Genomic DNA, 57,065 nt, shown 5'->3' with positions numbered 1-57,065 from the left:
ACACCACCCACACTGATATCAATGAAATACAAAATAGCTCTTCCATAGCCACAATAATGAAGAAGGCAGTTAATGTCGGGGGATTTCAAGAATTACTCATCAGTGTGGCAACCACCGATTTCCCGCTTAGCAAAGGTGCAGCTCCACACTGCTGGGTAGGGAGGTGAATCTCACCTCCTGGGGGGAAACCAGAGGAAATGCAATGGAGCAGACACACACACCAGGCTGTTCAGGTGCACATTACTGGAGGAAAGTTATTTGTGTTTTTTAAAGCAATATGAAGTTTTAAGGCTACTCTGAAGTGAATGTTCGCACCTGTTGGACATCATTTCTCCTTGCTAACCAAGGCTTTCTCCTCTAGAAATCAGGTTAAAAAAAATCCTTTTGAATTGAGAAGATTGAAGGCTTCCCTACAAATCCATTTTTCATCTCTTCTATGGATCTTGTCCCCTCAGAGGTTTTCCATTGCTTCTCTCACCTCTCCACAAGTTTTATACGTCCACCCCAGCTCCCCTCCCAACACTACCCCGTAGTGCCTTTGGACCGTGTTCTCCTAATCCTCCCAACCTTTATTCAGCAGATGGGACACACTAAGGCATGTCATGTACCAGCACCCAGAACAACCGTCATTTGAGGACAAGGAATTCACTGCTATTTATCTAAGTAGTTTTCATCCAAGTAGGACAGAGCACTTGAGCTGTAATAACTCTCCTAATGGACTAATAAAAGAGGAAAACTTATCATTTAGCAGAAAAGCTGAGCTCTAAAAAATACTCATTAATGTTGGAACGGCTGTGATGGGGTGAGATTAGGTTTGAAAGGGAGGAGATTATAACAAACTCTTGGGTAGAACAATATTGGTCCTGGAGCCTTCAAGAGCTTTTGAGCCCTATCCCAAAGGCTGGAGGCCAACCCCCAAGTCCCATTGGCAAGAGCAGTGCAGCCTGAGAGCTAAACCAAGTGTACAGGTTAGAGAAAATATCAGGATAAAGCTAGCAGTTATATGTCCTAGTTAACAGAGGGTTGTTTCTGCTCTTCGGTTTCATTGTAGTCCCCTCTGCCCTACACCAAGGCAACAGAAAGTGGTGACAGCCGTCTGAGCTGTGGGGCAGGGGACTGTCATCTTCACGGTCCTGCACAGCAGACCCTTGTCTTTGGCAAGATCCCAACCCCAATTTCATGCGTTGTGACACAGCCCCTTCACAATCTGCATGGGGCTATGCAGACCCAAATAGGTTGGTTGAAGCTACACGCTCCCTCTGTTTCACATGGGGGTAGAGACCAAGGTATTTCCAACGCCCCAAGAGAGGCATTTGCCCCAGCAGGATCCTGGCAGCCACCCACTCGTGACAAGCTTGTGCAGACACTCCTGGACCACACCAGCCTTGAAGGCCCTCAGTCAGCAAACAAGTGTGAAGGGAATGTCATCTGCAGAAGCTACACTTCATTCAGAGGTGACATTGCTGTCCTGCCTGGGCACGGGTGGTTTGCAGAAAGCAGCTCTGAGCAGCCCTGTGTCCCTCCTCCAGGATGCTTGGGAAGGGGCATCCCATGCCACCTGCAAGGGATCACGAGGCTTGGGGTAACTCAAGAGATGCAGGTAGAACCCCCAGACTGGTCCTGTGATCTCACAGGGCAGAGACACCCATAAGAATTTCTGAAAAGGGGGGCAAACTGAACCAGGATAACTCTTGCACACGCTGGGTGGGCTAGACCTCACCCTGGATGAATCTTGGCAGCTTGTAAAGATCTCACAGGTAACACTGCTAATCCTGGAACTGGCAAAACTGCACGAGCAGTAATCCAGGTAACCTTTGCTGTATATCACTAAGGGGAACATAGGAGGTGCCCTAGAGAAACAAGGCTGCAGAAGTAGAGACTGAGAAGGTGGGAGAGCAGCCTTCAAGTACCTGCCATGACTCTGGCTGTGCTCAAAAGTCTTTTGTTGGTCTTTGTTTAACTGTCCAGCTCAGCATCCCCTTCTGATCCATTAAAACATCACAAAGACTAAAGTATTACTGTGGAATGCATGAACTGCCCAAACTCCCATTTTTGTTTGATTTGATTTCTCTACGAAGCCTCTCTCAAGGAGCTCATATTGCATTTACTTGGTGAACATTTTGTCAGATCAGCACGTACAGCATGAAATCAATAGCAGCTTTTGAAGAAAGACCAGATTCATCTGTCATCCAGAACAACCTCTTAAGCCAACTTCTCTTGAGTAGAAACCACAGTTAAGAAAAGAAAAAGTTCCATCTTCCCTCCACCTGCCTCAAAACTTCACCTTCTGTGTCCCCTGTGGGTAAGGGACAAAAGCCCATCTCTCCATGTAATATTATTTCCATACAAATTCCTACTTTTGTACAAAATAACACTGTTTCTATCCAGGTATGATGTTCTTCTTTCAAGGGTAAGTTTCTGTTACTTCATATGAACAACTCTACACCACAAGCTTCCGTTTATTATTAAAAATTATAGCAATTGCCCATTTTCATACATTTTAATATAGCTTGACTTGAAAAACAAATTTCTGCTTTCAGTAGTGTGTGAGCAATGCTTCCATGTTAATGTGCAAATTATCATTAAGAGAATCAATGCACAGCAGATTTCTGCAATATGTTTACCTCTATACACAGAAAAAAATCTTCATAGGGATGCTTTTGAGACAGAAGCTGAGGCAATAAAATCTATAGTTTTTTGAGAGCTGATACCTCAAGTTTTAATGCATACTTAGATAATTTCTTGGTCTAAGACTCCAGCATCACACATGCACACAGTGCCCCCACACAGATACTACTACCATAACAACTGTTCTTCTTACAGACACTCTGTATCCAGCCTTCTGCCCGGTTTCAGCCCTTCAAAGAACACTGTTTTCTGGAAATTCAACATTTTTCTCCACAAAAAGTGACCAAATCATGGTATTTTGTTTGGCAAACTCAAACTGTGAAGTCTAAGACCTGAGAGCTGGTTGTGCCAATGTGAGAAAACCCCCTTCCTCTTCCTATACTCTGCCAGTCCCAGCGTGGGGTTTGGTCATTATTCCTTCTGGTAACTTTCTCTTCAAGGAAAGCATCAGAAAATTCAGGCCATGAAGGTTCACAATGTTGTAGAAGCTTTGACATATTATGAAAGAAATACAAATGATATGCAGATGATTACTCTGTATCCTCCAGGTTTGTGAGCTAAGAACCTCAGTGTTTTGGTCATGCAATTCCCACCTAATGTACAAAATCATTCAATAACCAGAAAACAAGTTACGATCTTACAATCTCAACTCTGCTTGTAGTATTCAGGACTGACAAATTGGGAGTCCTGAAATTCTGAATTCTCTGAATTCTGAAGCTTTTGTTAGTCAAAGACAAGTATATACAGAGTATGCCCAAAAGGAAAAGGGTGGGCATCAGCCCCCAGAGGCTGATGTGACCGGTCTCGGGAGCCAGTGACAAGCTACATGGCTGTTCTGTTTAGGTGTTTCACCTGCATGTCACCAGAGCAGGTGAAGGAGGACTGTGAGGTCTGGTGAAGGAGGTGTTCCTCTCTAGGACAGGCTGAGAAGTCACCCAGTAGTAGGGGTAGTGTCACCTCTCCCGGCGGCCAAGAGCCATTTGTCGGACAGCCGCTGGGGAAGGGAGATCCCTGCCTATGTATGTAAGGATGGGAAACAACCATTGCTGTAATCAAGGGGTTGTCTATCTCCTGGATAAGGAGGGAACAGGAAGAGTTCCCAGGAGGAAGGTGATACCTGCCTGGATGCCCTGGGACGATGTCAGAGGATGGTTGTGCTGTGGAAGGGGAGTGTGGCCTAACACCTGCACCGGGAAGGGGCACCCAGAGCTGGTCTCTGAGCAAAACTCTTTAAATAGTGCCTCTGTCAGAGGCTCCTGACAGGCACAGGCCAGAGCACAGGAGCAGGAGGAGGCACGGAGCCTCGCTGGTGTAACTTTAGTGCAAGCGACAACACTTGCACGTCTTTCATGTCTTCATTTGCATCTCCCATGAGCATGCGCAAGAACAAATTATGAATACCTGGCTGTGCTTCTGACCTTACTTTAACCTGGCTTGGGTGACTGTTGTGTGAGGTGACTGGGTAGCAATGGGTTATCCCAACAGGCCATGGCATTCCTCCTCCACAGTCTTCAAGGTCAGATGATGACCAGCTTAGGATGTGTGACTCTATATTTGGCAGTGACGCAATGAGCTAGAAGCAAATACTCATTTTCCATTGATCTGTAGGCAGGGAAACCGTTGCCAAAAGTAACATGAGCACCGTCAGTAATAGATGATACGCTGTCAGGGTTCAGACTATCTGACTCTCCCATGTTTCCGTGTGGTCAATAGTTCTTAATGCAGTTTCGCTTCTCTTGGAAAAAAAAACATCTCCATTAGAGAATGGATTATTTCCTGCCCCCTATATAGTACCAAGCATGTCAAGAAATGGTGTGGTATTTCCACAACCTGAGGCAGAGGTCTCCTTTTCCATCCAGGATTTCTTTGTCAATCTGCAAAGCTTTGGTGCTGTCAGCCACAGCTGTGCTGCACACAGAAGCCAGTCTGGGGCCAAAATGCTTTCAAGTGTGAAGTTTCAGGCAGCAGTGTGTATCAAGCCAAAATTCAGCTAAACAGCAGGAGGAACCTGAAGGAGGGAGTAGCCTGCCCTGACTTCTGTTGCCCCTCATCCACAGGAACCACAGCCCTGCAGATACACCTTCCCCAGTCTGTGAGCAACCAGTCCCACAAACGGCATCTTGTCCCTGCTTTCAGCCACAGCATCCAGAAAACAGAGGCCCTTCTTGACCTGCTTGCCCAGAGCTCTTTCCTAGCCCTGATTTTAGCTGCTGTCTGCCCAGATCATGACATTTTCTTTATGGCAGAGGAGTGTTGCTCATCATGGGTCTGCTCTCCTATCGTTGTCTGTCCTTCACCCAGCTGAATCCAAATAATGCCATTAATGAAGGTCATCAAGCATCACTTATCATCTTATAGCCAGACCAAAATGTCTAAGTGCTGTACATAATGCAGATCAGTTGAGGGGGGAGTAGGAAGGAGGGGAAGATGACCGCAGAATAAGAGAGGGTTCACATGCATTGCACAACGCTGGAGCCATGGGACAGAAATGCCCCTTGTGTTACACCAAGCCAGAAACATACTGAGCTGTGTCTGCCGGGGCCCCAAGGACACCACCACTGCCAGTGGGCATCGATCGTGCTCCAGCAGCTCCGCTGGCCCCCACCCGCTGGCACGGAGCGCTGACCAGCCACTTCCATCCCCACTTAGCCCTGAGAGACGCTGTTAGCTCACTTACCTCTAACAACAACCCGCCTAAGCTGGGAGGAAAGGAAGCCTAGGGATGAGCTGTGTTTGTGCAGCGTGGGGAGCTGGCCGTGGGGAGCTCAGAGGGCATCCTGTCGAGGACTGAGGCAAAGATCGTGGCCTTGCTGCAAGAAGTGTGCACCGAGCTGCCTCCTGAAGCCAGGCGTCAGGGACACATGGTGTTTATCTCAGAGGGGACCTGGTAGCTCTGGAAACCAAATTGGTCTTTCTCACTTATCACATGGAGGAGACAGGTAATTCATCAGCAGTGTGTTTGCTCTTGAAGTCCCCGATGTGGCTGCTCAGCTGTGAAGAGGAGGAAACCTCTGTGTTCTTACCCTGGGGCAGCAGTTGCACTTTTGGCTAAAAATTGCTCCTCTGAAGAGCTGCCTAGAGAGGTTGTTGTGGACAAACAGAGCACAGAGGCATGCAAGGAACCCATGGCAGCTGCGCATCCATCGTACCAGCAGCTGGGCAAGTGCTGTCCTCAGCCTCCCTCCAGCCTCCACCATGAGCCCGTGGGCGCTGTGTTTACCCTGCACAGAAGCAAGACAGATGGCGATTTCATCAGCCCAGGAATGCACAGGCCCTAGGAGTCCTTGGTCTCATGTTTCCTCTGCCCTCTGCTCTCTCACTTTTCTCGCCTGTCTAACATGTACTTTAGCCTGTAGCCCTTCAGGGAAGAGGCTATCATGTGTGAGGCTGGCTTCGTGCCTAGCCAAACCCACTTTTCAGATATAAGTGGAACTGTCAAGCATCTCAAGCAGCACAGCAGAGCAGCATGCACAGATTTCACTGTGCCCCAGTCCGGCTGACGCAGCCACAATGTGCATCCACCAGGTCAGCCCACATCAAGCCAAAAATTAGGACATCGGGCATTATTTTTATTGGCTTTCCTCCACGAAGTTGAATTGTGTTTGCTTTGCTTTGGGTTTGTTTGCTTTAATTTATCTTTCATTACAGGAAAGCATTGGCAAGAGGACTTTGAGCAATCTCAAGTCTCATTAAGTTAACAATGGCTGGGAGAAATCAAACCCAAACAGCTTGCATAGTTCAGCCAAAAACCCATAAGCTGAGTCAATATAATAGAGTCCATATTGCTACACCTATACTTAGTTTTAACCACAAAAGTTATTTTGAGTCATGTATTTCTGCATAGATGTAAGCACGTAGATAAGCTGGACAGAACTGGGCTTAAAATGCTTTACTACACTGTACTCTCTGCTTTATATCTCCAGTACAACGCACTTGCCTGTTCCTGTTGAAACATGCTTCAGTTCACAATGTAAATGGAAACAAGCCAAGGCAAAAAATTCTTAAAGAAGTAGACTGTACTTTTTTGCAGGACAGATGCATATCAATAACCCTGCAGAAATCACATTATGCTCCAACTGACTCAAACCATGCTGCTGTTTCAGTGGGGGAAGAGGTATTTGGCCTTGTTCCTCCCTGGAACAGCCAGCTATGTAGATGGCCTCTTGTGCCCAGGAACACAGCCCAGGCCTGAGTATTTATTCTCTCTGTGCTCCAGGGAAAAGAGTTGTGCTGCATTTTACACACCAGGAGATGAAACACAGATGTGACCTGCCCTTGGACACGTGTTATGAGTTTGCAGCAGGACACAGACTTGAGCCCAGACCCAAAGGTCCCTGTGCACCCTTTGGACACCAGATCAGCATACGTTTTCAATCAGGCTAAGGCAGCAAGTTTGGAAATGGAGAAGAGCCTCCCACCATCCTCCTTTATGGTATCTGTTATGCAATACTGATGGCACTGTGATGCAAAAGGAACCAGCAAGAAGATGCAAGCTATGGGAAGTCCCTGCATTGCATGCTGCTGGCAGCTGGACGTGGCAGAGCATCGCTGTGAGCATGCCCAGGTCTCACGTTCCTTCCCTGGACACCACTACTAGATGTTTTTTTTTTCTGAAGTGGTGGTTTGATTTTTTTCTTTAACTTGCAAAACTTACCTGGCAAGGATATCAGTGCACATGAGGAATGGACACCCCATGAATAACATAAACCAGTTTAATCACATAGTACATGGGTGGTTTCAGCTGTATTGGACCACAGTCATTCCAGGACTTCCATCAGATGATGCTGTTACCATATATTGCCACCGTCCCTGTTCATCTCCTGTCTTCCCAGTACGTCTACCATCATCTCTGAACAAATGCATGGTGGGGTCTGTGTGCAAAATGGAGAGTCAACTATTCAACCGGTCAAAGAACAGTTCCTGATCCAGCGTGGTTAGCTACACCCCACCACCCTTGAAGAAGGACCTAGATATCATAGTTTCCTTCTACGCTTGCTGTCCCACACCCCTCTGCTGCATGCCTGAAGCATCCCAAAGAGGCAGTCTTCAACCCTTAAAAACAGTTATATCCAGAGAATAACAAAAATGATGGAGGCAGGAATCAGAGAGTGTGTAGAGGTCTTGCAATCTCTCATTATCACAACGTGCCTATAGCTCTGCCACAGCAGCTTACTGCCTCTGTACTCTCACTGTCACTGACTGCTCAATGGACAACTCTGAGTTTCCCTGTTTGTTGCCTCAACCCATTTCATTTTTTTCACTTCTTTAGCATCTGAAAGTCTCTGACCTCATGAAAAGCCAGTCAACTAATATCACAGGGTTTAACAGCAAGTTTTCTCTTTTCCCTGACCACGTCTGTTCACGTTGAGCTGGGATGGTTGCAATGCCCCACACGCTACCAGACACGAGCTGAACCTGCAATGCAATCAACATGGGTTAATTTGCCACGTGGGCCAGGAAACACGCTCAAGCTGTCTGTGCCAGGAAAGGACCGGGGTGTGGAAGGCCATTAAGTCTCAAAACACTGTCTTTTTCCTCAAAAGGTTAGCTCCAGTCACCTAGTATGTTTTGGGGCAGAATTTTCTTCCTGGAGCACTTTGGTGTATTCCAGCAAGGAGTCAGTTTGGCTGAGGGCTGGATATCACAGCCCTACAAGTTTTACTTCATTTTTAAATTACCTTTTGCAGACTGGAACATGTGAGTTTTTAACTAGCCCATGGAAAGGAAGGGACAGAGAAGAGTCACCGTGTCCTTGACCAAGGAGAGCTTATCAGCCAAGCCAGGCTGGGCAATGTCTGGAGGGAATAACCCAAACTGCACCCCATGCCCAAGGGCAGCTGCCCACCTCCACACGGGCCTAGGACCCCAGGACCCACCTGAAGAAACTCTACCACTTTGGGACAATTTTGCTTCTTGGGACTCCCGGAAATCTGACAATTTAAATCCTTTTCCTGGATCCAAAACTGACTACATCTTGCTCTGGAGGGCTTCCCTTGAGCCCCTGGGCTTTGCACTGCGGTAAGCCAGCAGCAATCAGAGGCCAGCCCGGCGTGGGACACACCGGCAGAGGATGACTGTCACGTGAGTGGCGTCCCCAAACATGTGCACTCCCACCCACAGCCGGGTCACTTCCCCATCACAACTAAAACGACTGGTTTTACCATTAAGTAACCCCAGAAAAGGGTTTTCCTTAGTTGCCATCTGTGTGTCTCTTCCACAGACACCCTCCCTGCCTGCCACAACTTACCTGTTGTAAGGCAGCAGCTTCACCAGCATGTCCCCAACTGCCTCTCTGTGGTTCTTATGAAACAAAACTCAAAACCTTGGGGGCAACAAGGAAGGACCCGTGCACCCTAAAATACAAAGCCCAAAATTGACATGGAGATGGAGAAAGGAGGAGTGTGACACGCTCGGACAGGCACACATCCTCACAGGGATGAGTAACAGAGCAGAGATGGGAAATAAGGAGCAGTTTTCATATTGGAGGTGTGTTCTTCCATGCAGGGTTGTGCTGGGGTCTCTGCAGGAACATGGGTGGGGGTGGACAGGCATGTGACCCTATAATTTGCAAATGATACCAAATTACTTACGGTAGTAAAAGTGGTCTTATGAGGCTGAACAAGCAGGTGTTCAAGTGGCAGAGGAGATCTATGAAAAGGGATGCAAAATCCTTGTTTTGCATAGAAAACAGGGGAGCCAAATGGAGACCTTAGGCAGGCAGCACTGTGGAAATACTACCTAATGGAAGGAAATGGGCAGAAATCTCAAATTGAATGCTAAGAGTTACTAAAAGAGGGAAAAGCGAACAGATCAGGAACAAGAAATTGTACCATAAGACAAACTCATGTCAGCTCCAGCTCAAGGACTGTGGACAGTTTGAGCCCCTCCATCTCAAAGCTGTGCCAGCAGAAGTGCAGATGGTCCAGAGCAGATGTGTGGGGTTAGCAGAGTCATGGCAGAGCTTCTGGGTGAGCAGGACAGGATCCTCCAGGCTGGAAACAGGACAACTGAGGATGGAGGTCTGCAAAATAACGGAGGACTAGAGAGGGTGGAAAGATAAAAACTGTCTCTTCCTATATGAGAGGTATCAGATGAAGGCAGTAGGTGCAAGATCTAAAACCAGAAAGCTGAAGCTTTTTTTCACACAGTGTGTAATTAGGCTGCAGCAGCTCCTGCTGCAGGATGCTGTGGTTGATAAAAGCTAAGCTGAATGCAGAAAGCAGCCAGGCAGGGAAAGAGAGGGGACAAGAGGAACAAAATAACGTTGAAGGCTTTTAAATATAGACACCACTCTGGCTTGGAAAAGGTGTAATCTGCAAATTGCCAGTGTCTGGGAGAGTATATGGGGGTGGATCGTGCTTCTCTCATCCCTTCTTCTTTCCCTGGGCATCTATTCTGGCCGCTGTCGGGGAGCGGTCACTGCTCTGGAGAGATGTTTGCTTGACCCAGGCAGCTATCCTGCACCCCCTCCCAGAGTCCTCAGCTGTTTGAGGCTCGGGGATTGTGTCATTTGGCTCCACACCATCTGAATTTTGTGTTTAGTTTAATTATTTTGATGTGATGCCCAGAGGTTCAGGATAAGCAGTGAGTGCCTTTATGAAAGGTCATCCCACCCTCAGACTCTGCCAAACCTCAGCTGCACTCATTTTCAAACACAAAAGCAGTTTGGGAAGTCAGATTGCTAAATCAGTCTTCTCATAGTTTTTCCTAAAAAATATCTTCTGTGCACTTTCTTCTTGTCACCCAGCAGAAAAACAAAACAAGGCTGATACTATGTTAAATATAGAAAATGTCTTTACAAGAGAGGAACTGCAGTCATAAATTCATGTCAACTTTAGCTCACCAAAAACTCCCAGATCTTTTCATTGGGAAGTTCTGGTTTCACGGGAGCCTTGAGCCCTGCCTCACATCCCTGTGTGCAGCTAGGACATATGTTTATGCTCCAGTCATGTCAACAAGAACAAACATCCCAAGCAAGCATCACTTCTTGGTTCAATGCCTCGAGAAAGCAGAGACTTGTGGGAAATTCCACCCTTGCCACAGGCTCTTGGGAGGCCTTGCTTCCCAGGAAGCAATACAAAAATGTAGGTCCTTGATGCCAACAAATTTCAGAATGTGAAGGACCCTTCAGTAGCACAAGGAAATTCCTGTCCTTCCATTCTGCTTTTATCTGGTCCCTGGAAGGCACTTTGGCTGTCCCATCTGGTCTCATCCCAATGCAGTGTGTGATGAAGAAAACGGACTCCTGACTTTGAGGAAACACAAACCCCTCTAGTCTACTCATGTTTTCCCTCTCTTTGTTTGCTCTTTCTCTTAGTACAATAGGTCAATGTTTAAAAATCACAGAAGGATAAGAGTGTTCCTCACCCCAGCTCCCCACTCCATCAACCTCCCTGTTACACCACACTTGTGAAAACAACTCTTCAGACAAAGTCACAAAGCCTTCACCTTATATTTCTTTTCAGGCAGGCAAGACATGATGATCCATTACGCATGAGCACTCAAACAAGCTGTAAGTAAGCTTGGCCTGGCCACAGGACTCACAGGATGATGGCTCTGGGGGCCTCCAGTCCACCTTCCCATTCAAAGCAGGACCATTGCCAACACTAGCTCAGGTCAGTCCATGGTTTTGCCCAGCAAAGTCTTGAAAACCTCTAAGTGGAGAGTCCACCAACTCTCTGGGCTGTAACACCTCCTAGGGAAGAAGTTTTTCCTTGATGTAAAAACTGAATTTTCCAAACCACAACCTGTGCCTGTTTCCCCTTGGTGTATCACCTGCTGCTATCGCGAAGAGCTTGCCTCTGACACCATTGTAATCATCCTTCTTGTAGGTTGCTATCAAATCGCCTTTTATCTTCGTTTTTGCCAGTTTCAGCAAGCAATGCTTTTGCAATCACTGTTCATCGGCCAGATGGTCTAGACCCCTCAGCTGGACCTTCTCACTGCCAACATGTCCATTACTGGGGCAACTGTCTCCTGCACGTGCTTTCAGACGTGGAGGACTTCGGTAGAGATCCTTTGGACCAACAGCCATGGTTTTCCAAAACAAGTGGCTGCCAGAGGACAGGCTGCTGCTCCTGTCTCCGAGCCCCCAGACATCTGCTCCCAGCACAGCCCTGGGGGAGGTGATGGAGATGTCAGCCGAGGCTCAAGGACAGCCTTTGCTGTTGGTGTCTAATGTCAACACCTCGGTGGTGCAGCAGTGCTGCCCTGCCCGGGCTGGCAGTCTGGCAGACCTGCAGAAACCTGGCCAGCAGAGAAACTTCTCCCCAGCCCTCACTTATGGCCAAGGGGGAGGTACCCAGCTGCACCCTATCTGAGACGAAAGGAGCATTTCATCAATGCTGAAACCATGAGTCCAGAACTGTGCAAAACATTTGAGGCTAACATAAACATCTCTGCATCTATGAAAATGAAGATCAGATGGTGTCAAAGTGAAACCAGAGTGCTGTTCCTTCGGGAAAGTGTTCTGTCATCTCTCCACCAATGCAGGAGCTGCTCCTCTGGGAAGAGCATGGATTTTCCAATCAAACGACTCAAGCCATGCTCTGCCTTTGTTGGTAGCTACAGCCGTGCTTTGACACAGTCCCTAAAGCATGCAGAAATATGAGCTTGCGTCATGCCTGGCAGCCTTGACTGTTTCCAGAGGCTTGGGTAGACATGTGTTTTCCCAGAATCGCTGCTCTTCCCGCATCCTTCCAGACACGCCAGCCCCTAAATACAATTCCAGTGCTCTGCTGGGGTAGGGGAGGGAAAGCCATAAACACACACCTCACCCTAACCCCAGAGGGTTTGGCAGCTCAACCTCTGCTGAAGACCAGGATACACACAAGCTAGACACCAGCTTGGGTTTACCTGCACAGTCTTGCAGCAAGACAAGACAGACAAACCCTCTGCACCTTCCTACAGATGGGACACACGTGACAAAACGTGGCAGGGCACGTAAGAGCAGTGCCACAGCTTTAAAATGGAAACTGAGGCACGGTGTTGCTGCCTGACAGGTCTTCCCAGGACCACGTGCCAAGGTGTCCCCAGGAATCCTGAAGCCTTATTAGCCCGAAGCTCAGCAGCAGGAGTGATTTATCTGGAGTTCACCCACCCAGGGTAGTTCCCATTCCAAAAACAACCCTGTGCTGCTCCAGAGGCTGGCAGCATTGGAGGCACTCCTGGGTGTGAGACAGCCTAGATGCCCTCAGCCTCTGGGCTATCCTATTTCTCAGACCTCTTATACACCTAGTCTGATATTTTGGAGAGACCCCCTTTTCCTTCCAGGGCCCCAGAGGTTTGACCTGGGGGCTGCTCTGCTTCAACCCCAGTGAAGCCTCTTGAGAGCCTGAGCCTCCACACAAGTCTTGGGAAGAGTTCCTCACCCCTGCACTGAGTATGCAGGGCTCAGCACTGCTTTCCTGATCCCCTTCTTCATGGGGCAGGAGAAGGAATCCTGCCCTGGGCCGAGGCAGGAAGGAACCAGGAATGGGAAGACCAGAGAGACACCAATTCTCAGGACAGGAGGGGCTAGAAAAATTAAGTCAGTGGGGGCAGGTTGCAGCAGAGACCTCTGAGACAGGAGGGACCCTGGGGCAGGTCAGTCTAAGGGGAAAGTGGAATTTAGAGGAGCAGGCAACTTCTCAAAAACAATATTAAAGGCATGAAGAAATTTCCCAGTGCAGAAGGAGGATGTGCAGTGTGATGGGAATTCAGCTGAACCATAAATTCCTTAATGCCCTGAAGTTTAAGAAGGAATTACAGAAAGAAAATAAGTTTTTTCAAGTTCCAGGAGATTCATGTAAAACTGTGGCACGAGCATCTGGGGACCAACTGGAAAGCTGAAATGCAGATGCCAATATCGAGGCATGAGAAGCACCAGGGAAACACAACTGTAAGTGCTAGGAGGTGCATCTGCTCCAGCAGCAGCCTTGGCTTAAGCAGCCACTGTCACCCCCAAATGTTGCTTCCCCCCCTCCCCAGCCCCCCACAGCTGCACTAGCACCGGGGGGGGTGTGGGGGGGGTGGTGATGGAGACAACAACACATGCGGTGGGAGCTGCTTACGCCAACGACACTGCCAAAAAAATAAATTAAATAAGATAATGCTAACAAACTGTGTGTCCAGCTGCAGCTTAAACAAACCAGAGGCTTCCAGAGGCAGATTTCATCCACTCAACTTGTCCTGGCACAGTGTGTTTGGAAAATTGGTCGAAGACATCTCACAGCCATCCACTGCGGTGCTCAGGGGGGAGGTGGCTCCCTGGGCAAGGGCAAGGAGTGCTGATCTTAAAAGAGGGTGAGGAGTAAGCCCTGGGGTTAATTCCTGGAAAAAAATATTGGTAAAATTAAAGAGTTTTAAGCATGAGAACAATACCAAGACAATACACCAAGATCATTTTAATCAAATTTGTTCTGCATAAACCTATTTGCTGTCGCTCCATGGCAGGAGTTTCTCCTCCATGGGAGAAGAGCAGATGCAGATGTTGGGGCTCTTGACTTTAGTAATGTTCCGGACACCATCTCAAGTACTATTCATCTAAATAAGAGAGGTAGGAACCATGGTGCCTGCTGGTACCAAGTGCTGGCCCTGACCAAGGATGAGGCAGAGGAGCAGGAGGGGTGCCACTGCTGGCTGTGGCTTGGCACAGGTCTGGGGAGCACTTCACGTCTCTCTGGGCATACAGACCTTGGACAGGGGGTCTGCTGTTGCAAAGCTTCTGGGAGACAGACACAAAACTGGATGGAGGTTCATGATCAGAGCAAAACTGCACGGAGTGTTGAGCATGGGTCCACGGGACCCTGGTCTGAGCCAAGTTCATTATTGAGTTGGATGCTGAAATGCAGAGGATGCTCATAAGAGATTCCGGGACTGCAAGCATGGTGGCCAGAGATAAGGGACAGGATCTGATCTTGGAGTTATCTAGAAAATAAAACAAAACAAAACAAAACAAACAAAACAAAACAAAACAAAACAAAACAAAACAAAACAAAATATGAATAGGATGCAATTCAACCAGAAAAAGAACAGCATATGGCTGTGACATGGAAGTAAACTGCACAAATACAGGGAGAAACTTGCCCATTCAGTAATGACTCTGCAAAAACCCAAACACTCTGGAGTAATGACGAGTCATGAGCGGGTTGTGTCAACACATTGCTGTGAAAAAGGAAATCTCTAGCTGGGACTTGCAAAAAGAAGTGACACCTAGGAACACGGAAAGAAACTCCCTTGCTGCAGTTGTCATCATCGGAGCTTGACTACTGTACAGTGTCTGCTCTTGGCACTCCAGAGCCCAAAAGACAAGAAAGAGAATGACTGACAGTCCAGAAACATGATGTCTGAGTAAGCATTGAAGGACACAACATAGATTAATTTATGAAAGACAATGGGGCTAGACAAGATGTAGACCCTCAAACAGGTAAAAAGTGCTTCTAGAAAAAATTGCAACAAGAAGAATGCAAGGCCAGGCAAAGCTGTCTTCAGGGAAATTCAGCTCCGTGATGGCTTTGACACCAAGCCCTGGTTGTGTGATGGCAGTTCTTCCCTGATCTCTCTCAGGAAACCACTCACTCAGGGCTTCCTCGTATGTTGTGAATGCACAAGGTTTTCCAGCAGCTCCATGATCCTCCAGGGCCCTGGATTTTTAGCAGGCAACAGGGGAAACAGTGCCAGAGCTCTGCCCCTTGAGCCCCCATTTGCACTTGGATCCTGCAGTCCCTGTCACCTCTCCTCCCTTTCCCGCGACAAGAGTCTGATACGCAGTGACACTTCCCGCTGTGCCCACACAGTAATCCCGGCCTGTGTGGCTATCAGGTGGTCTTGGGGAAAGCATCTCGGTCGTGACTATTTTTAATTATGATCTTGTAGCCTGAGCTCCAACTGCTCGGGCTTGTTTTGTTTCAGAAGGATCCAAGAAGGAGCTGCTGACAGGGCTGCTTATTAATGACCATGCAGGACATAAAACAGAGCAAGAAGCTCCCCGTTACATCCCCCACAGGACAGGGTCAGCCTTTATAAAGAAAGCTCCATAGGTTTAGGCTTTAACTTAGTGCACTCTGTTTCTCGTGGCATTTTTCCCCTTGCAGTGCAGACTCCTGCTACAGGACCCCCGCCCAGGCCTGAAGCACCAGCAGCAAATGTCATGCACCGGGCACAGGGCTGGGCAGGGGCCAAGGGACAGCCAGGACAGCCACAGCCCTGGGATGAGCAAACCCTGCTGCCTCAGGGAAGCTTGGCTGCAGGGCTTCCCCCAGGGCAGGGAAGGAACAGGCTGGGGAGCCTCTGGGATCGGTGAGATTTGGCCACAGGGCAGGATCGGGATGAGGACAGTCCTGCCACAGACCTTTTGCCATGGCTCAGGGCCCAAGATGGAAAAACAAGTGAGCTGGCGGGGATTTTATGGGAGACATAAGTGCAAGCACAAGGGGAAGAGGAAACACATCCACAGTGGTCCCTCTGCTGTGGCACGGAGCTGCTCCTGGTGCTCAGCCCCGCTTTGCATTACCCTGGCAGGAGAGAGGGGGGTGAGCCAGCTGGCAAGGAGCTCTGCATCCCCCCGAGGGCTGGGGCACCGGGGAGCCCACTCCAGGGCCTGCACTGGGTTTTTGAGCAGGACACAAGTAAGTATTGGTCTTGCAGTGCTCCAGACGAGAGGCAGGTTTGTCTCTGTGAGTGAGTCCAGCTCCGCTGTCCTGTGTTTTTAAGCTGAAAGATGGTGAGACTGGGCTCAAGAATACCATATACCGGTTAGCGACGGGGCAAGAGTCGGCCTGGCACTGGGCACGTGTTTGGAAGGAGAAACCCTCCACGTCTCACACCACCGACCGTGCCTGCTGTCCCCAACACGCAGGGGGGTGCCTGGGGGAGCGCAGCGGGGCAGGACGCTGCGGCCCCCGCTTGCCCCCACCAGCGAAGGGCAGGTCACGGCAGCCCCCCGCATCCCCGCGGCGTGACGGGCATCCCTCCCACGCCGCCCTCCACGGGGCACAGCTCCCGGGGAACGCAGCCCGAGCCCGGCCGCTCCCCGCAGCACCGCCGGCCCCACGCGTGGGCCGTGCCCCGGCGCAGCGTGCGGCTCCGGGTGTTCCCGCAGGTTTTACCCCCACCTAGTGGCGGGTCCCCCCTTTCACAGGGGGGGCCCTCACCAGGAAAGAAAACGCGTCCGCGGCGGGACGAGCGCAGCTTGGCTTCAGGCTGGGGCAATCAGACCTCCCTGCTTTTGGGGGACCAGGTAACCACACGCAGGACTGTGTCCGGGGTCTGTCCTGAGAGCAGACAGCGGAGAGCGGGGGTTAAAACAGACTTTATTAACAGCTGAAATTAATTACAGGGAAGGGGAGCTTGCAGCACCCCCAGCCCAGGGTCGTGCCTCGGCAAGGGAGGTCTGTCTTTGCAATTCCCTTGGCTCTGCTGCTCCAAAGGAGAACTGGTGGAGCCCATCACCCATGTGTCCTGGCAGCCAACCTGGGGCCACATCCCAGGCACCTGGACAACCTTCCAAAGGTGGTTCAGCATGAAAGGGTCATAAGACATGGTTACAGTAAGGTCCCTGAGGCCGTCACCACGTGGGTTATTGGCCGAGTCAGCCCCACCGCGGGGTCTGCATCACCAATGCACTCGGCGGGTACAAACTGTCAGGGAGGTCAGGAGATGTCCAGCTTCCCTGGCAGCACTTGCCTGACTCATCTCTCAAGACAAGCAGGTCACAGGACAGAGGAGAGGGGTTGGTGCTTTCCCATCCCCTAACCCACCCAGGGCCAAGCTGCAGACAAGCACTTTAGCCCCGTGCCCAGGGACCATCACCGCTGCCCCTCCACAGCAGCACCAGGGACAGGCAGCAGCCCCCAGCCTCCCCGCTCCACTGACAGACCAGCCCCAAACCAGCCCCTGGCTTCCCCAAGACCCGTGAGGCTCACGAGCAGCTCAGACCTGGGGGGGACAAGGGTGCCCTTGGCGACCACAGCCCGGAGCTGCAGGCACAGTCGGGTGCTGCCACCCACACCAGGCCACTCCTGGTATGTTGTCACCCATGTAACAACAGCAAGGCCACTGACATATGTGGCAGGATTGCAAAATGCACTCTTGTGCAATGCTGAAGCTTTCTCCACTGATTTTTACATGGGTGCTTCACCCTAGGCACAGCAGAGCAGAGACTTTAGCCTGTACACAGAAGTGCTCTCCCCCTTCCTCAGGGCTTTTAATGCAGAGCTCGTGTTGAGCAACTACCTCAGCTCCTTTCTGAGCTGCAACTCCTCAGTGTGGGCTCATCCTTTCCCTTGCCAGACCCAGCTCTCCCTCACAAGTTTGGTTCGTGCTGGATGAGACCTCAGCAGACATGAGTGAAATGGGCCATGGACCACCTGGCAGCATCAGCAGGAGCCACAGCTGGTGCCTGGGAATGGAGATTCAGATCTTTCTCAGCACTGGGCAGTCTAGAGGGGAATAAAATGACATAATTCAGCACAGCGCAAGCCCGTTTTCTTAGGCACAAAAGATCAGTGTGCAGAAGTTTGGAGGATATAGTCCAGTGAAGGAAAAAAGTCTGATACTCCTCTGTGAACCAAGATTTGCTTTACATTTTTTCCAAAACCCTGCAAAGATACGTGATATAACAAACCACCCCAGACAGTCTGGTCTTGCAAAAGTCCTTGCAAATACTTTGTCCCAGCCCTGAAACACAGGGGGTTTCCCAGCAGCTGTTTTAACTCGCCCATTTATTTTAACCACTGGCAGACTGACACCCCTTTTAGAACAGCCCGCCTGGGCAATACGGGGTGGCCCCTGCATGGGCTACGTGGGCCAGGGCAGGCAGGGCAGGCAGGGCAGGCAGGACAGGCAGGACAGGCAGGACAGGCAGCGCCGCAGCCCCGTGCTCTCCAGGATGCTGTAGGCAAACTGTCAGTGAGGGAACGGCTCCATCCGGCGTGGGCAAGGGGACAGCTCGGGGAAGGCGGCTGGGAATGGGCTGAAAACCGCAAGGTTTGGGGTAGCAGTAGGAGATGGGAGAGTTAGCAGGTGTGGAGCTGGCAGCTGGAGCTCAGAGAGAGGTAATGGCCCCAGAGTCCTTGAGAAGGAAAGAGGAGAGGCAAACCCGTGCAGAACTATTTATTTTGGCTCTTAATTTGCTGTCACAAAAGTGGAGCTGACCCCTCGAGCCAACGCGATGGAGGGGGTGGGGAGGCACCTGAGGGTGAGAGCAAGAACCCATCTTCTTGTGCTAATATGGCCTTAGGTCAGATTAAGAAAACTAAAACCTTATCCTAAAGCCCTTCACTGCAGCAGGAACCCCAACTGCTGCAGAGAGGGAAGAAATCTGTTCCTTGGGCCACGGCTCTGCAGCGCTGTCTCTCAACCTCTCTGTGCACTCACAAGTTCCAGCTGGTTTTATAAAGCACAGGACACATCCTGACAATTTTGCTCATTGCTTTCTTTTGCAATCTTCCCACAAAACTGCTAGTTATTTGGCTGGCAGAAATATCTACATGCTCTGTGCATCCTACTTTACACCAGAATTCCCAACCTTTTGTTTTCCCGCAAGACTGACACCCCGGTAAGGGGCCACTCACAGCCCACGCAGCTGATATGCCATGCAGGCATATACCCCTGCAATACCCCATAATGGTAATAATACAAATAATAAATATAAAAACCCCACGGTCCTGTCCTTGTCCCAGTGCCACTAGGTGGCACCAGGTGTGTACTCTTCCCAGCCTGGGTTGTCCCCAGGGCCACGGGGGGAAACTGGGGGGGTCCCAGCCCAGCCCTTGGTGCAGAGCAAGAGACCTCAGCACATGCCGGTGCCTCCTCCTCCTTCCCACACGGACCGTGGGGTGCTGAGGTAAAGGCAGACGCTTAAGCCTTAAAATCAAACCTTCAGTGATGTGCAGGGCTGTTTCCCCATGGGGCAATTACCTGTGGTGGCTTTTGTTGTGCGGCGGATCCCACGCAGGCACGCATCCCCACCCGTGGGTTGGGCACTGCTCCCCAGCTGGGTGCTGGCAGAGCCCAAGGCTGGAGAGGAAATCCTCGGAGGCGGGTGCAAGTTATTCCGGTTAATATTGGGATCAACGTACAAGTTTCCCAGCATTGACAGGCTCCTCTTGGGAGGGGGGTGGAAAGGGAGTAAAACACAACTTACTATATCATTTTGCAATCAGCAAGTGCCTTGCCCTCTCTGAGGTCGTGTGGTTTTAGGGATTGATTCTCCTTATACACACTTGCTATTCGACAGAGCTCAGCACATCCCAAATCCTCAGTATTACCTGTTTTTTCACCATCAAGCCCTCCATTCACTGTCACACATCCTTGGCAAAGCCACTAAGTAAACCAAGGAGGCACAAGTGGCACCTCAGCAAAAGTCAGGTCCTTCCTCAGACCTTGCAGCATAATTAAGGAGCGTCTATTTTCCACCACCTTCATCATCAAGCACTGAAGGTGACCCTTGGTGACGGCAGCTCAAATGACAGGGGTGGCTGGCGAAGCTCTGCCACACACAGCACTTCAAAGTGGCCAGCCAAACCCCGGCCCTGAGCAGTGTGAAGGACACGGGTGAAAAATCATTGCTCATCACACAACCCGTCAGCCCAGTGCAGAGCCAGAGAGGTGATGGATGGATGGATGGATGGATGGATGGATGGATGGATGGATGGATGGATGGATGGATGGATGGATGGATGGATGGATGGATGGATGGATGGGTAGCAGCTCCCAAAAAAAGCCAGAGAATCAAACCACCAGGAGCAGTGTGTCAATCCTTGATGACCATGTCCCCTGGGGCATGGCCACGTGGTTGGTGAGCATGGTGGTAGCAAGACTCTGGTGCCAAGGGGATCCCGGTGAAACCTTGGGTGCAGAGGGAGTGGGAGAGGGTCTTTGTGCAGGGAGCTTCTGGGTGCTGAGCTCCACGGCTCCATGGTGGCCCTGGCAGGCTGATGGCAACAGCAGTGCTGTCCCTGCCCACATCCTGAGGCCACAAAATAATCCTGCAGAAGGATCCTGAGTGTGATCCTGCTTCCCAGCTCTCCGCAGGGAGCAACACAAATCCCATCCAAGCGCTTTAACCCCAGCCTAGGGTGAAGGCTATAAAGGTAGGAGGCTGGGTCACTTGGGAAGGTCAGAGCACACAGCAGAGTGGGTTGAAATCCCCCCCAAACAAGGGAAATTCCTCACTGCCCTTCCCCACAGCCCCCCCTTCCCCACCTGATCACCCCAAATAGCTCCAGGGAGCAACCCAGCATCCCCCCTGCAGCTGCCTCCCCGCCCGGGGTGCCACCAGGAGCCTCCCCACACACCATCTGCTCTCCCCAGGTGACTTTCAGGTGGCCGAGGACATCCCTCCCACACCATCTGCCTCCATGCCAGGCAGCCTCTGCCCATCACCCCCCCGACACATCCACCCCAGGCACCATCCCCGGATTCTCCAGCTCTGGAAAACCTCACGTGTGCCACCAGCGCTAAATCTCAAGGAGAAATTCGAGTCTTTATTTGCCCTCTCTGCAACTGGATGCTGCACACAGGGCAGAGGTAAACTTGCTGCTAAGAAACCTCACTGAAAGGGGTGCTTTTCTGCACAGAGCAGAAGGTGCTGGCCGTCCCCTGCCTGCCCAGCAAGGACAGGCACAGCGGCAGTTGTGATGGCACAGGGCTTGTCCCCAGCCACCTCATCTGCAGGGTCACCAGTGGCAAGCCCAGCGCCCCCCACGGCTCCCAGCCACTGCTTGCAAGCAGAATATACCCTCCTCTGACAGCAAAATGTCAAATGGTAGAGACGTACACAGACAGTGACATGTACATGGCAGGAGCCATCTGCGTGCTGTGGGATTATTTTTATCCCGATCGTGGTCAAAATGTCAGAGGGGTTTTTATTTATTTTCTCTGGAAGGCTAGTTACTTGAAATCCCCATTGGCAGAGGCTGACTCCAACCCTGCTGTCGCAGTCAGGTCTGTCATCCCTTCCCACCCTTGAAAAAAAAATGGGAAATTAGGCAGGAGGGGAGGGTGACTGGCTCAGTGTGCCCAAGGGGGCTGGCATCCTTCAGAGGGCAGGTGTCTGCCCAGGCCTGCAGCCCGACCCACGCCCACCAGCCAGGCTGCAGCTCCGCCAGCTCCCCCACGTCACAGGAAAGGACTCACTGAAGCTGCAGCGGACAGCTATAAAATGCAAGGGTGACAGGAGCTGGGCCTTTGAAGCAGACATGCAGTCAGGAAGGGGAGGCCGGGTATGGGGCTCTCACTGCCCCTTTATGATGTGAGGGACGCAGTGTAACAACGCTGAGGTCTCACGGTGCCCCGAAAGCCTGCAGAGGGGGAGATCCCTAGAGATGGAGCCGCCTGTTCCTTCCCGAGTCTCTGCCACTCGCCCCATGCTCAGCACTGTGCCAGGAGCAAAGCTGATGACCATTATAAACCTGTCCTGGCTCCTGTCAAGCTCACAGGACCCCATCTGCACGAAGGGCTCCGGGGGGACAAGCTGCCTCCGAGCGGGGACACCCGTGTCCCTGGCTGACGGCACGGCACTGCAGAGCGTGGCAGCACCCACCAGAGTCTGCACTTTCCCAGGCTCCCAGGGCCTGACATGTCCCCTCACCTCACACACTGACAACTTATCAACAAATTTTCCCTGTCCTTTTTTAGGGAAGGAGATTTGAGGGGGAATGGCTGCTCAAAAAAGCACTGGTTTTGCTTGTTTACACGTCCAGAGAGGAGCGGTAATGGCCTATATTAGCACAATAGCAAAGGAAGGCCTGGAACCAAATCCAGTGTGGAGGTTTTGACCAGTCCATAGATAACTGGGAAGAAAAGTAAGTGTTTTTCCGGTGGAACTGCCTATTTACATCTGAAAACAGAACAGACCTTGCCTGAAGGCTGGGACAAACAACTCCTTTCACTGCCTGCTTCCCATGAAGCTTTCCCCTCCCTCTCCAAAAGGAAATTTCCAGTAACTGAGGTATAAAAATGAATGCAAGATGCTGCTACAGAGCCAGCTGTAAAACTCATAGGGGGAGAGCTCCCTGTCCCACAGCCAGTGCCATGGCACGCTGCCCCCAAAGCAGGTTGCAGCCTTTATGTTTGGGGAGCGAGGGGAGAGGCAGCTCTGTCTGCACCCCTCCTGGTACAGGTCAGGCTTCGGAGGGTGCATCCAGGTGCCCAAACCCACAGGCATTGCTGGCACCATGGGCTAGGCAGGTTTCCCTAACAGAGGGTCGTGGGTCCCTGGGGGGAGGTTGTGGTGCCATGTCATCTTCTGGGACATGGTGTGGTGCAGCAGTCCCTGGTTTCGTGAGAGAGCACGTGAAACAAGGAATGGAGACAGAATTTTGGTAAGGGGGAACTTTCCTCCTCCTCCATGCATCACCATGCCACAGCCTGGGAATAACCACCAGGACTCAGCTAAGTGGCAATCTCTAGGAAATTTTGAAGGAAACCCATTCATCTTCTGCCTGTACTTTGCATAGAAGATCAGGATTGGGGCCACCTGGTTCTCCTGTAAAAGTGCAGGAATTGTGCCTTCCATAGCTGTCAGGTTTCTCCATGCATCCGGCTACATGGGTCCCTGAAGTTTTCAAGGATTTGTGATTGCGGATGCTGCCATGTGGGAGTGAGACCTCATGTTTCTCACACAGCGTGCCTGAGGGAAAGCAAGAAAAAAGCTGGGTAATTAAATAGTACTCATCAGAACACGTGCAAGAGTCAAACAGCAAAAAAATCCCGCCTGTGCACAGACTCTTGCATGAAGCTGTATTGACATTTACTAGCTGAAAATCTCCGGTTCCTGGGCTACTCTGGCTAATGCAATCCATGGGCCCCCAGCCGTGGGCAGCAGCCCTGCTGCTCCCTGCCCACTCTAGCCAAACCCAGTCACTCCTTTTCTGAGAGGTCATTTCATGCTAACATGAAACAACCAAAGAAAACACTTTTCCAAAGTCCTCCCACCTACGCATACAGAATGGGCAAATATGCGCAACTATTGTGTCCCTGGCTGGGAGAGAGCAAATGATTCCCAAGGTACCTGCAGGTCACATCCCAGAGTATGGCACCAAAGTATCGCAGGGCTGGGATGGAAGGAGGAAAGTGACCTTCTTTTGAGCACATCCCGTAACTGATTTCACCGTTACTGCTACCCTGAGCTTGGGTGAGGCGACCAACTTGTGCTACATATGTGCTTTCACCACACTGCAGACTCAGTCAGGCCTTCTGGGATTTGGGAGCCTAGTTATCCAAGGGATTTCAGCAACTAGGAGATTAAGTGACTTACAGTGTTTTAAAAACATGTTCCTGAATATCTTTTCTAAAGTGAAGGTGATACCATGGGTACTTTCTTTAAAGGAGGGTATAAAAGTGGGTGGCTGATAGCCAGTTCATTATATCAGAACCAATTTTCATTAGGAAGGGAAAGCTTGTGTGCTTATTAATTGTTTCTCTAATTACGTTCTCTCCCTGCTACCAGAGTAGCCCGCTGCCTGCTTGTGCCTGGAGGCCCCAGGTCAGAGACCTGCGTAACTCATCCCTGATCTGTTAACATGGGGAACTATAAATAAATGGTGACACCGGAGACCAGAGGAGGAGGTGGGAAGGGACTGTGCTTCCCAACCTGAATACTCAGGCTACTCACCTTATCCAACAAAAGGTGACTGGTGAAAATCTGTAAATATTAACCAAGGGGGACTATTTCTGATAGCCAGGGGCTGTGACCTGGCAAAGATAAAATTCTCTGGCTCTGAACTGGACAAATTTGGACCTAAAAGAAGTTGCAAATTATTTAAGGTGAAGCAAACAGCTGCATGTTCTCCACTAAGAAGTGTTTTTAAACCATGAGTGTCTGCTTAGCTTTGAGATCTGCTGCAGATCCCCCCCCAAAAAATTCCCAATTTCTGACTGCAAAGGAATCCCTTGGGAAACTGAAAGGAGATTGCAGGTCCTCCAAAATGAGCCCTGGCAATTCATGCCAGGGGGTTTAAGACCTTACAGTGACAGTCATCCCTCTGACTTTCATCCCTCCTCCCTTCTGCCACCGGCTGCTGCTGCCAGCAGTCACCTGAACGGGACCAAGCCTGGTTTAATTAATATGGCTCTCACAGAGGTGGCAGCAGAGGTGCTCAGATACCCCTCCCCTCGGCACCGGGGAAGCAGGAGGACCACGGAGGAGAAAACCCCTCAGCACACCCTGCCAGGAGGCAGCAGCACTTGCCTGGGAGCCCCTGCCCATGCACACAGGGTACAGGCCAGGAGGGAGGGGATGCTGCAGTGGGACCTCGCTGCAGGGACACACAGACGGGAGCGAAGGACAGGGAGGAAGAGCCCTGTCTTCTCTTTTGTCCCTGCTGTAACCCAAATGATGCATCTAAGCACTCGGCACCCTGCACTGCCTACAACGTGATGTTTCAGGACGTGGGGATTCGCAGGTGTAGAGAGGGAAGTAGAACCCGTGTAAACAGTGAGGAGGGGCAATGCTACTGCCATAGTCATTCCACCTCCCTGCAAGCGGGAATGCCTACCTCTGTGCAGGTACACGTGTTACACACAAGCACGCTCACACACCCCCCTACCTTTGCTAACAGCAGAGGCAGATGCAGAGTCCGCATTTTCTGGGTTTTACTTCTATATCTGCAAAAAGCAAGTTTGTTTGTCTTTCTGATTCCCGGCAATTATCTTGAAATGCCTTCAAGACAGCAGCTCTATCTTCTCGGCTGAGTGAGACTTTGATGTCCAGCACTGCACTCAGATCTTCCTTCCTTTCCAAAAGAATAAGAGGGCAGGACAGTGAATGAATCAAGGAAAAAAGCTTGCTTCCTATCACTCAGTTTTGCCGGACTGGACCAAAGACTGGAAGATGCTGAGCTGCTTTTTGACACCCTCTGGCCGCCTAGCAAGGAAGAGGCTGTATCACAAGAGCTGTGTGGGATGTGATGTGACTGAGCTCGTGGGTCCTGAGCCCAGGGCACACAGCATCCCTATGAAACTGTGGGAATCTTCACCTCAGGTTTCTCCTAAAGATCTGTATCTACCATAATAGGTTTCGGGTAACTCTGCATTTGAAGCATTTTTGGTATGTTTTCTCCCCTCAGATGGAGCTGCTATCTGTTCACCTGGAAAGTGATAGGATTTTTGTTTTATATACCATTGCTTTGCTGAGTGGGACCACACCATATTAGTCTTATTAACAAACAGGACAAATGTATCCAAGATAAACATTTTTAAACATACAGGAATTTGCTGAAATCAAGAACAGTGCATCTACTCACACCAGGATGACCTCCTCTGAGATCTGGATCAAAATAATATTATTCTGAGTACTTCCTATGCCCACTTCCTATATTTTATATATATATAAATATATAGTTATTATGTATTCCTATTTATATATGTGTGTATATATATAGTAAGAGAATAAGAATTGCTATGCTGTATCAGATAAGCAGATTTTCAGCTCAATAGCATCTTCAAAAGTAGTAAATTCTTAGGAAAAAAATACAGAAACTGGATGAAGCATAACGATCTCTCTTTGTCTTTTTTTTTTTTTTTTTTTGCTTCTGGCAGTCTGCAGTTTAGGGAGTTCCTTCTCTGGGGGTTATATGATGACTGTCATGTTGAATAGGCACTGAAATAATTATCTACCACAAATTGTCTGCTCCTCATTTGAAGCTATTCACACTTCTGGACTTCACAGCGTCCTGTGACAGAGAGCTCTACACTGTAATCATGTTAATTTGGAAAAATACAGTCACTAGCATAAGACATCAGAACAAAAGATAGATGTGATAAACCACAGGCTTTGGAACAAATACAGTTAGCTAAGATCTCACCTTCCTAATAAAAGTTGTGTTTCATTTCTGTTAACAGCTTCGTGTGAGAAATGGAAGTGTATATTCTTGCTGAATACACCTAGGATTTTGTGTAAATAGTTATACCTAGGAAAGGATTGGTGAAGTGTTAAAGCCAAAAGCCAAGTGCTTGGAAGTTATGAAATGCCTCAGTTAAGGATGTTCTTGAAATCTACATTTGGCACATATGTGCCTGTAAATTGTCTGTGCACACAGTATTTTTCCACAGCAATCCTGCTTTGTTGACAGCCATTTCATCCACACTTCACATTTACAGAAAGACATCTCAACTCCACTGGTTATTGTCTGGCAAAGTTATAAACCATGTTAATCAGCGTCTGCAAATAGGCAGCACAGAGTGCATTCAAAGGTAATCGTTGTGCCTGTCCCAGCGTGCTGCCAAAAGTATCATGGGACTAATATTGCTGTAGGTCTTCTCATGGAAAGTAATCACGTAAGAAACCACAGAAGTCAAACCAATAAAAGACTTTACCTTAGACCAGGAAATTCTTTGAGAATGAGGAGAAGGGCTATTTTCATCCCCTCAGCATCAGAAGCCTGAATGAGTTCTAAAATTGCTTTTATGGGATCCTTGAGGGGACCAGCTGCAGGACCCTGGGGAGAGGAGCAAAGGTGTGTTCAGGGCAAGGGAAGCAGCATACAATGTTAAGAGCTGGACTTGTATCAGTCTGGGGATCTCACTGCATGGGTTAGGAGTTTTTCAGGACTGTCTGTGCATGTATAGAAGCCTGTTTTCCCTCTAGGGTAGGAGAAAAGAAATTGGGGTGTAGCCACAGACTGCTTCTAGGGTGTCTGGGCAGCACAGAATCACCTCCTGCATTTCCTTTGGAGAAGTGGGCAAATGTACCTCATTTTTCCCTACAACACCTGTCCTCTCAAGGCTCTTTCACCCTTTGGGAAGTGGTTTGCTTCCAGACGTAAGCACAGCCCTGTACCTATCTGAAAACAAGCTCTGTTGACCAGACATGATGGCATTTCTGGTGCCTTGGAGCAAGCCCAAGGACAGAAAAGCGACCTTGGGGAGAGGGTGAGAGGACACAGATCCTCTAACAGAAAAACAGAAAAAATGGGAAACAGGACTGGATACATATGACATGGCTAGTAGATGCTGCATATAGACAGCTACTTCTAAACTGGAGCACACAGAAGAAGAAAGCCCCATCAAGAAACACACAGCATTTTTAGCAAAGCCAAAAGAAGCAGAATGTGGATGAACTGCCAAGAGAGAGTTTCAGGTCTTGCTCACATTTTTCATGGGTGCAGTAATGCGATTAAATTGCTTCCCTGAATTATTGATGCCAACAGAGACGCGGTGACAAAGCAAACCTGGAGAACGGGCTGCCAAAATAGGGCAGAAGAAGCCCAGGTTCCCCTGATCTCCACAGGGCGTTAGAAATAGCAGGCTGCGTTCTCGGTGCAGCTCACCTCCGCATTGAACATAAATTAAAAATAATAGTATTATTTGAAGACAGCCTTCTCTCTCTTCCTCTGCACTGCAGACACACAGCATGTCTAGCTCTGCACAGCGCACAAGCTGTACTCAGCTCCTAAGGCACCGATACTGTACAGCTTCATACTTGGCAAGATCACTATTACAACATGCTAATTAATTTGAAGGTGTCAGATTTAGTTAAGCACTATGCAGACAGACAAGGTCAGAGGTAAACAGCCTGCAATCTAAAAGGACAAAAAAGAAGTGTGTTGCCAGCAGTGCTTAAGTGCCTCTGACACATACTGCTCTTAGGAACGAAGCGAGGTATTTCCTAATGTGTTTTGAGGACAGAGGGGAAGGAAGAGACTGAAGAGAGGGCAGAGTAGGGCAGGGAGCAGGTGCAGCCTGTGCAGCAACTGCACGGTAAATTCAGTCTGCAGAAGAGTACATATTTTGCATGCATAACCGTGTACCTCATTTGACTGAGGATCAGGCTGTCCCCTGCAAATCGCTTATGCATTTCCTCCCCAAGGTTTTCAGCACTCCCACATCAAGTAAGGAAGTGAACAGATTTGGGATGCAAGGGAAACAGTGCTAACTAGATGCAGACTTTTTTCACCCAAGATGAATGTAGGGTTTTAGTAGATAATTCAATTTCCTGTATCTCCTTTACACTATAAAACCAGCTTTCCTTGCACATCACCTCCAAAGGTGATGCTGAACACAGCTTTACTGGTAAACTTCAGAGTTAAGATTAGAGAATCCTCCTGCTAGTCCCACTGGTTCGATTGCTCAAAGCATTGACTCATCTGTGATTGATCACTCCAGGTGAGGTGGGTCTTCAGCTAAAAGCACTGGCAGCTTCCAGCTTTCCATCATGAAACTAATGTATTAATTGTAACGGGTCTGAGAGCTTTTTAGAGAAGCCTACAGACAATCGTTTTGATTTCATTTTGTTCTTTGGACAAAGTAAGAATTGCTGACAAATAACTTGCCCAGGGACTCATCTGGGAGAAAAGAGATTTCCAGTCCCTAGCACTTAAATTCACAAGTCATGAGAATGTGTCAGAATTTGTGAAATTATTAAAACAAATAAAGCTGCAGTTTCTTCATCTGCTCTGTCACATCTGAGTCCTGTTACCAGTCTGACTTTGCAACCATAAACGTGATGCTCTGTCCAGCCTCTCACAAAGTGCTACGCCTGGGCACTCTGTCTGCATTTGAAAAAGAGCTGTGCCAGGGGACATTGCATGGCAGCAATTCTCCAGCTGGAGCAGCGGCAGGAGGGGATGCTGCTGGCGTTGCAGTCCTTGCCCTTGGGTAATAAAGGGACCCATGTGGCAGCCTGGTGGCATCTGCAGATGCCGTGTGCGGCGCTGCCAATTACACCGGATTATGAATTAAGCAAAGAGGCTTTTTTTTTTAAGCTTCTGAAGTTGCTTCAGCAAATCAGACCTAGCATTTTTCCACAAGTTTTCTTCAAAGGGGTGGCTCTGCTTTTACACCCTATCTATCCCTTCTGCAATGCATCTTTACCTCCTAGTGCTATGAGGCGTTGAGCCCTGCAGGAAGATTCACTCCTCCCTGCAACTGTCACCAACTGCAACAGCATCAGCATGTTTCCTCCTGTGAGGAAAAGCTGCAGCACAGGGAAATGGCTCACACAGCCATCAGCCCAGCTCTGAGGGGCTGGGAAGGGCCTGCGGGGGGGGGAGGAGGCCGGACGGAGGGGTAACACCACACACCCCATGTCCAGGGAGGAGCAGCCACACAGAGCAATCCACGGAGAAGGTGAAGGTGTGGAGCAGCTGATTTGTTTCATCACTCCAGAGGCTCAAGGGAAAGCACTGTGGGGAACACAGCTCTTCCTCATCTGCACCCCCCTGCCATGTACCAAAAGCTTGCCTGGGGGACCTGACCACTTCGGAGCTGTCTCATCAGCTCAGAGGAGCGAGCCTCACATTTCAGTGGCAGGAGTGTGAAACTTGCCTCCTCTAGTCACACATTTCAAAACTATAAACTAACAGCTTCTGGCAGATCAGAAGGGCTGTCGGTACATTTGATTGTCATTTCTGTGAAGCTGGATACCACTGTGGGATGACCTCTGAAGCTTTTCTGTTGCTTTCAGAACCTTTTCCTCTGCTGGCACTGTTCTTGATGACAGAAAGCAAAACTGTAACCAAATCAAAGACTTACTAAGCACTCTATAAAGAAAGTTTGCAGCATCCTATGGTCTTCTTCTAACTTGCTGACAATCTTCTTCCTCTGCACAGAAGATGGTTTCCTGGAAGTGGTCAGGAGGGCCTGAACATATTCTGTAATAACGATGGCGTTGACAGCCTTGACGAGGGCCTGTTCCAGAGAAAGATGCCCAGATTAACTTCCCTGTACTGAGCAAAGACCAGACCATACCTATAGAACTCTGACCAGTGTCAACAGCAGATATACGGTCCATGCAGATGGCTGTTCCACTTCTTTGCTTAAGTATCCCTTTAAAATGCCTGGTCTAACACATGGAGTACCTCCAAGCTGTATGTGGATGACATAAACATCGATGATAAGTGTGGAGACATCCAACCAAAAGCAATGGGACCAGTTAGCTGAGCCAGAGGTCACTCACACTCCAGAGCAGCAGTGACACTTGGCTTAGTCCCAAGCTAACAAACATGTCATTTGGGGACAGCTTGGACTACAGACAAAACCAGATCCAGCCTCCCTGCAGCACCCCCACTAGGCACGTCCCAGGGCCATGCCCTTGGGTGCGCAGCTGTGCCTGGGCAGAGGGAAGTCACCTGGACATCTCTGAGCTACCCACCACCTGCTGAGAAACCCCAGTGCCTAGATCGTGCAGTGCCTGAAAGGGGGAGGGAGAGTGAGCATTTCTAAGGGGAGATGGGCTGCTGCGCAGAAACCACATTTTCATCAGCAATTGAAATCAGAGCAGTTTTAGGCTGCAGTCCAAAGGTACAGGAAATCCCCAGCCCTGTCCAAAACAGACAAAGCAAGAGACAGACAGCTCTGGTACAGCACTCCACCACCGAGCTGCTGCTTGCCCAGCACTAATGTGACATAATGTCCAGTGACAGGCTCTGAACAACAGCAGAATAGCTCCTAATTCTTTCTGTTCCATTACCTTTTTCCACATTTCAAAATGTTAATTAAAATCAGCACTGACAAAGAGCCTGCAGACCTGGGAGGGTAAGAGAAAGGGAGTCCAGTTTTAGGGGGACATGCACTGCAAAGGTAAAAAAACATAGGTACTCTGTGAGGTTGTTCTTTGCCAGCCCTGGCATATTTAACTCTGCCTGACAGACTATGTCCTTTAGGGACCTGGACCTTTCACCTCTCCGTGTGTCCACCCTCCATCAAAGGGATAATTATACCTTACAGCTAAGGTTGAAGCACATTAGAAGCTGAGATTTCTAATATAATGGTATTGGGGTGATGGTAAGATCAGAGATGGCCCAATCCTCCCCCTCTGCATTTGGGATGCACTTTCAGTTCCCACATTTCTTCATCTGTTCATTTCTCTCAGATTACAGAAAAGTCCTAGCTGTCATGGTAAAGAAGATATCCAACTCTGTTGGATAGAGGAACTGGACTGAGACCACCAGATCTTTAAAAGCCCTTTTAAAAACAGTCAAAATTGTAGTTTGGGTTGATGTTCAAATACTGTGCCATACAGAGGTTCAAGGACTAGTTTTAGTCATTTCCCGAGTAATATCTTGTTCTTACTTTCTTATTTCTTACCTCATACGTGCCTGTTTTTTTCTTCCCAAATGCCAAAAAGCTTTGCTTTAAGGATTCAACGATGTGGTCAAAACCACTGTCACACTTTTTGAAGTGCTCCTTCAGTGTTCTCTAAGGAAAAGGGACACACAGAGTCAAAGGGTGCAGAGACACCACACAGACAGCAGACACGGATTATTGTGCTTTTGCAGCTTCTGCTCTCAGAAACAGACTCCTTCGCAAGCTGCAGGATCTTGTGCCTTCAGTTCAAAGAAAAGCAAAACATGAAAAAGAAACAATTTGAACTCAGGAAGGATGTATTAAGTTCTTCAATTCAAACCCGGAAGAGCAAAACTATGAAAAATGGGTGGCAATAGCTCTAATCCAGAAAGTATGTAAAATGTGCCCCTACAGATGGGGAGTGCAGGAAGAGACAACTGTTCTGCACCCCTCTGCTCTGGCATCCTGCTCCCATCATGGCCATTGCCTTTTATTCAGTGGGAAAGCACAAGGATCATTGAGCAGGCAGGCAGGGGATAAACTCTGTCTTTCACGATTCAAAGCCCATGTCGACACAGCCAGAGAAGGACTGAAAACCCGAGCACTAGGTCTCCTGTTCCTCCCCAGGGTTGTCCATGCTCTCTGTCAAAACCACCTGCAGCTCCCAACCCGGTGTGTGGTGCATGGGACAGGCTGGCAGTAAGCTTTGGAGACCAAAACTGCACAGTGTGGCCAGGTTTACTTTTGTCATTTTCCTTTTGCTGCCTTCAGCACGCTCGAGGGAGCCTGTGCAATGAGCCTGAAGATGCTATGGGGAACTTCCCAAGGAAATACACAACACCACATGCTATAAGAGCCTGCAATTGTGTGTCATCTAGACATGGAGCCCAGGATATGAAGGTGTGTGTCTGGGCTAATAGTCTAATATCAGAAAGCGTGAAGAAGGGGAACTTATCCCAAGAGAGGACACATTTCTGATCAGCCTTCTCTACATCTTGACTACTCACCACAGCCAAGGGCTCTGTGAGTTATCACTGCCCTGGGAAGATGCCTAGCTGCGGGGGATGAGTACGTATGAGGCGAAGTTCAACCCTTGGGGTCTGGGTGCCCATTTGTAGCACCACAGCAAATACTACAAACAGTGAAACTGGGATCCCAAAATCTGGAAAAGACAAAGCTGTCAATATACAGCTTTGGACAAGGCAGAGGATAGTACTGGGCCTGAAGATGAAACTATGATCCCACACATTCCAAATCAGGACATGAGACTGAAGTGCGTGCCTGCCCTACACTCTGAAAATATTCAGTATTAACATGGATCTCCCATACCTTGACTTTAGAAGTGATTGTCTGCAGAAAATGCTCTGTAATGTCATCTTCCATCCTGTCTAGAAATCCATTTACCTTAACATCTTGACCAGTGCTGGCACTGCATATGTATGTTAGCTTATGCCAGATAGTCCTGTTTAAAAAAAAAAAAAGGGGGGGGATATGGAAAGTATTGATCAGATCAAATCAGGCTATTCTCTCAGATCAAAACTCTTCCTACAGTAACCAACACAACTGCCTGGGTAATTGAATGGACACATGCTCAGGCCCAGGGCTAGCTCAGTGACCCACATATGTGCACCCATCTTTTGGATGGCTCTCATTAAGATGCTGCCACAAGGCCATGAGAGCTCAATGCACACATATGCCACATACATCCATCGCTAGTGAGATAAGGTTAGTAAAACTTCTAGTCTTTTAAAAAATTAGTAGGCATGAAGTGGCCTTGACAAATGGAGGCTAGGTGAGCATCCTGTGAGCCTCCAACACCCTGCAAATACAAGACAAACAATTATCCTCCATCAGAACAGTCTTCAAGTCAGCAAATCATGGTTTAAATGATCACCAGCTTGAAACCAGACATTTTACTTTCTGCAAAATCTCAGTGTATAACTTAATGCTCAGTACCACTGTGAAGAATTACATAAAAGAGCCTCATAAGTATTCAGTCTAGGATTCAGCATCAGCAACATGCAAATACAACAAACAAAAGAGCTACCTAGGCTCAACGCAAGGCTCCAATGTCAAGTAAGCACTGTGCATATGCTGGATTTGGGCATTTTGCTGACTCCAGCGATCCCTGGATAATTTTACACAGGAAGAAGAGAAGCAACCTTGTTTTCTCCATCCCTGCAAGCACTTCTGAAATTAGCTCGTAAGTGCAAACAGCCTCCCCCACCCTTCTGTGCTTTATTGCTTCCCTCCTTCCCAGCAACCCCAGGGAAAGCCTGGCATGTTTAGCTGGGTTTTATTCAGCAAAGCACTTAAGCTTGGGCTTACCTTGAAGTGCGCTAGCACACGCACCTCAGCACAACATTTATGAGGCTTTTCCAACCAAGGAGAACCAGGCCAGGGAAAGGAACCACATCGCAACACATGGCAGGGTTGGCCAGGATAACATCCCCACACGCAACACAGCGCTGCTGCCTGGCTCCTGCTCGGGGCTGTGGGCACCGGGAAGAGCGAGATGGTGGCCCACAGGCCATGGCCCTGCCGGGCCTCGGAGCAGGACAGAAGCAGCAAGACAGCACTGCCAACGCAGCGGTCCCAGCCCTGGCCACGGGCACAGCCCCTCCCCAAGTCTCCCTCTCGCTGGGGCAGCCAGGGCAGTGCTGAGGGGTCTTGCTGACCACAGCCGGCTCCCTCCATGCTTAAGGGCTGGCGTGCATGGGGCTGGATGGCCAGATCCAGTCAGAGGCAAGGTTGACCCCACAGCAGAGTCAGAAGATCAGACAGCAGAAAATGCATTTCGCTTCACATGCCACTCGGGTCTGGTTTCTAACCTGAGAATGCAGCAGTTCTCCAGGATTCGTAAGCCACTGCAGATCCCTGAGCAGCCATCGAGCTGGAGAAAGCTTCTCACTTCATTTTCATAGCTAAATTAAAACAGGAAGACATATCTTTAAGCTGGCGTGCTCCATAACACATCTGACAGCATTAGCCCAGCAGCAAATGGAAGAAATACTCTGTGATTGTTTGTCTTTTCAGCACACACCATTTCACTCCCCAAGGTGGGATCTACAGCAGGACAAAGAGAGTCTCTGTCCTGCCCACCTGGTGAGGAAGGAGAACACAGGAATGGCACAGGGAGAGCCCTCGAGGTCCCTGGGTGCCACTGCTAGGGTCAAGGGGCAGGAGGTTCATTTTACTATTGCTGTTGCTGCAACCCTTGCTTCTGGGAAGCAACTCAGGCTTTGTCATTAAAGTTGCAGAATAAAGCCTCAGCATGTACGAATAACCCACAAAGTCTATCGGCTGCTTTGTCACAGCTTCAGTCTCACAAATGGCTCCTGGACAACTCCATTTTATAGGACTTTTCTTCCTCTCATAATGTGAAGAGCCAAGGATCTTAAATCAAACCTCCTTCTGAAACATTCACCTACAACCATCAGAGTACTGGCATTTTCTGCTGCAGGGGATACACAGGGAGGGAGAGGCCAAGCACAAAAAGCAGATAAAGCAAGCCAGAAAAGGGGTGAGAAGGCAGAAGATGAGAAGACATTCATTCCCCCCTGAGAAGCAGGACAGAGAGCACAGCTCCTCACCCTCCCAGTGAACCAGCAGAAAGCACCGTGCCTGGGAAGCACAGCCAGGGTAGGAAGGGCCAAGCCTGGGCACTGGCCACGTGGCTGCCTCTCTTCTGGTTGTTTTTAAGGTCTGAGCCTCTCCAGAACATCCCCCCAAGGCTTTAACCTGTCCAGGCAACTCCAGGTGCACTTTGCTTCCTCAGCTTCAGTCCAACAGCAAACGCTGAGCACACATACACAGCAGCAAACGCTGTCTTTCAAGTAACAGCTTGATGGGAAACAGACATCAAACTACAGAGGGGCAATGGCAGATCTGGGTGAACACAGCATCGCCTGTCGCTTCATCAAGATTTCTTTCTTCTGAGCACTGAGGACAATGCCAAAGAGGAAAACAGCATCCTTCCTACCTCTCCAGGAACTTCAGGCACTCTTCCAGGCACGCTGCTTCCACTTTCTCGCTCAGGCTCTCACTGACACGACAGGCAGCCTCCGTCTTCTCTGTTAGTATCTGTGGATTTAAGTTGTGAGAGGAGAGCCGGGCAAAGCTGTTTGTTCCCTATGCAGTGAACAGGAATACGTCCCATCCCTCACCCTGATGAAAATCCCTCTGCTTGCTAGGCAACAACTTCTGTTTCAGTTTTGACAGCCCTTGGGGAAATAAAAGTATTTTTTAGGAGCCTGATTTTAATGCCTGATCCCACACCTTTGCTACCGCTGCTTTCTTTGCAGCCAACAGGCTGGAGTCAAGTCCTGCACTCAGGGGAAAGCCTGTCCCTTCAGATGTTCTCTGCTGGCCATGTCCCGCCTGGCAGCTCAGCTCATGCAAAGACCTGCTGTCTGCAGGAGCACCAGCGTTCACCCTCAGTGACTCACCCTCACAGATAAACTTGGGTGCAGCCACAAAAAAAAAAAAGCTAGACAGCTCTAAATGTGTGCCCTGCGCCCCTGCCAGGGTTTCTACGAAATGTCTGAAGAAGACAGGTATCATCTTCCCAGCCACCACCACTCACGCCTGGCACGGCAATGTGTGTTAAACCCTACGGCGCCTGTCTCGCCCCACTGAGCCCAGTTGGGTGGCCCAGGTGCCTGCAGGAGGTGGGCTGTGCCAGACAGCTAAAAATCCACCCCATATTGGGCAGGCTTGAGCAGGTGGCAACTTAATGCTGCCCATTAGTTGCCCTGTGGAAACAAAAGCTTGCAAGGGGAGGAGAGCCAGATGGGTAAAAGGAGACAGATGGACTCATGGGCTGTGCTCTCCCAGTGCTCTGGGAAGCGTCAGCCAGAGACAAAGGGTGACTCACATCATGAATGGGTTTTTCCACTGTGCACAACAGATGTAAAAGTTCACCCAAAGGGACAGGATAAAATATGCCACCCCAAAGTGTCAGGAAACCATGGCTCGTGGGTTTCCATGACACCTTGTTCATTTTCAATCTGATCTTTAAGCATCAGCCTGAGAAACCTGAGGAGGCGGTAATTTCATAAGGCTTGCCTATTTATCCAGGCTTTTCCATCACCTAACCCAGAGCATTCAAACCGATGGGTTACATACACAACAGAGCAAAACCACTCATGCCGAAGCATGGACAGATGTTGCAGATACGAGGACCACAGCATTCAAGCCAGGCTATGGCCTGGTCCCCATTAGAAACCTTTGCTCTGTCAGCCAGAAGCAGGAAAGAAAAAAAAAAAAAAAAAAAATCCAGCTCGGTAGCTAAAAGCCACCCTAGCACAGGTGCCTCCCTGAGTACACCACTCCACTGCACCAGCGGGCACAGGGCGAGGTGAGGAGGGAGCAGTCCCCTCTGTCAGCTCTACATTTGGTGCCTGGGTCTGAGTTGGGCCAGAAAAGCCAGGTTTTGTCAGCTAAAGCTGTATCCTCACAAGGAAGGCCAGCAGCTGTTGATCTGCAATGCCTACCACCAGCATCCAACTGGGTGCCTGAGATTGTCTGCCATCCCAAAAGACCGTGGGGCTACTTTCTTCTGAGCTGAAACAGGACTGCTGCTGGGGTGGTAGCAGTGAAGACAGATATAGTCACAGCAGCCCATGACCTGCCCATCATCTCTCGCATCGCTTAAGTCTACATGTAAACTCCAGGATTTATTTTAAGCCTTCTGCAGGTCTTGATCCAAACACCCTCTGGCCATGGTATGTACTGCTCATAAATCAGCAGAGCGTGCTTCTGCGATGCCCTGCGAGCACGCGGCTTCGCTGTGCTCAGTAGTCCCTTGTGCTGCCTAACCCGTCGGGGCAGCAGTTGCAGCTGTTCCCAGCCCAATAGCAGGGAGCAAACTGCCTGCATTTGTGCTGCCAGATAATGGGAACCTGCTGTGGCTCCGCAACTCTCACTGCTTTTATAAAAGTTCTCTGCAGAACTCATACAGAGCAGACCGGTCAACACACCTCATCACTTTCCGAAAGGTTACATGAAAATCAAGGGGCATATATGAAAATGCAGCTTCAGCCTGAATCAGCTAATCAGGCTCATCCTTTTTTAGCTGGTTTCTTTTTCTTTACATATGCACAAGAGGAAGACAGGTTTGGGAGCAAACAGATGCAGTTTAAGTGTGGCAGCTAACTGGCAAGCTTTTCACACACAGAGCTTAGTCCGAGACGTGCAAAACTGGGTCTTACCAAATACCTACACACACGTGTACAAAACAAGAACTGCCCCAAAATATGAGAGCCTTTCAGTTCCCCCCAGTTTACCTGAACGACTGCACCATCTGCACAAGGGGTTTTCCCAACTTCAAAGGCTTCTTTCAGGGCTTTCCCCACTTCCTTCTAAATATTAAAAGAAAAAAGAACAGATGAGTTACAGTGGCATTCGTAATGAGTTAGGTTTTCCAGTCTCTCATTATGCATTTGGACAAGATGAATTTCTGCCTCTATTTTTTTGGCCATCTTGTTTAACCCAAAGCCTGGCTATTTTCCAGCTGACCTAATAACATTGTTCTGTTTTGTTCTACATTGTTTGTGTGAGTTTAAATGATTTGCAGCTTCCTTTCATCCCAGTGTCAGCTCGGGTTATCTACAGTCTTCCCTAGTTAGCTTAGCTTAAATGAAGGCACCCACACAGCAAAACAACGTTTAGACACAACTCTGTGCTGCCAGCTACTGTAGCTGAGATTTTCCACCCTTCCTAGCTCCAACCAGCACCCACATAAACCAGCCAGTGCTAATTAAAAGCATTCCCTCACTTGAACCAGGGACTTTTGAGTGCAAAGAGAAGCTGGGTTAGTGTTTAGAGCTACTGTCATGGTAAGATGAGCCCCATGAGGCTACACGACGGGAAATTTCCCAAGACTTGGTTGGCTTGTGTTATTTTGAATGGACTTTAAAAACAAAACTAACACTGGAGAGGAAGAGCTCATTGCTTAAAACATGAACTGACCTTTATAGAAGCTTTAAACTCAAACGCCTGGCTCATTTGTTTATTCTTTCATTTCTGCATTTTCCTCCAAGGAAATAGAAAGAATCTAAGGTCTGATCTTCCATTTTTGTCTTTGTTCTTTTCTGGCTGATGAATTAGGAAATTTGTGGCTGTCACTGAAGAATTTAATCAAAAGTATATTCAAAACAACTGTTCTGCCACACTCATTGAAAAGTGTTAATCAAAGACAAATAAGCAGTTGTAAACAATCCAAGAAAAATTCCTTTCCTCCTGAGCGCCATCACCTGATTGCGAGCAACTGTGTGAACATGATGTGCTGAGATAATATATCCCAGCCGAGCTGCACAAACACTTCTAGCCTGCTCCAGTTGCACAGTAAAATGTGTCATCTTAAGCCAACACAAAGGTCTTGCTCCCCTATGGGACAAAGTATGTATTTAGTTAATAACTGCAAGGTAATAACTTGTTGAGCCACAGTACTTAGTTGCTTTGGATCAGATGATGTGTCTGAATTAGCACGAGCTTGCACATTTGCAGCTCTTGTGGTGACACCAGCACCTCAGGCACCAAAGCTCCGACGTGGAGAGGACCAGAATTTCTACTGTAACAAACAGGCCCATAAATAACCTCCAGCTGTCCCTCCCTGCATGACCAAGATGTGGTACCCCATGATGTAAAAGCTTCAGATCCATAGATGGCTAGCCTGCCAGTGCTGACTGCCCAGCCAACAGCTTCCTCTTGGAAAATACAAAGAGCTGAGTTATAACTTGGCTCCCTCATCTGTCCAGCTGCCGTCTGAAAACACATTTGAAATTCTTGAGACCTCTACATCATTATCAAGTGTGGTCAAAATTAGCGAAGAGGCTCAATGCAGGTGGGGGCGTACCGCTGACACATCGGCAGGCAGGTGGGCAGAACAACTGCACAACCTTATTCATTTGGGTAGCAGCAGGTCCTCTGCCCAAATTCTCCAAAGCACATGAACTTCTCAGTCCTCCTTTTGTCTACTTGAAAAAATAGAGGGAGGGAGGAAGGGAGGGAGGGAGGGAGGGAGGGAGGGAGACAGACACAGACCCAAGTGATCCTTTGCAGGTCAGCCTAAACCCTCCTTGAGCTTTTGTCCAGGTGTGCATGTCTGGTCCTGCCATCTCTGGTTTTGGACAATGACCAAGTTTTGAGCTGAGTCTGCAGAATCAGGGGATGGAAAGTCCATTTTCCACCTCTCAGTATCAGAATGAACTCAGACAACATCATGCTGGAAGGTTTGACTTGCACTCCTGTCAAATTCCCCAGTACAGCAAGGGCAGGGGTGACAGATCGACAACCCAATCGATGACACCATCGTTTCCAGTTCATTAACTTTGCAACCTCAATAGGCGCACAGGTCCCTTGCCCTAGGTGTGCCCGGGCTGAGGGAGCGCTGCCTGCATGCAGAGCTGGCCGAGCACCCCGCAGTGCTGTCTGGAAGTGGTTTTGAACCCGACATGGCATCTGAGCTCTCAGCGCCTTCAGATGTGGTCGCAGTTCTCATCACTCACTTCTCTTTAAAGTGCTTTTAGTTTGCACAAGTACCAGGCCGGCACTCCCAGTGACAAGCCAGGTATTCACAGGCAAAGCAGACCATGGCTTACTCTGGTCAGTCTCTTCACTTATTAAAATTTAGTCATCCATTGAAGTGGCAAAACCTGCACCATGTGATTTACAGTCACAATTACATATTAAAATTGCTCAGAGATAACTGACAGGATATTTGCTCAGTAGCAGCTTCCTGTATATTTGCAATAATGAAGGGTTGGAGTTTCCTGGAAAAAGAGGGATAGAGCAGGTTTTATAAGCTATGTCACTGAGCTGAGTGAAGAGACATCCATAATTTTTCAATATGGAGTCAGCTCATGTCCACTTCAGCTCATTAACTTGAACCTGGAGCTGGTCCTAGGCTGGCCAGATTTGAAGTGAGCTGGGACGCTGCTGTACCATACTCTCCAGCAATTCCAGCTCTGTTCTCTATGGACAGTGCAACACCATGTAGAGCTGTGATGCTTCCAGATCCAAGATGCCATGATAAAATACAGCCAAGTCAGGGCAGCATGGCACAAAAGCTTGTAACCACTGATCTAGGTGAGCCTGCTCAGTGCATGGTGTACCAGGAAAGCAGAAAGTCCATGATTAAAGAAAACCTTTCTCCAGCCACTACATCAGAGGGAATTAAAAAAAAAAAAAAAAAGTTAAATTCTCCATCACTGTCAGTCAGCATCTGTGAGTGTTTGTCAATGACTCAGCAACATGCTCTAAGATAACCTCACTAGCACTACCCTGAGTAATGTCATTTCCTTTGTTGAAATACGTGCTAAAAACAGACCTTAAGAACATGTGGTCTTCCCCAGGGTAATGATTAGAAACATCCCATAAAGATGCTTAATGTTAAACACTGAAATCAGTAGGTTTTAAGCATACTGTCACCAGCTGGCATCTCTACTCCCATGCTTGTGACTACCTTCGTGTTCTCCTTCAGGGAATACGTCTTGAGAAAAATCTCTGCAATTTAAAGTACCTTCCCTGGGGTGATTCAGCAGTTTGCCATGGAATTTCCCCTCCTCTGCTCTCCAGGGGCTGGTGGAAAGGGAGAGAGATGAGTGTGGGAACTCCTGCTGCTACATTTTGCCTTTAGCTGAACCTAAAAGGCCCTGCTGAGTTTTCCAAAGAGCATGGCTTCCTCTGGAGCACCCTGTTGCTACAATGCATCTTCCCTGTTTCATCTGTATTCCACATGCCAAGACAGCATTCTTCCAAGAGGGAGCTTCCCTGAGAAAAGGAGGAGATCCTGCAGGATCCTGTGGGATGGCAAGGCAGGATGCCCTGCTCCGGCCCTAAGGGAGGGCTGTGCCAGATGTGCACCAGCTGCACAATTTCTTGTGCTGGGCTCCAGAAATAATCTTTGCTATACCCTCAGCAGGGTCAGTCTGGCAGCCTGGAGAGGGTTGTGAGGGGCTCACATACAGACAAACCTGGCAGCCTCAATATCCTGCACAGCTGAGGCAAAGGGGCTATAAAAAACCCCCGACTGTTGCACACTATGGGCTTATTAACAGCTGGAGAGAAGATGAACAGCATTTTGAAATGGCCCTCAAGAAGAAAGTGGATTTCACCCATAGCCTCCCTTTCCTCCAGATATACTGGCTTCTGAGCAGAGTAGATTGCAGCACTGTGAAAGTGCAGCAACGGGATGAAGACAGAGATTTGCAAATGTCCCAGCATCTCTTTGCTAAGTAGCAAGGACAGGGCAGCATCCCTTTGGCAGAAGACAGTCATGGATATTCACACATGGGCTCTGCAATGAAACTTGGCCAAGATGGAGACCTCAGGGCTCACGTACACCTGAGCAGGGCCGGCTCAGCCAGCAAGGGACCAGCTAATTTAACAAGGGCATTCCTTATTTTAAAACGGTGGGAATAAAACGGGCAGATTGGGGTAAAACTCCAGAGTTCTTACCCGGGCGACTGCAAGTAACTTCTCCTCAGTCTTCAAAATAATCCACACGAGACAGTGTTCACCAAGGGAAGGGCTGTGCTGGGGGCTCTGCCTGGGTCCCAGACATGTCTCGCTGCCACTGCGTACAGAAACAAGAGCTCAGCTGGAGGGGCTGCTTCCCACTGGTCCACAGCCTGGCACCCGCCTGCCCCCCCTGCCTGGCACCCCGGCCTGACGCGGAGCAAGCGGGGTGCCCTGCACGCACCCGGCAGCGTTTGCAGTGTCGGGGCGGCCACAGCATGGCAGACGACCTTTATCATGCCCTTCAGACAGCTATTCTTTCGTGCTGTTTCTTTTTCTTCTTCCAGCATGCGCTGTCCAAATTACACATTTTGCTCACCATTTCCCTCTCCCCTTCCCTCAGTCCTGCTGCCGAATTCCTTCCTGGGCTTGGGCAGAGTCACCCAAACACACCTCGAAGGATGCACAATTTTACAAGTGTAACATATCCTATCTGAATGGAATAAAAAAACAGCTATGTATCAGGACAACTGCATCTGTACAGGAGCGTTCATTAAGGTTGTAACTATTCAGAGAGGAAAATCCAAATAGTTAAGTCTGTAATCTCTGCTTTGCTTATTTCCACTTTCTTCCCTACCTTCTGACCCTAATACAGTCACGGGCTGCTCTTGCTTTTTCTTTTTTTTCTTGAAGGAATTCAGCATTTGCATAACACATTTTTTCCTATCTTTGAGCTTTTCATTATATATTTACATTACATAATTATTCACCTCCAATTTCATGTAAATTTTTAATATTTCATCAACCCATTACTCCTATCTAAAACCAAGGTTTTACCATTTTAAGCCCATAAATATAGCAGTAGAAGGGATGCATCCTGGCCACATGTCTCCCATGTGTCTGAGGACAGCGTGCACCAGTGTGTACCCACTACTCCACCTCCCTCCTTTGGGAGCTGATGAGGGGAAAAGCCCACCTGATTAACTGTTTGTGAGTTAATCAAGGGTTTATAAGTGTAATTAATAGAAGGAACATGGAAGCTCTAGGCTTGGCTGGAAGCAATCAAATAATGCAAAAGGGCTGAAAACTATTAGGACATAAATAGATTTGGAATGTCAAGTAGCAAGCTAACCATGGACACAGAGAATCAAACACCTCATCTACCATTGACATACAAAAAAAAATTACAAGAAAGCTTCAGGCTTTGATGACATCCATAGGATTTGAATTCACACTGGGCCAAAAGGTCCCAGATGTGCCGCTCTTCAGATCATTAGGAAAGCCACATCCATTTTCCCCAAATTAGGCAGGAATTTAATTATCTGCTATATGTTTTTCCTGTGATCTAAACACTAATGCAGTAAACATGGAAACAACTGCTAAAAATACAAGCCAGATAAAGCAGCAAAAGAACCAAGGAGACAAGAAAAGAAGTCCGCAGAGCACCATGGTGACATAAAGGCAAGAGAAAATTATTCTGGAATAATTGGAGTATTATGGACCTTGACAAAAAAGGCTTAATGTGAGAAAAGGAATTGTTCAAGAAAGCAGGACACTGTGCATGTTCAACAAGAGTCCAGTGGAGAAATACCTGCCTACCTTGGGTAAGCCCCTGAGCCCAATACTAAGGATTTAGAAAGAGGCGGTACTGGAATGAAAAAATGCTCTAATTCTAAGAGCACAGAAGATAAAACAGGCAGTGGGCAAGTCTAAACTCAGCAAGAGTCCCGAGCATCACAGCGTTACCAGGAAGCAGGGATTGTGCTCAGAACTGAAGAATAGTGACACAGAAAAAACGTAGAGAAAAAGAAGTCCTTCAAACATACCTTTTGTACATTTTAAGGCCCCATTCATAAACTAAAAGACATTGGCTGAAGCTGAAATGGTTACTGTCAGTAAGCTTGAAAAGGTGAGAAGACAAAGAGGCATGACAGCAGCGGGTGTAGGTGATGAGCAGTCCTGCTTCCCTGTAGACACCACTTCTGTGCTCCAGGCAGGGGAGAAACATCATTTCCAGCTGACTCAGATGCTCTTTTAGTGCAGTCTCATCTGTGTTACCAGAGGAACCAAACAGGGGAATCTGGGCTGTCATGTACTGTATTAGTTTTTCCTCTAGATCTTTCCTCCAGAACTTTGGACTCCAGGTGGAAACAGACTCCACCTCTTGGCCGCTGCCAAGCCACTCCACTTTCTTCTGCTTCTTCCACTTCAGCGATTCCCCCACCGACTGCAACGGCTCCAGCAACATCCTATCACTCCCACTGAGTGCTTCTCCCACCACAGACCACATTCGTTCAGCCAGTAGCGTATAAAGTGATTCAGACTTTCCCACACCATCATTTCCAGAATGCTCCAGATCATAAATACAATTACAAGCTTCAAAAATTTTTCCTTGCTCAATGAATCCACAGATTGTTTCCTCTGCAACAGAGAGATTAACAACACAACTTGATGGTTTTTTGCTCCTCTGTAGGACCTATCACTTTTATATCCAAGTACTGAAGTATGTAGTTTATGTGTATTCAAAATTCCTCAGGTTCTACTCAAGATCACCTCACTTAAGGTCTAGGATTAGCACCTCCCAATTTCCTCAGGTCAAGCACTTTCTTTCCTCTTTCTTTCTTTCTTTCATCCTTTCTCCTCTCAGCTAACTAAGCCTGCAGACTAGTGTTCTGCAGCTTTCTGTCATCCCAGTAGACATCCTCATCTGGGCAATGCAGGCTCATTAAGGACAATCTTTCCTTAAGGAACGTATCTTTTGTCCAGAAGAAAAGCATTAGTGAAAGGACATCTTCTGAAAGAACCAACAGCTGAAAGTCAAGCCTAGAAGGAACCCACCACCTTCTCTACAGAAACCCTGGCAGGACCAAAGTGCTGCAAACTCTCTTGTAAGGTCCCTGCCGCCTGTTCAGCCTGGCATGGCTACGCAGAGGGTGTCACTCCTGCCAGCGAGCGCCCATCTGAGACCAAGGCTGCTCAGTGCAGTCCAGGGCCCTCTCTTTGCCGGGGCTTTCTGACTAGGCCAAACAACTATGCGTGTTATCTCACCCAAAGGTGAAAATCAGAAGGTGGTCTATCTACACACAGCGTCTCAGCGACGGGGATTCACATAACTCCCCACAACTTCCATGTCTGCAAGAAGCTGTGGTGACTGGGCCACTGCCCTAATCACCAGACACCCCGTCAAGGCAGTTACGAAACCTTTCAAGTTCAAAAGTTGGAAGAAGTTTTCCACAGCGGCTTGTTTTCAAAGTATCTTACCCATCATACCCAGCCCACCACTAGAGTTAAATGTGATCTCACAACAGCTGCCCAGTGCTGCAGTTTTTTTCCTGTGCCTTTTACAGACTACAAAATTGAGCAATGAAGGGTTAACAAGAGTTGCCCAAAGGTATCTGGAGCAGAGCCCAGAGGAAATATCAGACTTGATGAGAACCCAGGGAGCGTTAAGCCAGGCCAGAAGCAGTGGGACTCTGAAATCAGTTCAGGGTACACATTTGGGTAGAGCGAAGAGTGAAAGAATTTGAGCATCCATTATCTTTCACCTGTATCCTCACTCTCCTCGATGAAAATACCTCATCTGTGTAGTAAGAATTAAATCAAACAGGACTGGAGGGAGGAACGTGACACAAAATGGAGACAGGTTGATGCAAGGATCTTCAGCAAAGCAATGGACAAACTGCTCAGGAAGGGGCTAGCAAGCTGTGCCTGTCCTGCTTTGATGCATGCAATGCGTAAGAAATGTTTACTTGGTACAATTAGCCCATGTACAGTCTATATCCCCCTCCCTATCCATGGAAGAACAGCACAGTCACACCCGACAGGGTGTCAGTCCCACATGCATCATCCTTCTCACAAGACACATCAGGAGTCTTTGCAGGGATAAAAATAAGAACAGGAAAGAGAAATACTTGTGAGGCAAAGGGAAAGTGAAATACAGAAGTTTCCAGAGGAGCAAGCGTACAGTTCAGAAAGGACAAGAACTCAGGTGAAGGACAGGGAGGGGAAAAGCTTAAAGCACCTGCTCCAAAAGCTAACGGAAACAAGAGCCAGCAAGGCTGGGAGAGGCAGAGAAGGTCCAGGGCTGGACCCAGAGATAACTTCAAGGTTACCTGGAGGCATCCCCCCCTCCACTCCCTTCCTACTGGTCGCCACCTTCAGCAAATGCCCTGCCACATCCTCGCCGCCAGCCTTCTCCTTCGCTGCCTCTTTCCCACTAGCCAGGGCCTTTAGCACTTTGCCTGCCACAGTTTTTAGCTTCTCTCTCCTCTTCACTTCTTGCTCCTTTCTCTCCTCATGCATGGCATTGGGCAGCAACCTTGCATTTTCCCCGGCCGTTTTCTCCCTGTTGATGCCTCTTCCTGCAAAGAATCCCCAGGAATAATTCATTTTCCGCATAATCTAAGCAGATTCAGATGCTTTCTGTCCAACTGGGAATACTGTCAGAAAAAAAAGGTTAGAAACATTTCTATGCAAGGTGATCTTAGCAGCTGTCTCCCAGAGAAGTCATTTCTCCGCAGATCTAAATTTTTTCTCTGCAGATGTAGGCTTCAGCTGCCTTCGAAGAAGTCTAACCTGGATCCTCCCCATGCTGAGTGAGGACATTTTTATAGGCTGCCAGCCCTCTTATGTAATCTCTCTCTCTTCTAGGAAAATAATGTCAAAAACCTTACACATAATCTAACCACAAGCACTGGGGGAAAGCCAGTGGGATTTTCGGCATTTTCTAAATGACTAAAACATTCCTGCACGCTGCCAGTTATTTCGATGACGATCCTATCAGTTTAAAGGAGTTGATTATTAATAGTTGCTGTAAAGTACACACCACTTTCTACCCATCCCACATGCCCCTGCTGCACCTGAGTTCTTCTTTGGCAAGGAGATCATGCCAAATTTTTCTCCACCTCCCAGCAAGCCTCGTGTTAGCCAAGAGGGAAGTAAAGCCCCAGAGAACAGGCGTTGGTTTTCATGTTTTAGCAGCATCATTCAGAGGAGATAAGAGTGATCTCAGCCTTCTGGATTGCACAATTTTCCAGCAACTATATACACTATTATATACTATTTTATATCTATACACATGCACATATATATAAATGACATAACATTACAGCAATCCACCATAATGTGCCATAATCCACCATAATTACAGCAATGCACCATAAATGTGTACATGCCTGTGTGTGTCCATATGTGTATGCACACATATGCCAATTATTGCCGTGACTATAGGCCTGACACGAGATGCACGAACAGCCCACATGCTGCAGGTCCAGCTGCATTCAAGAGAAGCAGTCAGGTTCATGAATAGTATGGTTTATTCTCATGTAACATTTACAGGTCCTTTGAGATTGCCTACGATAAATGCACAAACTGCAGGTTGTCTATATAGCACTACACACAAAAAATGATTGCAATCACACACTTAATTCCTGGGTAATTACTCAGCGCAGCTGAGGGCATAAATCTTACCAAAAGGCATCCCTTTGCAGGGCGGGGGGGAAGCGGGCAAGGAGCACAACCCCATTATCTGTCCTGCCGATTTTGTGTCAGATTATCATCCCTCAGAGTCGGATTCAAACTCAGAGTAGTATTTATCTAAATGTGTATGCACGAGCGGGTGGGACTGCCGTCAATCCATTGTTTCTTGAGTAATGATACAGCACATTTCTTGGTGCAATGTGCACACAGCTGTTGTGGGAAAAGCAGGCAGTTGCTGTCAGAAAAGAAGCACGGGAGACAGTGTCTGCAGAGTTGTGCAAAACCTTCCTTGGGAAAAGGCGAAGAGCAGGAGATAAATCTATATAGTTGTGTCAAAACACTCCTTGAGAAGAGTGGAAGAACAGGCCTCCACCTCGCTTCACATTCCTCCTTGGTGCCATGACAACACAAATCACCGGATCTTCATCGTGTCCTGTGTTTGTTCTGGGCACCATGTGTTAAGGAAATGTATGCTCTGCAGTTTCTTTGCTGTTTTGCTTTTCCCACACTTCGAACACCATTACAAGCTTTACTGATTCAAAACCATACAAGAATTATTTTGGGGGGTAAGGAGCAATTTTTCCACACAGCATCTAAATTAATCCAAATATGTGCATTCATCTTTCTGGGTTTAACATCTGCAGTTTCTTCCAAGATTTTCTACATTTTCATGACAGTAAAATTCCACTAGTTGCCTACTTGGAAACCAAGTAAATGTTATGTTGTTCTCACTCGTTTACTCAGTGCTTAATTCCACCAGCATGTTATCACAGAGCCATTTGATTCATTAGCAACAACAAGGAGGAGGGAATAAATACATTTCATTTGGAAGGCCAAACAGAAATTCCAGCAGTGGTCACACATTTGAGCTGTTGCCAGTAGGAAATACTGAGGTTGTGAAACACAGTGTTTTCCCAGGTTGTGAAAAAAATTGAAAATTGAGAGGCTTTATGTAAATTCCATTTTGACCTTAATTTTTAACTGGCTAAAGTTAAAATGTTTCCTTTGGAATATTATAGCTGCACTATATACGAATACAAGACAGAGTGAGAGGGCTAGTACTGCAGAGATGCATTCCAGGCATGCTGAAACCCTTCAGCAGTATTTTCCCATGAAAATTCCAACACAATGTGTTTATGTTTCACTTCATCAGCATTTTTCCAACAAGCCCAGCTCTAACAAAAAACATTTCCCTAGACTTCTCTGAGGAAGGAAATTGGATGTCAAAGTGCCAGTCCTGCAGGCAAGATTCTCTGAAGTATATAGATTTTGAACACACTACAGTTGCACCAAGGGAGGTTTAGGTTGGATATTAGGAAGAATTTCTTCACTGAAAGGGTTGTCAGACACTGGCACAGGCTTCCCAGGGAAATGGCTGGGTCACCATCCCTGGAGGTATTTAAAAGACATCTAGATGTGGTGCTTAGGAATATGGTTTAGTAGTGGACTTGGCAGTGTTAGGTTAGAAGTTGGACTTGATGATCTTAAGGTTCCTTTCCAACCTAAATGATTCTGTGATTCTGTGATTCTCAACTGGGGCAACATGATGTATGGGAATAGCTGTATTTTTGCAGAAAGCTTCCTTCAAGGGAATATAGTATGAATCTGTGGAAAGTGGGGAGTGACTGAGCAGAGATGGACAGACTTCCTGAGGCTAGGACCATCTCTTACTCCATGGCCCACTTGACCCAGTCAAAGCCATGGTAGATAGTCCCCAAGATGCGAGTGCCCTCAGGGCACCCTCCAGCTGAGCACTGCAGTACCAACAACCCAGATGGCTCATCTGTTCTGCCTTCGCCTTGTTCACAAACCAGGGGCAACGTGTGTGTATAGGCAAAGCAGACAGTAGCCTAGGGGAGCAGGCAGCTGCAAGCACCCTACGAAGGGACAGCAAGCTGGGGGGTGGCCTTTCTGACTGTGGGTGCTGAGCCCATCAGCAGCATGAGGTGATGCCCCATCCCTCCTGCCACAGCCGGAGCAGCAATCCATCATCACTCACTGCCTACCTCTGTCCACAACTACTTTCCAAAGGAAAGGGTTGAAGGATGGCATCACTGAGGGAGAATGCACTGTAGCAAGAGAGGACATGCCACAAAGGAGCTGCCAAAAGGCCACCAGCAGCCTTGCTTTTCTGGGTCTATGTGCCTTAACTGTACACGCAGGGTACACAGGTCTCTCCTTTCTGTCTCTAATGCTATTTTACTGCTCAGGCTAAAGTTCTGCAGCTAAAACATGGGGATGATTTGAATCTCTAGGATTATCTTCTACCACAGTGCTTCCATGAACAGTTTTATGCCTAGATACGCAAAATCCCCAAGGAAGCTACACCTTTACAGTAGAGGAGCTGAAAAGTGTCAAGATCAAACTAGAACAAAGGTGTTTCACCAACTGCTAACATAATGCAAAGGGGTTGTTTGCTGTCCAAAAGCATCATTTTGGGCAGGGGAATTGGGGCACTGATACATTTCACCTGCCCCTTCCATGGGCTGCTGAGCTGCCCACCCAAGGGGAGTCCTTCCAAGGAGACAGAAGGGCAGTAGGAAACCGCAAGTGCACAGCACTGTAACAAGCACAGTTCTGCTTCTGAACAATCTCCTTTGTCAGGTGTACCAAATGACCTTCTTCCTCAAAAGCCACTTCTTGGAAGCTCACCCCCACCCCCTCCTTCTTCCTGGTGTTTCAATGCCTCTATTTATCCACAGTGTGACGTTCTCTAGGGGGGTCATTCTCCTCCCTGCCCTGACCCTTGCTATGCTCACTGAAAAAGAGGAGCAATTTGTCTTCTGGGAACATCCCCCACGTTCAGGAGTTTCCCCTGTTGCCTGAAGGTCCTGAAAAAGTCCACAGCCTCCCCACATTACTGAGACTCTGTCTTTCCGTCTCAGAAAAACTGTAACTCCTTTGTCTTTGGGATCTTTCACCAAATAAGCAAACACATCGGTTAAATTTGTATATTGCTTCTCTGTTGACTTAATTCTTTATCTTGCTGCTTCCCATTTCTTTTGCCTATACAGATAAAATCTCTTCATAATAAGTGGGTTGCGTGCCTGACTTGAACAATAGCTGTTTGGTCTGGATGCTAATCGGATGAAGTCAGACTATTAGCACTTCAAATTAAATGACTTTGCAAGAGTCCAATTGCATTAATATTCCAATTCCAGCAATGCAGTGATGCCCCTGCTTGCTTTGCAGGGACTCCACATGAACATAGCCAGGCATATACAATGGAAACTTTGTGCTCAGTAGCATCTGTTGTATGAAATACACTTGAGCCCTAACAGGCGGGCTGGATCTGCAGTATCTGGGGAGAGAGATCTGGGGCTTTTTCACCTCCTTCTTTGTTTCTAGAACATGCTGGTACTCTCCACCACTTTAAACCAAAGACATGAAAGATGGCAGAAAGGAATATTAATTATGATGCTAAAACATGAAGAGTACAGCACAGAAATGTGGTGGTTCCCTAGGATATAAATCCATGCAAAAGCACTTTGTGAAGCTATGCTGTAGTCTGACAATTTGTTCCTCCACCCACATGCAGCATCTCTGATTTCATCAGCAATCAAAGAACAGTCAGTCTGTATTATAAGCAAGGTAGGCTTTTTGGAGAAAAAGAAAAGAAACAAACAAAACAAAAATACCTTCCCCTCCAGTTTGACATTGCAGCTGGCATTGCCATAATGGTCATATGCAGGAGGTGAATTTGTTAATCGTGTAAAATTAATTGCTTATCATTCTGTGGAAAGCATATATATTTATTCTTATTTCCTAAGGATAACCCCATTTCCTAAAGAAATGAGACAATGCAGCCACAAGTTGCATGCATCTCTGTGTTCAGCTGATCCACCGCCCTAATGTATTTGAGTGGGTTTTAAGTCAGCTTTAACCAATTTTAAAGCTAGGTTTAACCAAACTGGCAGAGGGTTGCTGGCACAGAACAGTACCTCCTTACACACTTCATGAAAATACATGGCTGAGGAGAAAGGATAGACCTTCACTGCTTCTGATGAGGAACAAAACACAGCTGGAACTCAACCTTTATTAGACACCAGAGACTCCACCCGCCAGCTCAATCTGAAAGTACACAGACATGGTTTCCCTGCTTCTGTTGCTCATCAAGTCCCCTGTTTGCTCCCCAGCTCACCCATGTGTGTGCAAGAGTAAATAAAGCAGCACAAATATTTAATACAAGCAACCTTTCCCATAGCAACAGCTGAAACAAAGCTGCATCCCTATGATGCCTCCTCGCCTCCCCGACATCTCCATTACCCCGAACAGGCAAAAGAGCTGTAAGTTTTGGGCTAATTTGGAGCTGCTGCTGCCCAACAGCCACAGTTGGAGAGAAAGGGAAAGAAGGAACCTTCTTCCTTTCTCTTACTGAGTGCGTCCGCTTGAGTAGCTCTTCTCTGCTCAGCCACTGATTTTCATCACGTTTTGCAGAAGTTAATCTGAGATTTATCTCCTGCTCTGGATTTGTCTGAGCTGGAGGAATTCAGTTTATTAGAAAGGGACAGAGAGACGGATGGACAGACAGACAGGCTGCATGGTCCCAGCAGTTTCAGAAACCACACGAAAGTTGTAAGAATAAGTTCCCTGAAGAACTGAATACCGCCTCCTCCCCTGCCCTGAATACTGAAACAAAACACATTTGGACTTGATGCACAATTTGCACTGCCTCTGTTTTCCTTCCGATTGTGAGGACCCCATTCCAGACTGACCTCAATTTTCACCTAATTAGTAACCTACTTTGCTGTTCCTTTAGAACATTTTTAGCTAATTCCTGGGGATTTTGCCTTATTCTGGGCTGGGGTTTTGGGGGTTGTTGGGTTTTTTTGGTTTGCTTTTGTTTGTTTGTTTGTTTGTTTGTTTGTTTTCCAGAATTAAACAAACATTTCTTTAAGAAAGATGTTTCTCCTTTTGACGACAACACAACAATAGTAGTGATAATAAATAAATAAGTAAATCACACAACCCCCAAAATTTTAAAGATGTACTATAGAAATCCAGGCAATAGCGATGTACAAAGTGACCCTAAAATTCCCTGCATTAAAAATATCCTATCCATGTAGTAAGAGAAGAATAAATCAATACTTCCTGAAGTAGCAATTTGGTCTTCAGTAAAGAAACTGGGACCAAACCAGGAATTCCCAGTCCCTGGTTTTGCCCCACAGGCCTCCAGCAATCACTGAGGATACTGTAGTAACTGCAACTTCCTTCTGTTTCCCTTCAGCATCAGTGGAACAGGGAGAAAATTTATCCACAAGACAGAGTACAAAGCACACAATATAGACTGGTTAAAAAAAGTTTCTCCAGACCACAAAAATGGGTGCTTAGGTTCAATCAAATGCTGGGGTAATAAAATATTCCAAAGCAGACTTATTCGTTTTCATATATTTAATAGACCTGAGGCCATGTTTGGAGTTAGGTTATATTTATCTATGGGGAGGCACAGAAATAGTTGTCAGCAGGAGGAGCAGGAGTCAGTTTCTGTGCTCCCCCCCAGCTCTGCTGGGAGGCCAGTGGCTGGTTTGGCGTTACTGGTGTGGAGGGACGGGGCTGCAGCCCTCAGGGTGGCACTGGCACCTGAAGGGGACATGGGGAGAGAAGGGGTCCCACAGACCCAGGTCAGAAAAGCAGCCACCCAACTTGGTTTCTAATCCTATGAGCCATCTGAACAGTTATACAAGGAAGGTCCCAGGGGCAGCTCTGCCAGAGGAGAACTACAACTTAAATGCTGCTTGCTATCCTTGGGATGGAAAGAGCTTTTTTAAAAAATAAATTATGGATATTGTTTGCTACCGTGGTAAAGAATGCATTACTCAACCACCACCATGTCTCTTTTCAAGACGATCCATGATTTTATCCAGAGGGGTTTTTTTTTTGGAAAGCCTGTATTATGAATATTCCATCTCCATTTGGACACACAAGCCTAAAATTATGTTATTCGAGTCTTTTCATTTGGCTTAGATTGACAGGATTCCTCCGTGCATTTTTACATCTATTCATTCCAACAGTAAAAGCTTTAGGTTCAACTTTGCAGGAAGTTTCCTACACGCATCTGTACCCACAGCCCTACACAGAGCAGTTATGCAGAGATTTGGGACTGAAAATTCACATTACATCATTTGCCTGGTTTTCCTGCTGCCACAAGAGGCCAGTGATTATGTAATTTCCAGTACCCCTTGTTTCACCCCCACTGCACTGACATAGATCCACAGGCACATCTGCCAGACACCATCTGGAGGTTAAAAATCATAACTATAGATCAGCTTCCCAGACATCCTGAGACCTCTCAGACAGGAGCTGGGCACATATAAATATTAATGCAAGATCAAAACTCAATCATTTCTCCACTCAACATTCATGGCAGGTATCTCTGGCTACAAACTATGGCAGGAATGCCCCACAGACCTGCACTGCCAAAAGACTTGTTGTATGGCACGGGATATATTAGCAACACAACTCAGGGGTTTTATCCTCATTGCTGAATACCCTTGACACGTCAGACAGGTTATTTAGGAGAGGAGGTGAGAGAAAAGAGATCAGCTTTTGAATAGACACCTAAATAAATCACATTTTCAGAAACACTCAACACTTAGCATCTCCCATTGTCACTTCTGGACAGTGAATAAGAACTCCATTCCCACCCCACAGTGAGCAGGAAGCTGGTTTAGCCACTAGCCCTCATAAAGCTCAGGATATCCACGAAGATGCCGTATCACCCTGTAAAAGGATCAGTTTTAAAAAGATTTTTGCACTCTCTAAACACTAGAGCTAGCTAGCTATAGTGAGGGGTTTGCTACAGCAAGAGGAACCAAAAAGCGTCCTAGGAGAGAGCTAATCATCCTCTGAAGCTGCTTCAGAAAAATACCCTGGGGAGGAACACTGCATAAGCACAAAGAGAAGCATTAAATTTTTAATAGCATGAGTTCAGGCTGAATAAAGCAGGCCTCCCAAATACATGGTGATAAAACATTTACACTGCACCACTGTGTTTTCTTCCAAAATCAGGAAAGCATTTAGAAGAGATGTGTCACTAGAAAATTCAGCACTGCTACATGATGTGGAAGCTCCCTGAGAGTCTTCAACATTTTCTGACCCATTCTTCTCTTACAGGAACGAAAGAAATACCGACAAAGCAAGAGGTGAGCAAAACTTGACAGGGGAGGCGTCAGATACAGGCAAGGTAAAGGAAAGGGAAGAGTATTTGTAATGCATTTGTCTGCTGCCAGTATCAGGATGTATCTCATCTTTCCGTTTCTTCCCACTCCTCAGCAAAGTGGAGGTAGCACTATATAAATATTCAGTCACTAACCCAGCTCCCGAGGGCTGCACAGCACTGTCTGCCAGCACACTGGCAGTGTTCCTCTGCCGCCTTCATTGCAACCACTCTGCCTGTGCCCATCACTCACAGCAAGCTTTTTCCTGCACAGGAGAAAGATGTGGTCCTTGAGGAACCAAAATTAGGTGATTTGTAAGTATGTTTCTAAATTAGCAAGCAAATTTTAAAAAGAACCTCTATTTTTTTTCCATCCTGAACAAGCATGTTATCTGAACTGTTATGACCTTAGTTCTCCAGTGTGTTATTTACCGGCTATCAAGAGCTGAGACTCTTGAAACTCAGTTAATAAAAGAGCATTAAGACCACATTCCAAGAAAGGATTTAAGTGACCATTTCCTTTAGTTTCAAAGAGAACATTCAGCCTCTTAGCTGTACACATCTATTTAGTGAGCAGGAAATGGAGTGGTGTTGGTATGCTCCGTGGCTACATGACAACAAATGCCTTGGAGTCAATAATGTCTGAAAATCACACAAACCACAAACCAATTTAATATAGCTGATCTTGACACAGCACAGAATCATTGGATTTTAAGGCAGCTGCCCTGGAGCTTGTTTGTTTGAATGAATGGGTTCTTAATGGTATTTTCTGCACAAGGTTTTAATGGGGAGCTTCTAAGCCCAATAAAGGTTACATGTTCACTGAGGTCTCCTTGGCTGTTACCACACTCTTCACAGCTAAATACACCTTACATGGGCAAAATGGCAGCAAAATGTAAGCTTTCATGCTCAAAACATATTTTACATCATGAAAAAGAAAACTGCACTGATTTTGTTGATGAGGATAAGAAGGTGAACTGGGCACTCTCTAGCCCCGATTCCTCCTAACCTTACCCTGAATAACCATTTAGGTCTATGCAAAGGGAAAACAAAGAGCTGTAAATTAGTTTCTGGATTAAAATAGCTATGGATTCCATGTTGTACAAGTGGCACCTGAGCCCTTCAAGTCTGCGATTGACTTACCCCACCCTTCGCATGTGTAAATACAACTGAAAAAAATCACAGTAACATTTGCTTCCCAGTCCTGGGCGGGCCATCACACACAGATAAACCAGGAACTCCAAGCTGGACTGTAGTCTTACAAAAAATATATAACACAACAGATCTGCTGTGGTACAACTAGTTCCAAGAAGAAGCAGATGTACCTTGTGATAATAATTTATTCTAACATTTCTTGAAGGGAAGAGCTGGGGAGAGATATTGATATGTATGGCAGGTACTGACTGATATTTAAAGCCTTTGGCATTACCATATGTGCCTGGAAATAACTGCCAGTGCTATTAGTTGCTGTCACTGATGACAGCATGTAAATGACTATCTAATCTGCATATACAATCAAATAATTAGACGTCATGTGTAAGAGCGGTTATTTATAGGTGCAGAATCAGAAAAAAATTAAGCCCCATCTTCATAACATATCATCTCACAAATCAGATCCTCCTGAACATAGGTACAGATCATTACTGAGTGCCCCATCTTAGGTCAAAAAAAAATATTTAAAAAATCACAATTAATATTTCATACTACTGATTGTCCCCTGTGATGCACTGAATCAGTAATGTCTGCATCTAGCCTGCTGGCAGGAAGCTATAGCTGCCATCCACAAAATGTCTGTCAACTTTCAAAGCTCATTATGAACAAAACAAGCCAGGAAAAAAAACCTGCCCTGCTGAAGGCCTGTCCACTGTGTTCAGTGAAGGCTTGATCTGTTCCTATGAACAGCTGACCTAGATTCTCTGCCTGAATGAGAGCATTTCTCAGCATCGAGGCTGTTTGGAGAATGATAAATTCATGTATTGCTTATCACGAGAAGGGGGGGGAAAAAAGAAAGAGGATATAATCTTATGGGAAAGCAATGGCATCCATTAGTCATAGAAGAGGTTTATCCATATCTGCACAAAGCTCTCCTCGACACGCTTCTGCTCTCAGTTCAGAGTCTGGAAAGGACTGCAGCCCTCATTTCAGCACACACAGCAGGCCGGGCAGCCACGGCTCCAGGGAGAGGCCGGGGTGTGCCAAAGCCGCGGAGGGCACGGCCCCAGGGCCGCCCGCGGCCTGCCAGCGGCTCCTGCCCCGGGGCCGCCGGCAGCCGGGCCGCGCGGGACCGAGGACTGCTGGGTCACACCGTGCCACGAGGAAAGGAGCCAGCAAGGTCTGGCCAGCCCCACGCTGC

At 47.8% G+C, this 57,065-nt stretch overlaps 1 protein-coding gene across 2 annotated transcripts; it reads right to left on the bottom strand.

The window, feature by feature from the left end:
• Positions 1-21,075: 21,075 nt before the first annotated feature.
• LOC116958866 lies at positions 21,076-56,805 on the bottom strand. Of its 2 annotated transcripts, XM_032981625.2 has the most exons (11): positions 56,739-56,805; positions 42,079-42,196; positions 37,905-37,979; positions 35,600-35,700; positions 34,449-34,541; positions 32,947-33,079; positions 31,639-31,749; positions 30,085-30,240; positions 26,929-27,050; positions 25,161-25,346; positions 21,076-23,242 (listed from the first exon to the last, which is right to left on the bottom strand). In XM_032981625.2, exons 1-10 carry the CDS (start codon positions 56,756-56,758, stop codon positions 25,166-25,168), a joined length of 1,110 nt encoding a protein of 369 aa, XP_032837516.2. In that variant the 5' UTR covers positions 56,759-56,805; the 3' UTR covers positions 21,076-23,242; positions 25,161-25,165. The 2 variants fall into 2 exon arrangements, with proteins under 2 accessions (XP_032837516.2, XP_032837518.2); XM_032981627.2 differs by lacking the exons at positions 25,161-25,346; positions 26,929-27,050.
• Positions 56,806-57,065: the final 260 nt, after the last annotated feature.

This window comes from Tyto alba, unplaced genomic scaffold, assembly GCF_018691265.1.
Source record: "Tyto alba isolate M040663 unplaced genomic scaffold, T.alba_DEE_v4.0 Super-Scaffold_29, whole genome shotgun sequence".
In the NCBI taxonomy this organism is placed as follows: Eukaryota; Metazoa; Chordata; class Aves; order Strigiformes; family Tytonidae; genus Tyto; species Tyto alba.
Note: the sequence above shows the minus strand (reverse complement) of the source record. Positions and strands in the feature narration are given on the sequence as shown.

Coding starts and splice junctions, on each gene's coding strand:
- LOC116958866 (XM_032981625.2), bottom strand. CDS start 56,758: ATGGATGCCATTGCTTTCCC. Junction 31,750..32,946: donor CAATCACTTCTAAAGTCAAG/GTATGGGAGATC, acceptor CCTTTTCCTTAG/AGAACACTGAAGGAGCACTT. Junction 27,051..30,084: donor CTTTCTTTATAGAGTGCTTA/GTAAGTCTTTGA, acceptor TCCTCTCCCCAG/GGTCCTGCAGCTGGTCCCCT.